Source organism: Alnus glutinosa, chromosome 6 (assembly GCF_958979055.1).
Source record: "Alnus glutinosa chromosome 6, dhAlnGlut1.1, whole genome shotgun sequence".
In the NCBI taxonomy this organism is placed as follows: domain Eukaryota; kingdom Viridiplantae; phylum Streptophyta; class Magnoliopsida; order Fagales; family Betulaceae; genus Alnus; species Alnus glutinosa.
The window spans coordinates 18412729-18484817 of record NC_084891.1 but is presented as its reverse complement, the minus strand read 5'-3'; the positions used below and the strand labels follow the sequence as shown (position 1 = coordinate 18484817).

General features: G+C 36.5%; 1 protein-coding gene across 1 annotated transcript; it reads left to right on the top strand.

Annotated features, from left to right (window-relative positions):
* Positions 1–14426: 14426 nt before the first annotated feature.
* Positions 14427–42925, top strand: LOC133871583 (uncharacterized). Its single transcript, XM_062309011.1, has 2 exons — positions 14427–14579; positions 42467–42925. Exons 1-2 carry the CDS (start codon positions 14427–14429, stop codon positions 42923–42925), a joined length of 612 nt encoding a protein of 203 aa, XP_062164995.1.
* Positions 42926–72089: the final 29164 nt, after the last annotated feature.

Here is a 72089-nt window from a genome sequence, read left to right as displayed (position 1 = left end):
TTTTTCTCTTCTTTTTTTTTTTTAAAAAAAAAAAATAGTTTTTATACATTTGAATTTTTAATATATTAATTTTTTTTTATTATGAATGACACTTGTCATCATATTATTAGTACTGACGTGGCACATTAATGAAATTCATCAAGCGTTTTGACAGGATTTGACTATATAGACTAAATTGTTATTCTGGCCCACCTCGATGACCTTTGAATTATTTTTTATTTTTTTATACTGTAGTATGGGATTTTTAATTTAGGCAAAATTCATAGACTAATTTAGCATTTATCTTTAGTTTAAATTTTTTTTAAAGGTTTTTTTTTTGTTTTTATTTATTTTTAATTAGTTTTTTTAAGTTTTTAATATTGATATTTTTTATTAAATTATGTTTTAAGGTATTTCATCTTTAAATAAAAGTCAACATCTAAAAAGATAATAGTCCATCCAATCTAACGAGATCCCCTAACGACGGGGGTTTTGGTAAGTAAATGGCAGTTCAATGTAGTCGTGTGGTGAGAGTGTCAGTTTGTAGGGGCATATTGATGGAGGTTGGTAGTTCATGGGGGAGAAAATGTAATTAACCCTTTTTTGTCTTATTAAAAAAAAGAAAAGAAAAAAAAAAGGTCATTTTTGTCTTTTTCTAGCCATGTGGAGGACATTGACAATTTTTTTGTAACTTTTGGTGGGGGGGTGAATATTATCAATTGGATAGTAGTTTGAGGAGGTATGTTGACTTTTCCCTAAAAGTATTTAGCATTGTTTTCTTTCTTGTCTTCAATTTCTTTGTACACCTTTTCTCAAGTGAAAATTCAAGGCTTTAAGTTTATGCTTGAGAACATAGCTTTGGTTGGACAATTGCTAAGTTTCTCAAAAAATTATAGTCAACCAATTTATAAGTGTGAAACACAATCTACAAGACAATTAATTCTCTTTAATTTTGAACTTTTTCATTGATGTGGAATGTAAAAATGATTTTCTACAAGATATACAACTTATCCTATAAGAGAATGTTGTTTCTATTTCTTTTTCAAGATAAGTATATCAATTACCAAAAAAAGTGATAAAATGTATGGTACAAGAAAAAAAAAATTGCCATTTCAATAGTTTCAATCTTCAGCTAGATCTTTAAGAGCAACTCCATAGAGACGAAATTTTGTAGAAGCAAAATTTCGGAGAAACATGGCTAACAAGTAAGGATATTAATTCAAAATTATTTCACTTGGGCCAATTTTTGGCCTAGGTGATCAATCACCAAGGTTCCAGAAACTCCAGTGGTCAATCACAACCCTTTTATGATCAATCATAGCCCAATAGTGCACGATTTTAAGTGTTTTTCAGCGCTCCAGAACGATGGTTTATGCCTACAAATTCATCCTCAAGCTAATCCTAGCCTCTATTTTGATTGCCTAGCCTCCCGGAGTGCTCTAGAGAGAGAATAACAGAAGGAAGGTGAGAAAGAGAGGATGGTAGTGTTGGTGAAGGATCTTTAGGAGTTCGAATCCCTGCATGGTGAGAATCTCTTCTCTCGCTTTCAATCTTCTATTTTGTCGTTGTTAGTTTTATTGGCTTCATTATGTTGACAAAATCACTATCATGTAATGATACTGTCTTAGCAGGGATACCGTTTTATTTCAGAGTCTTTAGATGTTGAGAGTTTATTTCTCTAATATGGAAAGAGCTTTATTATGACAAATTTCAGTGTTACAAGCTTCAAGAAGGCGATTTCAGAATTCCAAGAAGATTCTATGAAGTTTCTAACTCAGCAAAAGTCAGACCCCTTGTTCTGGTCCAGACGGTCCAGTGAAGCTTCTAGACGCCCTCCTGTGTCAAGAAGATTCTGACAGCTCAGCGTGCATCTGTCTGGATATTAGGGCAATGCGTTATGTAAAGACGGTTGCACAGTTCACCATCCGGACGCTCTATGCCTCCACTTAGAGAAATCTGAATCAGTGGCGATTTAGGTCTTTTAAGCCTATAAATAAAGGCCTCTAGGCATGTATTATTCATAGAATTCGGTATTGAATTCCCTAGAGCTTAGAGAGAGTGTTTAGGTAGAAATTGTGAAGATTTGCTAGCTCTCTAAGTGCTACCAGGTATGTGGTTCTTGTTCGTGTGAAGTCTAGATTAGGGAGGAGCTCTAAGCTAAAGGAATCTATTGAAGACCCCTTCAGGTAAAAGACTTAGTTGGGAAGCGTTCACGTTAGGTTACGTGTCAGAGCACAAAGTACAATCGCTGCATAGGGGTATGTAAATATTACTACTTTGTTACTAGCTTTGTCTTCTGAATAGTGGAATTCTTAGGTTTGGCTGTCCCGGAGTGATTTTTCTCTTAATTGAGTTTCCACTTTGTTAACAAAATAGTTGTGTCATTTAAATTCCGCACTTTGATACTTTGTTACACATTGTTCATGAAAATAAATATTGATTTCTAATTTATCCAAGTGTGTGTGTTTGTATGCAACAAAATATCTTAAATGCAAAATTTAAATAAGATAAGATATTTGTTACGAAGTGAAAACTCTGTAAAGAGAAAAACTACTCCGGGGCAGCCAAACCCAGGAACTCCACTATCCAAAAACAAAGCTAGTTACAAGACACTCATACTCACATACCCTTATGCAGTAGTCATACATTTAACTATGACACGAACCCTATCGTGAACGCTTCCCAACCAGATCTCCTACCTGAAGGGGTTTTTGATGGATTCCTTTACCTTAGGACCAACCCCTAAGATAGACTTCACACGAATTGTTGAGCACACATCGGCAACGGCTTAAGAGCTAGCAGATCTTCAATTCTCCTAGCTTTGTTACGAAGTGGAAACTCTGTAAAGAGAAACTACTCCGGAGCAGCCAAACCCAGGAACTCCACTATCCAAAAACAAAGCTAGTTACAAGTTACAAGATACTCATACTCACATACCCTTATGCAGTAGTCATACATTTAACTATGACACGAACCCTATCGTGAACGCTTCCCAACCAAATCTCCTACCTGAAGGGGTTTTTGATGGATTCCTTTACCTTAGGACCAACCCCTAAGATAGACTTCACACAAATTGTTGAGCACACACCGGCAACGGCTTGAGAGCTAGCAGATCTTCAATTCTCCCTAAACACCCTCTCAAAGCTAAGAGAATTCAATACCGAATTCTGTACAATTAACAAGCCTAGGGCCCTCTATTTATAGACTTACAAAAAACCTAAATCTGCTGAGATTGTCGAGCATCCGGACGATCTTCTGCGATTACCTTTCAGAAACAGCGCAATTCTATCCTTATCAAGTCCACATCTAGATGGCTTGGCTGAGCGTCCGGACGGTCTTCGCTATAACTCCTTTCTGTGTTCGAACGGAACACTAGAATATTCTGAAATGCTAGACAGCGTCCGAACGTGTTGGCACGTCGTCCGGACAACTTGTAGAGACTTCCCAAACAATGTCAACTTCTGAAATCCAACTCCATGTTGAATGATGATTGACCTAGCGTCCGGACGGTGTTGCTATGTCGTCCGGATGTCTTCAACTTAATCTGCTAGACACCGCGGGGCGTCAGGATGCCTTCAAAGGCTCGTCCTGACGGTTGCACAAGAACCGGTTGATTTGGCTTGGAATATGCAAGGACTCTTCATGGACATCTTCTAGAAGCTTGTGATCAATCACATGAGCACTGTCCGAATGAATGAAGACTCTGAATAAAAACCGATCATCCTATTAATTTGCAACCATTACATAAAGTATTTTTTGTTATCCAAAATGTAGCCAACATAAAATACTAACAAACTCCCCATTTGGCCATTCTGGAACAAAAACACTTGACCGGTTTGGAAATACATTCCCGGTCTAAAAACCAGAAAAATAAAAATACTCCCCATTTTTGTCACACAATGACAAAGGGTTAACAGAGTATTAATAAAAACATAAGTATTTAAGAAATACACAAAATGCCATCACAAATTAAAATTGTTTCTAAAAAAAATAATAAGTAATAGAAAAAAAAAAAATAGTCCTCATCATCAGGCTTAGGGTGATGATACTGCAAGCACTCCCTGATGTCAATCTGACACTGTTCAACACACTCTCCAATAAGATTAACTTCACACTGGAGAGCTCCCATGGATGACATAAGCTGAGTAAATGCAGCTTTTATATCAAATGAAGGAGGCACAGCCTGTGATGATGATGCAGCTGCTGGTGGGGGAACTGGTGGAGGTTGAGGAACACCGCCTTGAGCCTCATGCTGCAACTGGGCATTAGACTTCTTGAGGGTCTGAATGCCAAGAGGATCTAGAATCCGTGATCTGGGCTCAGAGTCTGAAATATTTGTCACGACCTGAAGATAGATTTGAGTGATCAAACACCCAAAAGACAGACTCGTGTCTTCTCATCGCGAACCTCAAGCATAGTGTGCAAGATGTGCTTGCACAAGTAAAAAGGAGTCTACATCACAATGGCATAGAGAAGGGTGGCCTTCTTGAGAGTAACCTCACTCCGACGAGCTAGAGGCCAAAGGTTGGTTACAACAACCTTTGCTAAGAACCTATGCATTGGAGCAAAAGCACCGATATTGATATGTGAATGGGACTTGTCCTCTCTCTGTGGTCTTGTGCCAAAGAAATCATGCAGGAAGTTAATGCTGGGAGTCTCATCACCAGAAGGGAAAGGAACTCTTGACACTGGTAGAACAGGGACCCCGATCACAGAACTGATAAGCTGGGGATCAATCAAAATTGTTTGTCCTCTGACCATAGTCTGCATGATCAATCCTCTGTCATCATCCTGGATGATGAACATGTTGCCATAGAATTTTCGTACCAGTCTGGGAAAGGCCAAGCAGGCACAGTTGTACAGGTACTCCAATTGGTTCTCCAGAAGCATCTGAGTAATGGGGAGTAGAACTGGATCCCTCAGATCTGCGAGGAGAAGATTCCGCTCCGATATGACCTGCCGCGATTGCATGTGGTGCAGCCTGTAAGCAACTGACTCTTCAGTTCTTTGCCTAACTCGAGGAGGAGAGTCATCTGAAGACATATTTCCTGGGCTAAAATAAAATCATAGAGAAATCCATGAAAACATTAATTCTTGTTAGTCCAAAAAAAATTTGGGCATTATAACGACTGTAAAATGGACTATCTTAAAAATTACAACTACATAAAACTCAACCCAAACAATATCAAGATACCACAAATTAGAAAATATGCAAAATCTCATCCTAGTCAATAAAAAATATGAGCAATGAATCATATTAAACTCAAAATATGATAAACCCAAAACAAACTATTTTAAGCATAGAAACTTAAAATAATACAATAAAAGGGTAGAGAAACATACTTGAATTGGAGATAAATTGCAAAGAGGACAAGCGCACATAAGAAGGACACATAAAAAACAAGGAAAAAAACACACAAGACAACAAAAGAAGCCAAAAAAATGAAATGAGGAGGCTGCGGCGCGGGGCGAATGCGATATAACCCTACAGGGTTCACCATCTGGACGTAACTTAAGTGATGTCCGGACGTAATGCCACGTAAGAAATCGCACAAACACGCTCTTCCGGACAAGGAGAATGGACGTCCAGACGAATCAACCTTACTGTCCGGACAACCAAAACCACCGTCCGGACGCTTCACTAAAAAATCTGAAAAATAGCAGAAAAATATTTCCCAAATAATTTCCAGAACACGCATGTATATAAAGCTGATATCCCAGTTCAATTAGCATTTCAAAAATATACCAAGATATAATTGAGAGTTAAGAGTCAATAAGTACAAAAATTTCCCTACAGAAAGACATTTTTCATTAGTAAACTTAACTCAAGCAATGCGTATGTGTGTGAAGGCTTTCTCAATAAAGTATGAATTTAACTGATATGACTTAAATCACCCAAATTTTCTAAAGAAGAGAAAAAATCAATGTTAGATCAGTTAAAAGTCAAACCTTATTTATTTTACTAGGGTCTAGCCACCCTTTTCTGATACACTCCCCCTAAGCTGCAACACTTTTTTTTTTCTTTTACATCGTCCTTTAGTGACCATCTATTTCCGCAATGATTTAGTCACTGACTGTTTCTATAGGGACAAGTTCAAGAGCAGATTTATAGTGCATAAGCAGTGGATCTTTTTATTTATCCATATTTATTTAGTTTTGAATGTTTTTTATTACTTGGTGCTGCAACCTATAAAGAATGTCATAATTTATAGGTTCTAGGCTCAACTAGCGAGTTGGTCATTTTGACCATCTTAGCGAAAAAAAAAATCTCTCTCAATAGAATTTTCAAAAGCTAAAGGTCAGAGAGGAAAAATGAACTTGCTGCTTGTATTTCTCCCTCAGTTTTAAGAACTCTACATATTGAAGTTGATAGGCTAACTGCATATCTTCTTCTTCACTATTCTCAGAGTAGTAAGATTGAGAATCCTCATTTTCTTCATGTGGGGCCACGAAGGCCAGAAAATTTTCTTCCTCAGGAGTTTCTTCTTCCTTCTCAGACTCATCGCTTAGAGTTGCATTAAAGGCTTTCCCTTTTAATTTCTTCATATTTGCACATTCAGTCCTGATGTGCCCGAAACCTGAACATTCGAAGCATTGGGGACCCCTCGGATCTTTCTTTTCTGCTTCTTCTGACTCAGCTGTGTGGGGAGCCTTTCTTAGTCTGTCAGAGAACTTCTTCTTGAATTTATTATTTTTCATGAACTGCTCGAAGTTCTTGGCTAACATTGCCACTGCGTCTTCATCAACGTCATAGTTTTTTCGTCAGATGAGACTTTGGATTTCTTCTTAGGTGCCTTAGATGCTTTGAGGGCAATAGTCTTTGACTTTCTGACTGGAGGTAAGAAGTATTCATATGCCTGAAGAGATCCTACCAACTCTTCAATCTTCATCTCCTCCATATCTTTGCTTTCTTCTATAGTTGTCACCTTAATCCTGAAACGCTCAAGCTAAGATCTTAGTATCTTTCGGATGAGTTTTACATCCAAGATTTGCTTCCCAAGACTCACCATCGAGTTTCTTAGGTCGCTAATCTCAGTGTAAAACTCTCTGAAGGTCTCTTCTTCTAGCATCTTAATCTCTTCAAATTTAGAAATCAACATTTGAAGCTTGGCAGATTTCACCAGTTTTGGACCTTCATATGTTGTTTCTAGAATTTGCCATGCATCTTTAGCAACTTCACAATTTGAAATTCTTGCAAATTCAGATGGTGAAAGTGCTTGATATAGTGCATTGAGGGATTTATCATTGGAGAGTCGTGCGCTTGTTTGAGTGATGGTAATTTCATCTATTTATTCTGGTTTAATCCAACAAGTTTCAACAATTTTTCAGATGTCAATTGATTTTAAAAAGAAGCACATGCGGGCTTTCCAATAGCTATAGTTCATCCCATCAAATGGCGGAACTGAATTAAGATTTTGAGACATAAAAATAAACAAAATAGAAGTCAAGAGATTACACTTAAGAAATAAATCTAAAACAGAGTGTACCAAGCTCTAATACCAATTGAAAATAAATATTGACTTCTAATTTATCCAAGTGTGTGTATTTGTGTGCAACAAAATATCTTAAATGCGAAATTTAAATAAGACAATATATTTGTTACGAAGTGGAAACTCTGTGAAGAGAAAAACCACTCCGGAGTAGCCAAACCTAGGAACTCCACTATCCAAAAACAAAGCTAGTGACAAGACACTTGTACTCACATACCCTTATGCAGTAGTCATACCTTTAACTCTGACATGAAACCTATCGTGAACACTTCCCAACCAGATCTCCTACCTGAAGGGGTTTTTGATGGATTCCTTTACCTTAGGGCCGACCCCTAAGATAGACTTCACACGAACTATTGAGCACACACTGGCAACGGCTTGAGAGCTAGCGGATCTTTGATTCTCCCTAAACACCTTCTCAAAGCTAAAAGAATTCAATACCGAATTCTGTACAATTGACAAGCCTAGAGCCCTCTATTTATAGGCTTATAGAAAACCTAAATCTGCTGAGATTCAGACTTTAGCTGTCGAGCGTCCAGACAGAAGTTAGCCACGTCCGAACGGTCTTCTACGATTATCTTTCAGAAACAGCGCAATTCTATCCTTATCAGGTCCACGTCTAGACGACTTGGCCGAGCGTCGGGACGGTCTTCGCTATAACTCCTTTTCTGCGTTCGAACGGAACACTAGAATATTTCTGAAATGCTGGACAGCGTCCGGACGTGTTGCCACGTCGTCCGGACGACTTACAGAGACTTTCCAAACAATGTCGACTTCTAAAATCCAACTCCGTGTTGAATGATGATTGACCTAGAGTCCAGACGATGTTGCTTTGTCATCCGAACATCTTCAACGTAATCTGCTAGACACTGCGAGGTGTCCAAATGCCTTCAAAGGCTCGTCTGGACGGTTGTACAGGAACCGGTTGATTTGGCTTGGAATATGCAAGGACTCTTTATGGACATTGTTATTATTTTGGCCTCATTCTGTGTTTGGACAAAATCACTTATATGTAAGGATGCTGCAAACAGGGATTCCACTGTTCAGAGTGAAGTCAGAAGAATTTAAAAGTTCCCTGTTAGCCGTCCGGACTATGTGTCATCCCGTCCGGACGCCCATCTGTCTACTGCTCCATCCGTCCAGACAATGTGTCATCCCGTTCGGATGCCAGACAGTCCAGCATCATCCGTCCGGACGATGTGCTTCTTCCGTCCGGACACTTCACTATATCGAGAAGTTTCTGTGCCAGCTTGCTCCGTCCGGACGTTTCAGCAGTACGTCCGAACGCCTATCAGTTCTCGAACGGTTCACTGATTCTTTCCAAGTTCCAAGAAAGGGAAGATCAATCAACCGTCCGGACGATGTGGTATACCGTCCGGACGCGTATCTCCGTAAGGCAAGAATCGCAGTTCAAAATGAACCGTCCGGACATCTGACAGCTGTGGTCCGGACGCTGGTGCATCGTATATGGTAACTGACGATTCGACTTCAACTGTCCGGACGTCTCCCCCTTATGGTCTGGACGCACATGCATCAGATATGGAAATTGCATGTTGAAGTTTAGCCGTCCGGACGCTCCTGCCCCTTGGTCCGGACGCGCGAAGCCTGTTATGGAAATTACTTGCAGCAGACGTGCATCCGTCCAGATGATCAAGCCATCCCGTCCGAACGATGTTCTTATATAGGAAAGATTTCTTCGCGAAAATTTCGAAAAATCCTGTGTCACAGTTGTCCGTCCGGACGGTCATGGTCCACCGTCCGGACGGCTCACAGGCTTATTTTGCCTGACGCCCATTTTGACCCCCAGACTATAAATAGGGGTCCTTGGGCACTTAGAGCTGCAAGAATTCGGTGTGAATTCCATTAAAGCTTAGAGACGTGTTAATCCCTCTGAAGCCATTTTACAAGTGTGCTGTGCTATAAATCGAAGTCTATCTTAGAGGTCGGCTCTAAGGTAAGGAGTTCCATTGAAGACCCCTTCAGGTAGGTGAACCTGGTTGGGAAGCGTTCGTGTTGGGTTACACGTCAGAGATCAAGGTACGACCACTGCATCGGTACATGTGAGTGTTACTGTCTTGTATCTAGCTATGTCTTCTGAATAGTAGAATTCCTGGGTTTGACTGCCCCGGAGTGGTTTTTCTCTTAACTGAGTTTCCACTTCGTCAACAAAAATCTCTGTGTCATTTACTTTTCGCTGTGCTTTAATTTTTGTTGACACTTATGCACACACTTTACTTTTAGAAGTCAATTTCAATTTTTTAGACATCTTCTAGAAGCTTGTGATCAGTCACATGAGCACTGTCCGAGTAAATGAAGACTTTGAATAAAAATCGATCATCCTGTTAATTTGCAACAATTACATAAAGTGTTTTTTTGTTATGCAGAATGTAGCCAACATAAAATACTAACAATTCACACACACACGATAAATTAGAAGTCTTTATTATTTTTCAGTCGTTATTCTTTCCTCGAGGTCAGAACATGTGGGAGTGCAGGTTGTTCGTTTTAGATTGTTAAGACACTGTGTTATGGTTAGGTTTTTGTTCCTTTTGTAAGAACCCTAGCTTTTGGTTTGATTAATGGTTTAATCGATTTAATAGGGTTGTAATCTTAGTTTTGTATTCTGGATTGTTGAGAACAGATTGTTATTAGGCTTTGATGGTTTCTTTGTGATTGTTTGTTGAGTTGTGAACCCTTATGTATTTGAAATACAATGAGTTTGATTTTAGGGTTTGAGGTCTTAGATGATGGTTAGGATGATCTTTTTGGAGTTCTAGGGTCTCTAGAAGCTCTCCCTGGAGTTAAAGTAGGTTTTTCTAGGATTTTGGAGTGTTCGAGATAAGCGGGGATTAGCCCTAGGTAGTGCTGATCAATCACTTCCCAAGCAGTGATCGATCAACAGCTCAATGATCAATCACCCCTTGGTCCAACACCTTGTTTTGTTTGTTTTTGGGTTCTAGGGTAGGTGTTTGGTCTGATAGAACCTTCTAACATTAGGGTTTTCCAAAGAGAACGTTGTTAAGGAGATTTAGGTCGATTACCAAGGAAATCCTTATGATCAAAGTGAATAAAATTCACATGGATACTATTATCACTTTCTTTTGGCATACTTACTTTATGTATAAAAGAATGCATGCTTATTACTTACACAAAAACATGGGATATTGGAAAAAGGTATCATGTATCTTGTATATTTTTATAATTCCATGCATATAAAAGACAATGATTAATTGCATTGTATGACATGACTTCCATGTATGGATATCAGTCATGGGCTTACCATTAGATGGCCATTGTTGTGCAAATTATAATACTCGCAAGTGCACGAATCATTTGCAATATAGCGTTTTGCAAGTGCGAGGTCAATCCTACAGGGAATTGTGTTGCGAAAATTAATCTCTATTCAAACTAATCATATTTTAACCTAGTTCCAAATTTAGGGGTTGTTGATAAAAGAGAACATAAACAAAACAAATGAAAATAAAGGGTTCTAAGGTTTTGGAATCCACACCCACCAAATCATAGCAACCTAATCTCATGCTCATCTACACCATTTGAAGTTCTCATCATACAAATCTTATGTTTGTTCTACTTTGCTTCAAAAATCATTTAAATCATTCCATGAATCCATTCTTGCACAAATCACAAAAGATATCTAGTTTTTATTAAATCATCAAATGTATCCATAGAATGAAACACACCGAATATCCAACATTTTGATAAATAAAAATCCAAGCCATCAATTTAATGAAATTATCTCAAATCATCACTTGTATCTAGAAATCACAAGAGATACCCAAAAATAATCTCAAAAATCGAAGTAGAACAATGAGAAATCAAAACTCATAAACTCAAATAGCATGAATAAGCAAGAAAATATAGTATCTCTTCAATGATGAGGTTTCATCCTCAACCCTAGATGAAATTTTAGCTACACATGATAAAAAAATTAAAACCTAAAACCTTGAATTAAAAACATAAAAATTAAAAGACTTACAAATTAAATGTGAAAAATGCAAGAAAAATCATGTACAGGGCTGTGTGCACAGGGCTGGGCCCCACTCATTTCCTCCCTTTTTCAAGAGAAAACGTCCATCTTATAAAGAGGTGTTAGGGTTACAAAAAGAAAACAAAATGACGCATCTGCCCTTGTAATCTCTAGTTCACGTGCACAGGTGGCTGCTAGAAAAAATTGAACTATTCAATTTTTCTTTGGCGCACGGCCCACCACACTGAAACCCTTTCACAGTTTCACCTTTTAAAGTCTAAATGAAAAATTGGTCAACGTTGGTCCATCCTTTTCACCTTTTGTCTTTTCTACATATATGTTCACGTGCACAGCTTTGGTTTCACCAACTATGGCCCCTTTTGTCTTTTCAATATATATATATGTGTGTGGTTGGTCCCTTTTGTCTTTTCAATATATATATATGTGTGTGTGGTTGGTCCCTTTTGTCTTTTCAATATATATATGTGTGTGTGTGTGTGTGTGTGTGTGTGTGTGTGTGTGTGTGTGTGTGTGTGTGTGTGTGTGTGTGTGTGTGTGTGCATTTTCTCTCCAAATTTGAAAGTGGGCCAAACTGAGACGATTTTTCCACTTCTTTGCAATTTTACTTAAAAATCACTATTTTTTTTCTCAATGACCTGCAAAACACTAATATACAAAAACTAACAAAAAATATCAGAAAATAACAAAGCTAAAGGTTTAACTAATGTTAATTAAGAGGTACAAATATACACTTTTTGGCACTCATCAGCCATGACCCTATGATCAAGAATTTATATTTATATTTTTGCCACTTGGATCCAATGGACCAGATAAGTTAGATGTGAGGCCATGTATGGATGGTAGTCATGACTTGCATCATCGCGAGTAGTGTGAGCCACCCTAGGCGGACCGGATTGAGCTACTAGAGGTGGCTTGCTATATACTTCACCTGGGCATCAGGGTTGTAGCAGAGGTTATATGGGACACGCAAACCTCGTCGTAAGAGGGTCAATGGTATGGATAGACCATTTGAAGTTGAGTTATGAGTTTAATTTCAAGTTATATCATGTATTATATTTACAATGAATTTCATCGTCCATGTTGTTATTGTAACAACCTACCCCCCAACAACAAAATATTATATACTTTTGATTCATCTAAACCAGATTTCCAAGGAGTCACCCATCATGGTACTACTCTCACATAAGCACGTTTAACTGCAGATTTTTGAGAGGTTCGAGGCCATCATGACTTTAAAACGTGTTGTGTCAAAAATGATACGAATATACATATAAGTACATTCTCATTCCCATACCCAGGCGATATGGGACGTCACAATCACCTCTTCTTGGGACCCAGCACCTCGCTGGTGACCGTCATTGGATCACCCCATTCTTGATGTCCCAGAAAGTGCCCTCTACCGACCCTTATGGACTTGTGTACACTCCTCCCATCTGAAGCTGGGCAATGACTCTGATACTATTTGTAACAACACGCCCCAAACGACACAATATTGTCCGCTTTTGACTCCTCTGAACCAAACTTCCTAGGAGGTCACCCATTCTGGTACTACTTTCGCATAAGCACGCTTAACTATGGAATTTTGACAAGTTCATGACCATCACGGCCTTATAAAACCCGTTGTGTCAAGAATAATGCAAATACACATACAAGCACATTCCTATTCTCATACCAGGCGATGCGGGATGTCACAGTTATTCTTACAAGAATTTATTACACGATGTTGTTTTTTGCTTATAATCTTTTATTAAAATATTGAGTTCACTGCATTGATAATTTTTCTTCCATGTGTACTATGTTCACTAAGTCGTAGACTTATACTTTGATTTGTTTTCACTTGTAAAACATTTTTTGTTTACAGTTGGTCAAGCTTTAGATGATGGAATCTTTGAGATTGAACGCTTGAGAGGATTCGGCCAGGATGATCTTTGAGAAGTTAAACCCTTAATTGAATAAGATATTGTGGTTTGATGATGATCATTCTGTACATGATTCAATATTAGGTTATTTATGGGGTATTTGTCAAGTATATTGGGATCATGTTTTTGCTGCAGCTCAAGGATATGATCCTCTTTGATGAATTATGGTTTTGATATGGTTTATGGCTTATGTTTTTGGAGACGCTTTTGATGTAATGTTTTTAGAGATTGTTTTGGAGACCGGTCTTTGACTGAGATGCCTGATTTATTATTATTACTACCATATATGTTGGATTGTTAGGTTTTGTGTTGATTCATTCGATGTACAAAACTTGGTTTTTATTTATTTGGGGATTTGATATTTGTGTACTTAAAGCATCTCCAACAGTAGTGATTATTTTATCTACTCAAAAAATAAATTTTTCTATTTTAGCTACTAGTTTCTAATACAAATTCTAACAGATTATCTATCCATCTCTACTTTCTTTAATTTTTATTTTTCAATGTATTTTTTATTGTGAAAATTGAAAGAGATGGAGAGAGAGAGGGGAAAGATGAGAGAGAAAAGAATTAAAAAAAAAATACTAAAATGTGCTACAATGAACTTTCATATATAAAAGTTTTATTGTAGCAAAATGGATAAATATGCTCTATTTTGAAGCATTGGCCAGAGGGATAAAGTTATAGGTAGGGCTGATCAAATATACCGCATCCCCCGCCCCTAAAATCTCGGGTTTTAGGTATTTTTTGCGGGTGCGGGTCAAAAATTGATATACCCGTGCGGGGCGGGTTGCGGGTTGCAGGTTGGGGTTTTAAAAAACCCCGGGGACCCGCCCCGCTCCGCACAGTACCCACCCCGCACAGTTAAAAAAAAAAAAAAAAAACCCTACTAACCCTAGCAGTGCCGCGCCCCCCCCCCCCCCCTTTTCCCATTTTTTCCTTTCTTTTCTTCCTAATCCCTAGCGCCGCACCCCTTCCCCTCTTCTTTTTCTTCTTCTTCACGATTTTCGTCGTGCTACGTCTGCTCCAATGGAATTATGGAAGTCGATAGGCCTCACGAGTCACCGGTTCTGTGGGAATGTCATGAATGGTGGGAACGTCAGGGTTGGCAAGGAGATCGGGAACGGTGGGAAGATCGTCAACGCTCGCTTCAAGAGGCCTCGCCAAGTCGCCGATCTTGAGGTCAGTGGCCTCTCATCCCTTTTTTGTGATTTGTTTGAGTCTGGTTGTTGTGATTTGTTTGTGATTTTCTTGTTTGAATCTAATTTTGTTTGAATCTGATTTTCTTGTTTGGTTCCTGAGAAAATCTAGCTTTGGTTTGGTTTTTCATTTTTCTAGATCTAGGTATTAAACCCGCATATCCCCGCACCCCCCGCCTCGCATCACCCCCACCCCGCATCACCCCGCACCACACGGGTTCTCCCCATTTTGTGCGGTTTGCGGGTGCGATTTTCGCAACCCGCAAGGGTGCGGGGCGGTGCCAAAAAAGAGGCATTCCTGCCCCCCGCCCCATGCTCAACCCTAGTTATAGGAAAGTTCAAACATCACGCAGCAAAATAGATAGATTTTTCACACTTTTAATTCAACAGTAGCCGACCATTGAAAATCCTCCAGATGCGTGTCAAACGCGCATAGCAAAGCGCGTGGCAACTGCTTTCTACGTTTCCCCTACGACGTATAAAGAGTCTTCCCTGTACCGTTCGCTCATTGACTCTTCATATGCGCCCATCGACAGGTCCATCCACAGACAGGTCAAAGTGGTAATAAAATCTGGTGTGGAATGACGTGGCAATTTTCATAATTACCAAAATGCCCACATTTCCAGGAGTGTGGGAGTTCAAGGTTTAGACAGCAAATGACACATAGACCCTCCTCAGCATATTTATATTCTGGACCATCTTATAAACACTACAAAAATAACTGTAATTCGCCGCGTGTCTACAGTAGCAGTTACTATAGCTACGCGGCCAAATAGCCACGTATCTTTATGACAATGTGGCTATTTGTACATGAAAAACAAATGGCCGTGTGAGTTTAATACACGTGACCATATGGACACGTGTATTAAATACAAGTGGCCACTTGGACGCATGTATTTAATACACGTGTCCAAGTGGACACATGTATTAAATACACGTGGCCAATTATTTTTATCAAATATATATTAATAAAAACAAATTTAATTAAGGTTTTGTATATGGCCGCGTGTATTAATACACGTGTCCATATGGACGCGTGTATTTTATACACGCTTCCATTTGGCCACGTGTATATATTACACGTGGCCAACTGTTTTTAATCAAATATATATTAATAAAATATATAAAAAAATATATATGTATATGTATAAGAGAATTGGCCACGTGGCTTTAGGCCACGTGGCCAAAATTTGTGTAGGTTGGCACGCGGGAATTGTCTCGTGCGCCACCTGACTATTACTTTCAAATATAATAAAATTATATTTAAATATTCGACCGTGTATTATGTCACAGTGTTCTCTCTCTCTCTCTCTCCGTCTCTCTCTCTCTCCGTCAGTACTGCACCACCGGCCAGCTCCCTGACCACAGCGTGGCCGGCCTTCCCTCCGATGACACGCCCTTTCTCTTGCTTTCTCTCTAATATCTCGCTAGCTCTCTCTCTCTCTCTCTCTCTCTCTCTCTCTCTCTCTCTCTCTCTCTCTCTCTCTCTCTCTCTCTCTCTCTCTATATATATATATATATATATATATATATATATATATATATATATATATATATATATATATCTTTCTCCCTCTATCTCTCCAAACTCCGACCGGCCAGTACATCACCGGCCGGTAAGACAACAGTACCCTCTCACTCTCTCTCTCTAATACCTCGCTCTCTCTCTAATATCTCGCTCGCTCTCTCTCTATCTCTCCAAACTTCGGCCGACCAGTACATCACCGGCCAGTAAGACAACAGTACCCTCTCACTCTCTCTCTCTAATACCTCGCTTTCTCTCTAATATCTCGCTCGCTCGCTCGCTCTCTCTCTCTCTCTCTCTCTCTCTCTCTCTCTCTCTCTCTCTCTCTATATATATATATATATATATATATATATATATATATATATATATATATCTCTTTCTCTCTCTATCTCTCCAAACTCCGACCGACCAATACATCACCGGCCAGTAAGACAACAGTACCCTCTCACTCTCTCTCTCTAATACCTCGCTTTCTCTCTAATATCTCGCTCGCTCTCTCTTTCTCTCTCTCTCTCTCTCTATATATATCTCTCTTTCTCTCTCTATCTCTTCAAATTCCGGCCGACCAGTACATCACCGACCGGTAAGACAACAGTACTCTCACTCTCACTCTCTCTCTCTCTCTGTGTCTCTCTATCTCTCCAAACTCCGGCTGGCCAGTACATCACCGATAAGGTTCAGTACTCTCTCATGAACTTGCTCGTTCAGTAAAACCACACGTGTAGTTTTCCTTTTATTTTTTTTCTTTTTTAGTTATTATTATTTTTTTCCTCTAAAAAAAAATTAATTAACTCAAAAATTAATTAGATTAAAAAAGTAATTAACCCAAAAATTAATTTTAAAAAAAAATTAAAAACAAAATTTAAAAAGAATTAAATTAAATAAAAACACAATTAAAAATTTAAAAAAGAATTAAATTAAAAATACAATCAATAATTTAAAAAAGAATTAAATTAAATTTAAATTAAATTAAATAAAATAAAAAATTATATATATATATATTTTTTAAAAAAACAAATTGCCACGTGTATTTAATACACGCGGCTAACAGTCTGCCACGTGTATTACAGTACACGCGGCAAAATGTGTATTTAGTTACAGCCGGATCTAACACGCGTCGCACACGTGTCCAATTACACGTGGCAAACTGTTCGTCATGTGTACTGTGTTCGTACACGTGGCGAAGTGCATGTGGCAAATTGCAATATTTTTTGTAGTGAAATAGCATTTTTATTATTTTTTCGGGGAAGGGATTTTTTTCATTTACATTCTTGAAAGATCATGCAAGACAACTCAATAAATTTTAGTAAATAATTTTGTTAAAATTTATAAGATAATGAGATTAAACCCTTTTCTCCTTACTATAGTGTCATTTTATTCAAATAATTCTATGAAACGTTTTGCTCTAATATAAAATCAATTTGATAATCTTGGATAGCTAAAGCCATTAGAATAATGCTACATGTCATTTTTGTATTTTTTTTAATTTTTAAAATTATTATTAAATATGTGATAAATTAAAAAAAAAGATATAAAAATAATATTTAGAATTACTCATGGGTGGCCCCTGTAAATTCGTAAGAGAAAGGTCAAAAAAGGAATATGGAGATTATATAAGGCTCGACGTGGTACGCCGCTAATAACGCCGTTGGCATAGACTCCAAAGAAAACAGAGCTGTTAAATTATTTTTGGTCTCAGCAAAAAAAAAAAAAAAAAAAAGCATTTCTTAATGAAAAGTCAATAGTCTATGATTTGTAACACTTATGAATATGGATAATTCTGGTTGGGGACCCACAGAAGCCACATTGGTTCACGTGAAAGGTGAGCTGTCGCCATTCCTTTTTTTTTTTTTGTTGCTCGAGGTAAGCTGTACGTTGGCTTGAACCAACATCCATCCGAAGACGAATTCCTTTGTTATTGACTTATTTGAGCACTAACAGCAGCTTCTCAACTATTTTTCTTATATTTAGGAAACAAAACTACATTTTGTTTCTCTAAAAAAAATACCCCACAATAGATTCTCTTAATTTTCTCTATACCAATTAAATATTATTTTTTACTCTTATTTTATTATTTTTTCTCTTTCCTACTTTATTTTTCTATTCATTTATTTTCCTCTCTATCTTTCTCTCGTCTTCTACCTCCCACCCATCAAAAATACTTTAGGATCAGCAGACATTTCCTCGTCAAGTGCAGAGTTTAGAGCGATCTCTCACCGTCATCTCTTTCGCTGCTGATGAGTAACTCCTCAACGCCGACGCAGCAAAACGAGTCCTCTGTAAAAACTGTCCCAAAATCAGAAGAGAAGACCTCCGGCACCGACCTTTTGCCTCAAAATCCCCAGCATCTTTCTCCCTTCCACTCAGTCTCTTTTGGATTCTGCGAAAATGAATCGTCTGTTCTAATCTCTCGATCACACCCAATTACCCAAAATATCGGTCTCACAGTCTGTAATAGCTATTTATAGATCACTACTCAGATATCAGTTTTTTATGGTCTTGATCGTGGCAGTGTTTAGCTCAAAACCAAAGATTTTGAGAAAACAAATTCAAAGTTCGTTAAGGTTTTGGCTTTCCCTTTTCGACTCTAGGCTGATTGATTTCTTTGAAACTATATATATTCTCCGATCGTTTATTTTGTGTTTTTGAAAGATACCCAGAAAACCCAATCGAACTTGGCGATGCCGTCAAGCACTGCAAAAACAGGGCGTGGAAGGACAAGGAAGGAAAACACAGAGAGAGAAGCGCGAGGAGAGAGGACATGCGTTGCAGTCTTGCAGAGTTTGTGTGAATATAATAATGGATTGGGTAGCACTGTAGCTACCCAACCAAATTATCTAAATTTAGGGTGGCTATTGTGGAACGTTTTTCATGAGTTTTTGTGAAATTTTCCCTATATTTAGGGAAGGGAACCATTATAGGGAGACTGCTGCTAGTGCTCTTAGGGAGTAATGCTAGGAGGATGATTAGAGGTTTTTTTTTTTTTTTTTTTTTTTTTTATATTTTTAAATTTAAATGTTATGTAATTTTTAAAATTATTATTAATAAATTTTGAGTAAATGATAATTTTAAAAAACATATGACATTTGAGAGGACTAAAATCTTCTTATACAGTTGTACATGAGAGCGGCTCTTCTGTTCGAGGATAAGGGATCGCACTGTGTACCATTGAAGGTGGTGGTTTAATGGCATTTGGGCTAATTTATAACAGTTTGGTAGGTAAAAGGTCAAAAGGATGCATTTGAGATTATTTTCATATTATCGGCTTGGGTGTTGCTAGTGTCCTCGGTGGAGCTAAGTTAAACTATGGCTCAACCGATTTGAAGGAGTGCCTGATTTTCAATTGTCTAGGCCCCTCCTTTCTGTTACTATGATTATACCCAGGTAGAGAACTACTTTGGTTGTCTCATCTTACCGTTTTTTAATAAAAAAATAAAATAAAAAAGATCACGAAGTATAACAATGAGTTACCTAAATTGCTAGCAATTTGGATAGCATATATTAAAGAGTTTACATGAGACTTATCTGTTCAAATACAAAGTCGAGCAACCTAACATATCCCATATGGATTTTCTTAAAATATTTTGTCCGAATAGGTGGCCGAGCAGCCTAACATTTATTTGGGTATGTAGGTCCCATATGAATTTTACTTAAAATATTTTGTCCAATTTGCTAATAATTTAGCAACTAATTATATATTAGAGATCCCATCCCAATATGGTTCCTTGCTTCGGCTGAGGAAACCTGTCACAATTCCATGTTATTCCTCCTATTTTTTTTTTAACAAAAAAAATAATTGGAGGTCCAGATCCATCCATCCCTCCATTTCATGTGCATATGTACATATTTCTTTTTTATTTAAGGTTCGAAGACAGCCCTTAATGGGTGGCAACCAGATCTATTAGGAAGGGTTAAGATATCCATCATAGGGACAAACCATGATTAATATTTATTTTGAATATTAATCTTAATTACGGTTTACACATTTTTCATCTGTATTGATAAAAAATTGTAATAATTTAAGATATTTAATAGAATGATTTTCATATTACAAATAATTACACGAAAAATAGAAATTTATATATTTTTTCTTTTAAAAAATAGATTCTCAAATATTATCACTAGTTCGAATTAAATTTAGAAAGTGTTTATTATAAATATTATTTATAAATTTATTCCAATGATTTTAATCAAGAAATCATCTCATTAATTAATGTACAGGAAAATGGATAAGATCTCATCTCCAAACAGGCATGGTAATGGTTGTAATTATAATATTTTCATGTGTACATGCACACAAATTCCTAATAAAATAACAGGAGCAACTAGATTTGTATAAAAAATTGCAATAACCAGCATGTCAAACATATAAATAAAACAAACCACAATAATTCATTTATTTAAATCATTCACTTAAATATTTACATTACCAAACACATCTCCAAAACCTCTCAAGCTCCCACCTAAAATCCTTTTAGTCCTCCAAAGTTTTCTTATTCAGAGGGTCATCAATTATCTAAAGAAAATGTCAACACAATTTTAATGAGTTTAACTCAGTAAGTACAAATAATTATGGAAAAAATATAAACATCCCCCTTAAACTACTACTTAATTGTTAATGTTCCTCCCAACTACCAATTGTGTCAATGACCCCCCTCAAACTACTAAAAAATGTCAATGTCCCTCCCTAAGACCAACAAAAAGATAAAAATGACTATAAATTTTTTTAATAAGACAAAAATGTCCTTATAAATTCGAAAAAAAACTAAAACTAAAACTAAAAAAAAGAAAAAAAAAAAAAAACTTTGAAAAAAAGAGGATAAATTATATAAAAAAAAAACGATAAAATAAATGAAAATTATAATTTTTTTTTTTTTTTAAAAAAAAAAAAAAGAGAGAAGAAGAAAAACCAGTTTTTTATTTTTTGTTTTAATAACTTTTTGTTATTTTAGATTTTTTTTAATAATTTTTTTGTTTTTTTTTTTTTTAAATTTTAATAATTTTATGAAGGGTATTTTTGTCATTAGGAAGACATTGATATATTTTTGTAGTTTAGGGGGGAGGGGGGGACATTAACACAATTGGTAGTTTGAGAGGAACATTAACATGCAATGAGTTAGTAGTTCGAGAGGGTTATGTGTACATTTCCTAATAATTAATCAATAATTGAGGTCCAACCAATTACCAAGTAAAATATTTCATTTTTACCATTCAATTACATTTATGAGAGCCCCAACTATACGGATGGGCTACAAAATATCATTTTTACAGCCTCCACTAGAAATTTGATACATCAGGAAAAACACTATTACAAAATAATAGGATGAAAACACCCTATCTTTTAGCCAAACGAAAACTTTCGTCTCCAAAAACTCAACAACTCCCCTGAATCTTGCCGGCAACGTCCAAATCTCACCTAAAAACGACCACTACATGCTGGAGACGTTCATTCAACGCCGTAAACCACCATGAAAGGCCGCTAGGAACTCAAATCTAGCTGGCGACACCAACTACTACTACGACGTCAACTTTTCAATGAGACTTGGCTTTAATTAGATCACAAATATCCTTATCCTGGATGAGGAATAGTAAATACCAGCAACCAAACGGTAGTCTTTTTCTCCGGAGCTCCCTAGAAATGATCCAGTGACACTTAGACAATGCCAACAACCACCATGATGATGGAGGAAGAACCAAACAATGTTGAAATCCACTCAAAACACAATACCAGTCACCAGAGAACACAAAAAGGCACCATTTTCACTCTCTATCTCTACAATCTGTTTGGTTGCTGAGAAAATCCTTGGGAGCATGGCTTCTTAGAAAAATCTTGATCAAGAAGCTTTAGGAGGAGGCGGGCCGGTGTCCTTTGGCTGATTTCAATGGTAGTGTTTGGGGGAGGAGGCGGATCTTGGTGGATCCAGTGGTTTTTGTAATGGACAGCAACCACTGGTGGGTGATGTAGTGAAATGTTGATGAGGGAAACATGTATCCTCTGCATCAGTGGGCTAATCCTGTATTTTTGGTGTATATCTTCTTTTGTGTTTGAAGCTGATGTGTCTAATTGCTATTGGATGCTGCAAATAAGTGGGTTTACACTACATCCGGATTAAAGTTATTCTCTACATTTATAACACATTTGTAACATTTTACTATGAGTAATAAAAACAACTCAATTATTTAAACATTTTTGTTAGTATTTTATATTGGCTACATTCTGGATAACAAAAAACACGTTATGTAATGGTTGCGAATTAACATGATGGTCGTTCTCAATTCAGAATCTTCATGTATTCAGACAGTGTTCAAATCAAAGCATGTGACTGATCACAAGCTTCTAGAAGATGTCCATGAAGAGTCCTTGCAAATTCTAAGCCAAATCAATCGATTCCTATGCAACTGTTCGGAAGAGCCTTTGAAAGAGTCCGGATGCCCCTCAGTGTCTAGCAGATTAAGTTGAAGACGTCCGGACGACAGAGTAACACCGTCCAGACGCTAGGTCAATTAGTACTCAACACGGAGTTGGATTCAGAAGTCGACACTGTTTGGGAAGTCTCCGCAAGTTGTCCGGACGACGTGGCAACACGTCCGGATGCTGTCAACATTTCAGAATATTCCAGTGTTCCATTTGAACGCAGAAAAGAGTTATAGCGAAGACCGTCTGGATGCTCAGCCAAGCTGTCCGGACGTGGACCTGATAAGGATAGAATTGCACTGTTTCTGAAAGGATATCACAGAAGACCACCCTAGGACGTGGCTAACTTCCGTCCGGATGCTCGACAGCCAGAGTCCGAATCTCAGCAGTTTTAGGTTTTATGTAAGCCTATAAATAGAGGGCCTTAGGCTTGTCAATTGTACAGAATTCGGTATTGAATTCTCTTAGCTTTGAGAGGGTGTTTAGGGAGAATCGAAGATCCGCTAGCTCTTAAGCCATTGCCGATGTGTGCTCAACAGTTCGTGTGAAGTCTATCTTAGGGGTTGGCCCTAAGGTAAACGAATCCATCAAAAACCCCTTTAGGTAGGAGATCTGGTTGGGAAGCGTTCACGATAGGCTTCGTGTCAAAGTTAAAGGTATGACTACTGCATAAGGGTATGTGAGTATGAGTATCTTGTAACTAGCTTTGTTTTTGGATAGTGGAATTCCTGGGTTTGGTTGCCCCAGAGTGGTTTTTCTCTTCATAGAGTTTCCACTTTGTAACAAATATCTTATCTTATACACACACTTGGTTAAATTAGAAGTCAATATTTATTTTCAATTGGTATCAAAGGACCAGGTTCGTTAAGTTTATAACCTCAAAGATGCAAATAATTACAAAAAACCTAGAGAAAGACTTAAAATAAGATATAAATACTTATTTAATGTGTTGGTTTGTAATTGGCTGCATTCTGTTGGACAAAATCACTTTCATGTAATGATACTTTTTATTAGGGGTTCAGTATTTTCAGAGTCTTCATATTCAGAGAAATGTTTCTAGAAGATTCTGCACATATTCCAAGTCAGAGAAAACGAATCCCTTGCATCTGTTCTGACGACGTGATATTCCGTCTTGATGCTCGACTGTCCAAGCATCATCCGTCCAGACGATGAGAACTTTATGTCCGGACCTTCCTCTGTGTCGATAACCTATGAATTGTTCCAGCTTGCATTCGTCCGGACGTCTCAGCAACACGGCTGGATGCCTTTTAGTGTTCGACAAGGAAAAGGACTTCGTTCCAAAACATAGATATGGGAAGACAGCTGCAACCGTCCAGACGATGTGTGTTCCTGTTCGGACGCTATCTGTTAGTTTGTGATTGGCTACATTCTATTGGACAAAATCACTTCTATGTAATGATGCTTATTCTACAGGGATGTTGTTTTATTCAGAGTCTACACTTTAGTTTTGAGCTTCAAAGAATACTCTGCGCAGAATTCAAAGTAGTTAGTTCAATTCCCTTGCAACTATTCGGACGACATGTTATACTATCAGGACGCTCAACTGTCCAAGCATCATCCGTCTGGATGACGAGAACTTTCCGTCTGGACCTTCCTCTGTGTCGAAAAGCTTCGAATTGTTCCAAGTTGCATCCATCCGAATGTTTCAGCAACACGTCCGGATGTCGTTCAGTGTTCGACCAGCTATGAGATTTCTTTCAAAAACACAGATATGGAAGATAGCTGCAATCGTCCGGACACGCTCATTCATAAGGCAAGTTGTGCATTCAAAGTTCAATCGTCCGGACGACAGTCTTCATGGTCTGGACGCTTAAGCTTCATATATGGAAATTGCATGCATCAGATCAACCGTCCGGATGATAGCTGTTATGGTCCGGACGCGCCAAGCCTTGATATGGAAATTGCGTGCAGCTAAAGTGCAACCGTCCAGACGCTAGGGCAACACCGTCCGGATGCAGCAGGAAAGAATTTCAGTGAATTTGTAAAGCCGATCACACAATTGTCCATCCGAACGCCTTATGTCTACCGTTCGGACGGCGCCTAGGTATTTTGAGTCAGATGTGTATTTGAACTCCTGTAGCCTATAAATAGAGGCTTTTAGGCTTGAGAATTGTAAGAATTTGGTATTGAATTCCGTATAAGTTTAAAGAGTTCATTGTAAGAGTTATTGTGCCAAAGCGTCCTCTCTGAAGCCGTTGCCAAGTGCTGTTGTTGTGCTGAACTGAAGTCTATCTTAGGGGTTGGCCCTAAGGTAAAAGATTCCATTGAAGACCCCTTCAAGTAGGTGACTTGGTTGTGAAGCATTCGTGTTGGGTTACACGTCAGAGTGCTAGATACGATCGTTGCATCGGGTATTTGAGTGTTACTATCTATGTACTAGCTTTGTCTTCTGAATAGTGATTATCCTGGATTTGACTGCTCCATAGTGGTTTTTCTCTTAATTGAGTTTTCACTTCATCAACAAAATATCTATCTCTTTATTTTCCGCATTGTGATATTTTGTTGCACACTATTGCACACACTTGTTAAATTAGAAGTCCTTTAATTTTCACTATCCTTCATAAGGCAAGTCGTGCATACAAAGTTCAACCGTCCGAACGTCATTCTTCATGGTCCAGATGCTCAAGCTTCATATATGGAAATTACGTGCATCAATTCAACAGTCCGGATGACAGCCTTCATGGTCTGGACGTTCCAAGCCTAGATATGGAAATTGCGTGCAGCTAAAGTGTAACCGTCCGGACGATAGGGCAACACCGTCTGGACGTGGCTCTATTCAGGAAATAATATCGTGAGAATTTGGAAAGCCGGTTGTACAGTTGTCTGTCCGGACGCCTTATGTCTATCGTCTGGACGGCGCCTAAGAAAACCTAATCAGAAGCGATTTAGGTCTTCTGTAGCCTATAAATAGAGGCCCCTAGGCATGTTGATTGTAAGAATTTGGTATTGAATTCTGTAGAGCTTAAAGAGTTTTATTGTAAGAGCTATTGTGATGAAGTGTCATCTCTCAAGCCGTTGCCAAGTGTTGTTGCCGCGTTGAACTAAAGTCTATCTTAGGGGTTGGCCCCAAGGTAAAAGATTCCATTGAAGACCCCTTCAAGTAGGTGACTTGGTTGGGAAGTGTTCGTGTTGGGTTATACGTCATAGTTTAAGGTACAACCACTGCATAAGGGTATGTGAGTGCTACTACTTTGTAGCTAGCTTTGTCTTCTGAATAGTGGATATCCTGGGTTTGGCTGCCCAGGAGTGGTTTTTCTCTTAATTGAGTTTCCACTTCGTCAACAAAATATCTATCTCTTTAATTTCCGCATTGTGATATTTTGTTGCATACTATTGCACACACTTGGTACATTAGAAGTCGTTAATTTTCAATTGGTATCAGAGCTTGGTACACTCTGTTCAAAGGATTTAATTCTTAAGTGTGATCCCTATCTATCTGTGACTTCTATTTTTTGATTACACATCTTATCATGGATTTCTCTCAGTTATCTGAAGAAAATTATGATATTGAGCTCTCTAAAGTTTTTGCTAAATTGGATAACATGGTTTCTACAAAAGAGCTCAAAAAGGTGAAGTAAGAAAAAGAGTCATTGAGGTACATTTTAGGGATGACAGAGAAAGCATGTCATTGCTTTACTATCTTGATATAGTCAAATCTCTCTCTCTGAGGTTAGGTTTGCTCTTATCTTACATGCTTGGACTAAACTGTCTTCTTCTCTATGTAAGCATGTTTTTGTTGTTTTTCTATTTTATTGTTTTCAACAAAAAAAAAATATATATATATATATATATAATTGGGGGAAAATATGCAGAATTTTTATTTTTTTAGAGTTGCTTTTCAGATATTGTATGTGTTTTTCCCTGATATCTTAGTTCAATGTGCATTAATTGAGTATGCTTATATATGATTGAGAGTTTATGTCTGAAATCTGCTAAGTTTTCTTGTGCACCTTAATACTAGATAGTTGCTTTTCTCATGCGATGAAAAATTGTGCACTATCCAAAGCTACCCTAAGGTACATTTTTTTTTTCTCTCTGACTTTTAGCTTTTGGAAATTCTAATGAGAGAGATTTTTTTTTTTTTTTTGCTAAGATGGTCAAATTGACCAACTCGCTAGTTGAACTTAGAACCCATAAATTCTAACATTCTTTCTAGGTTGCAACACCAAGTGATAAAAAGCATTCAAAACTGAATAAATATGGATAAATAAAAAGATTCACTGCTTTTGTGCTATAAATCTGTTATTGAATTTATCCTTATAGAAATAGTCAGTGACCAAATCATTGCGGAAATAGACGATCATTAAAGGACGAAGTAAAAGAAAAGTGCTGCAGCTTAGGGGAAATGTATCAAATGAGGGTGGCTAGGCCCTAGTAAAATAAGGTTTGACTTTTGACTGATCTAACATTGATTTTTTTCTTTTATTTAGAAAACCCGGTTACTTTAAGTTATATCAGTGGCGTTCATACCTTATTGAGAAAGCTTTCACACACACATACACACACGCATTACATGAGTTAAGTTTACTATTGAAAAATTTCTATCTACAGGGAAATTTTTGTGCTTATTGACTCTTAACTCTCAATTATATCTTGGTATATTTTTGAAATGCTATTTGACTATTTTATCAGTTATTTATACATGTGTGTTCAAAAGCTAACGTTAGGAAATTTTTTTTGCATATTTCCCTCTGTTTTTCAGCTTCTAGTGTGAAGCATCCGAACGGATATGTTCTTGCATCCAGATGTGCTCGGCTCTGTCGATCTCTTATCTGACAGCATGCCATCTGAACGAGTATGTACCACGTCTGGACGCGAGCTTTTTGCTTTCTTTGCCAAACACACACACTACTTTTTGTCTGTTCTATCATGTTGTGTTGTGTGTGTTTTCTCTTGGACTGATCCTGAGATTTTGGCATTCTTTGCACATCTTTTCTCATCCCCAGGTATTTCCTTTGACTTTCCTTATTCCCTTAAGCTTTGGTTCTTTTTAGAATATTGGAATCTTTAATTGATTATGATTTGAGAGATTGTGCATGAATATCTTTTTCTGTCTTTATGCTGGATGGATATTACTAATCTGTGTCTTTTGGATTGCTATATCTACTTTTGTATTTCTTTATGCATCCAATTGATAGCCATCATAATACTACATTATTTTTGAAACTAACAGGATCTAATACTTCATTGTGGTGTTATTTTTGGATAGATTTCTGTTTAAATATTTTCAGGAAGGGTAATACTGAGGAGAAGGAAAAATTCCGGATTTCATCCGGAATTTTGGCTGTGCAGTGGCATTTTTGTAATTATTAATAATTACAAAAATGCCACTGCACAGCCAAAATTCCGGATGAAATCCGGAATTTTTCCTTCTCCGTAGCACTGCTCTTTCAGGAATATGTTGTCCAGCGGCTTCCACCATAGTGTCAGGCAGAGGGCTCTTTGGAAAACAGACTAGTGTTGAAATCATATGTTCCAGAGATCTCAAATTTTAGATGAGCCCATTCCCCCTGCTCATACAGAGTCTTCAATAACCTTTTCCTCCAAGATCTGCACCAACTAGAGATTCAGTGGTGAATCTTCTTTATAATCTTGCAGACCACTTGTCTCAAGGATTTCTTTCTACGGATGATCAGTTTTGGGCTAGAAGCCTCAAGTGACTGAAAAATTTCTGTCTATGGTTTCCTGGCTTCAGGGGCAAGAAGCCGAAGTGGCTCAAATTCAGAAAATGTGATATCTTAAGGTTTTTTGGTTTCCTCTTATGATAATTTGAGCTTTTGATGAGACACTTTACTATTATTCTTGTTGTTTTGAATTTTAGTAATTGTGGTTTTCTCTTATACTCTGTTTACCCTTTGTCCTTTTGAGACAAAAAGGAGGAGTATTTTTGTTTTGGATTGGGAATGTATTTCCAAACCGGTCAATTGTTTTTTGTCCCTGAATGGCCAAAGGGGGAGTTTGTTAGTATTTTATATTGGCAACATTTTGGTTGACAAAAACACTTTATGTAACGGTTGCTTTTAATAGGATTATCGGTTCTATTCAGAGTCTTCAAGTAATATGGACAGTGTCTCATTTCATGCCATGTCTATGGTCACAAGTTTCTAAGAAGAGGTCCATGAAGATTCCATGCAATTTCCAAATTAGAACAACCGGTTCCTGTGCAACCGTCTAGACGCCCTGCAGTGTCCAGGAGATAATGATGAAGCCGTCCAGACGTCAGAGCAACATTGTCCGGACGCTAGGTCAATCAGTATTCAACAAGGAGTTTGATTTCAGAAGTCGACACTGTTTGGGAAGTCTCTGCAAGCCGTCTGGATGACGTGGCAACACGTTCGAACGATGTCCAGTAGTTCAGAATATTCCAGAGTTCTGTTCGAACGTGGAAAGGATTTTAGCGAAGACCTTCTGAAAGGATATTGCAGAAAACCGTCCGGACGAGGCTATTTTTTTGGTCCGGACGCTCGCCAGCCAGAGTCTGAATCTTAGCAGTTTTTGAGGTCTCTTGAAGCCTATAAATAGGGGGCTCTAGGCTAGTGTTTTGTACAGAATTTGGTATTGAATTCTCTTAGCTTTGAGAGGGTGTTTAGGGAGAATCAAAGATCCACTAGCTCTCAAGCCGTTGCCGGTGTGTGCTCATTGTTTGTATGAAGTCTATCTAAGGGGTCGGCCCTAAGGTAGAGGAATCCATAAAAAACCTCTTCAGGTGGAAGATCTGGTTGGGAAGCATTCACGATGGGCTTCGTCTAAGAGTTAAAGGTATGACTACTGCATAGAGTTATGTGAGTACGAGTGTCTTGTAACTAGCTTTGTTTTTGGATAGTGGATTTCTTGGGTTTGGTTGCCCCGTAGTGGTTTTTCTCTTCACAGAGTTTCAATTTCGTAACAAATATCTTGTCTTATTTAAATTCCACATTTAAGATATTTTGTTATACACAAACACACACACACACACACACACACGTAGTTTAAATTAGAAGTCAATAAATATTATCAGATTGTATATACACTGTTTACCCTTTCCTGTTGTGACATCAAGAGGGAGTATTTTTTGGTTGTGGTTTTCATACTTTGTTTTACCCTTTGTCCTTTTGTGACAAAAAGGGGGAGCAATTTTTTATTTGGATCGGGATAGTATTTTTAATCAGTCAAGTGTATTTGTCTCAGAATGGTCATAGGGGGAGTTTGTTGGTTTGTAATTGGCTGCATTCTGTTGGACAAAATCACTTTCATGATGATGCTTTTTTATCAGGGGTTCAGTATTTTCAAAGTCTTCATATTTAGAGAAATGTTTCTAGAAGATTCTGTACAGATTCCAAGTTAAAGAAATCGGATCCCTTGCATCCGTTTGGACGACATGATATTCCGTCCGGACGCTCGACTGTCCAAGCATCATCCGTCTCGACGACGAGAACTTTCCGTTTGGACCTTTCTTTGTGTCGAGAACCTTCGAACTATTCCAGCTTGCATCCGTTCGGCCGTCTTAGCAACAGGCCGGACGCCTCTCAGTGTTTAACAAGGAAAAGGACTTCGTTCCAAAACACATATATGGGAAGACAGCTGCAACCGTCTGGACAATGTGTGTTCCAGTCCAGACGCAATCCTTCATAAGGCAAGTCATGCATACAAAGTTCAACTGTCCGGACGTCATTCTTCATGGTCCGGATGCTCAAGCTTCATATATGGAAATTGTGTGCATCAATTCAACCGTCCGGACGATAGCCTTCATGGTCTGGACACTCCAAGCCTAGATATGGAAATTGCATGCAGCTAAAATGCAACCGTCCAGGCAATAGGGCAACACCATCCGGATGTGGCTCTATTCAGGAAAGAATATCGTGCAAATTTTGAAAGCTGGTTGTACAGTTGTCCGTCCGGACGCCTTATGTTTACCTTCAGGACGGCACCTAGAAAAACCTAATCAGACGTGATTTTGGTCTTCTGTAGCTTATAAATAGAGGCCCCCAGGCATGTTGATTGTAAGAATTCGGTATTGAATTCCGTAGAGCTTAGAGAGTTTTATTGTAAGAGCTATTGTGCTGAAGTGTCATCTGTCAAGCCGTTGCCAAGTGTTGTTGCCACGTTGAACTAAAGTCTATCTTAGGGGTTGGCCCCAAGGTAAAGGATTCCATTGAAGACCCCTTCAAGTAGGTGACTTGTTTGGGAAGCGTTCGTGTTGGGTTATACGTCAGAGTTTAAGGTACGACCACTGCATAAGGGTATGTGAGTGCTACTGCTTTGTAGCTAGCTTTGTCTTCTGAATAGTGGATATCCTGGGTTTGGCTGCCCAGGAGTGATTTTTCTCTTAATTGAGTTTCCACTTCGTCAACAAAATATCTATATCTTTAATTTCCGCATTGTGATATTTTGGTGCACACTATTGCACACACTTGGTAAATTAGAAGTCATTAATTTTCATAATGAAAATGGAAGCAAAAGGTCCTAATTAAAACTCCTAAAGTAAACATCAAAAAGCACCTCAACTCAGCTAAGGCCCTTCCCCAAGCTCAAGACATTTTGGTCTCTTAGCACGTCTTAACAAAATGTAAGGAAAGGAAAAACAAAATGAGGTAAGTGAAAAACTTAGTAGGAAATATACCCAACCATTTTTGTAACAATCGGTTCAATACATTTTTTTTAACCAAATCATCACAATAACTTATACATACCTAATAGCATCTCTTAACATGAGCACATCATATCAGAGAAATAACATCACAATAAAAACATCTAAACAAGATCCTTATCATATGAGCATATCATATCAGAGAAATAACACACAGAGCTGGCATAAACGTCTATACTTTTAAAAGCTTGAACATTATAACTATTACATACAAAAGAATGACTATACAATAGTGTCGTAGATACACAATGCCATATACATCATAAGTGTTCATGTACATAACACAATGATGTACAACTACAAAAGATAGGCTAAAGCTATAGCCTATCCAAAACACTCGATATCCAAGGCTTCAGTCGTAGAAGCCCAAGTATGAGGCAATTGGATCGTCATTGATGTTCTTAGTGCCTGCATCAACAACATGATCTATGCGATTGCAGGGTCACCACATTCGCACATGCAAATATATGAATCCATGATCTCAGTAAGTATAGAAGTCACAAAATTTTCTCGATAAGCCGAATTTTCACTTTCAATGTGAATTTACAATAACAACTACCTTATTTTAGTATTTCCTTTGAAAATATCTTGTAGCTAATGAAGTAAATATTGTAGTTATGAATTATTTTTTAAAATATATCATTTAGCTGTGAACGTATGTGCACGTCCAAACTCACGCTCGGAAACCTATACATACAAACCCATCTAAAAGTATCACATTTATACATTATATAACTTAGTTACACCATATACATATGGTCCGTAACCTCAGGTGAAACACAAGCATACAAACATATCTAAGCAAAAGCATAAAGCATCATATGTAATCTAGTTGTAACAGTATACATATGCTATGTTCTATTCAGGCACATATGCACACTGATACATCTAGTATGAAATCACATCATAATAAACATCCATAAACACCATGCTATTGTGCTTACATTCATTCCTTATATTTCCATGTATCATGCAATGGCCAAATACATATGGGTAGGACTTGCTCCTACTGAGGAATTTAACCCTGCTTGTCTTGACTCATAGGAATGCTTAAATACAAATGGTCTATTCTTGACTCAAACAAATGCTCAAATATAGGCTAATCGCCTTGTCCCTATGCTTCATTACCTTTAATCCATTGATTCATTAATATTCACATTGTGCAATCATGCATGTGTTTGTGATGCATGCTAATAAATCTTTCTTTCTTTACTTTCATGCTCATGCACCCGTTTTCATCATATCTCAAAAACAATTCAAATAGTATATCCATCACTGATTAGCACTGAATTTTACACATTCAAGCCTTTTAATTGCATATGTTAATCATTTAATCTTGTTACAATTTGATTTTTTGTAGTGTTTTACATGCTTTTAGGTTTCCCAAGAGAAGTGCAACAAAACCCATCATTTTTGGACCGTTAAAGATAAATTGAGTATTTTGCTAAGTCATGTTGTCACTAGCAAAGGGTGAAAATGAGCCTTACTAAATTCTCAGAATTGCCCGTACAGATCAATCATCTTTGTAGATTAAACTGTATTGACTTAGAAATAACCAGGATATAAGCCATATATACTTGGAAAGATTTAGATGTCTATTTTCTGGAGAATTTTATGGATCGTAAAAATAATTTTTCTAGAAAAAGTTATGGCAGTTTTAGTAGGCAAAGGTCAGGCTATGCGTGGTCAACATGGCAAACCCATTTTTGGAAAGATCCAACTCCAAATCAATTTTGGATTTGTTTGCTGCAGAATCGGTAGACCTATATTTTTGAAAGGATCCAACTCCAAATCAATTTTGGATTCATTTGCTGCAAAATCGGTATACCTATTCTTCTTGGAAAGATCCAACTCCAAATTAATTTTAGATTTATTTGCTGTAGGAAAGAGAAGTCAGCAAACCTGCTTTTTTTGGGAAAGATCCGAATCCAACTCTAACTCGATTTTGGACTTGTAGGCTACATGAAATCATCTAGGGTTGTTTCTAAATTCTATAAATACTCCCCTAAGTTCTCCAAAAAAAAAAAAACACAAGCTTTGGGAGAGGAATTGGTGGTTGGATCAAGAAGGGTTTTGATTTTTCTTTCTTCCTTTCTTTATTTTCTGTATGTATATACTTTTAGTCTGAATTAGTTGTAGTTAATTACTCTTGTTAGGGCTCGATTCAAGCACAAGGTTTTGATCTGCCTTGCTACAACTATTTGTGATTCTTAATTGATTATTTTCGATTTTCTTGAATTGCTCGCATGTTTATGCTTGGTCATCAAATGCATGTGGTATAGATTGTTATTTATGTCAATTTGGATGGCCGAGACCTAAGCATAATAGAGTAATGAAATAACCCTATCACAGGTTCTCGGATTAATCAACATGAAGACAACTGGAATAGATGCCATGTTCCAGCCTGAGTGTGTTTGTTCATTTCCATTGTTTTATTCTTTCTTGAAGAACAACTTATATAGTAAACGCCGTGCTAAATTCTTCAAGAAAGAAAAGAGTTAGAGTAGATGCCATGCCTAACTTGTTGCTTAGGAAGATCAATAACTTTAGGAGTTGATGTCATGCCCTTATGGCTGACCAACATTAAGCATGGCAATATAGTTTGTAGCATTGTGCATTTCATTTCCTAAAAAGAGTATGATTAATGGTGAATATGGGAGCCTTACCCTTTTATTTACTGTTGTAAATTATACTGTTTACTTTATTCCATTGCAATCATATTTTACTTCATTCAAAATATCTATCTTAAGAAATTCTTTTTAAACACAATTTACCAATTCTCGTGGGAATAATATTGTACTTGCTTTCTATACTATCGTTTTGATCTTGTGCACTTACAAGTAAAACGTACATTTATTCGCCTATTATTTAGGTGGATATTTGCACAACAATCACTTGTCTTTAAGCAAATATTCTTAAAACATTTGTCAAAGTATATCTCAATACAATTCAAACAATTGAAAGTACTCATAAATTATATATCGTCATAACATATCATTGGCTTGAATTTAAACAATCAATGATGCTTGGAAGGTCATTTAAAAACAAATCATTTATTTTGATTAGTAAGTAAAATTGTTTACTAAACTTTAAAACATTAAAACACCTAAAGTATTAAAACATAGTATCTTTACTAAGTAAGTAACATACTTACTAATACCCACTTGACTTCTAAGAATGACTCCCACTCAAGCTTTGCAATGTCCAACTCCATTAGTTACATTGCAAATACACCATTAACCTCACATTTATAGCACAACTCTAACCTTAGACAACTCAATGATACTTAAATATCCCAAGTATCAACTACTCGTGTTAGTTTCTAACTGGCTGCATTTTGTTGACAAAATCACTATTATGTAAGTCTGCTGCCTTAACAGGGATACCGTATTTATTGGAGTCTTCATAATATTTACGAGTTAATTTCCTTAACATGGAAAGCCTTAATATGATAAGTATTAGTGTTATCAACTTAAGAAAGGAAATTTCCAGGTGTCAGGAAGATTTTTCGCAGTTTACAACTCAGCAAAGTCGATTCCCTACTTTCCGTCCGGATGGCCCAGAAGAAGCGTCCAGACCCCTATCAGTGTTCGAAGAAGTGTCCGAACACCTCGGTAAACACCAACCATAGGGAACTCATGTTCGCATAGATGTCCAGATAGCCCAGTAGACAGCAACTCCCGAGAGCACCTGTTTGCACAAGTGTCTGAACAACTAATTGAAGGCTACGAATAGTGAACATTGCAAGCGACTGTTTAGACGCTAGGGTTATACTGTCCGGACTAGTTGACTGAAGATTAATGAAGAAATGCGCGAGATGGCATAATTTGAAGTAGGTTGCTGCTTGCTGTCTAGACGCCCAAGGTCTAGTCTAGACGTCGCCTAGAGAACTCTGAATCAGAATTGTATTAGGTTTTCTGAAGCCTATATATAGAGGTCTCTAGGCTTGTATTATTTAATAAGTCGGTACTGAATTCTTTGTGCTAAGAGAGGGTGTTTAGGTAGAAACAAAGATATTTGCTAGCTCTCTTAGGGTGGTTCTTGAGTGATTTGATCAACCTGTGTAGTCTAGCTTAGGGAAGAGCCCTAAGCTAAAGGATTTCATTGAAGACCCGTTCAGGTAGGAGACCTGATTGGGAGGCGTTCGTGTATAGGTACACATTAGAGTGCACGGTATGACCACTGCATAACGGGTATGTGAGTGTGAGTGCTTTGTTACTAGTCTTGTCTTTTGTACAGTGGAAATTCTGGGTTTGACTGCCCTGGAGTGGTTTTTCTCTTAACTAAGTTTCTACTTTGTTAACAAAATATCTGTATTCTTTAAATCCCGCATTTAGATATTTTGTAACACAATTGATCACACACACATGATAAATTAGAAGTCTATTATATTTTTCAATTGGTATCAGAGCTTGGTATACTATGTTTAGATTAATTTCTTGAGTGTGATCTTTGACTTCTAATTATTTTTATGATGTCTCAAAATCTTAATTATGTTTCTGTCTTTGATGGCACAAATTATGGCTATTGGAAAGCTCGTATGCACTTCTTTTTAAAATCTATAGACGTTTGACAAATTGTTGAGACTGGGTGGTCCCCACCAAGTACAAGAATTGCTGAATGGATTGTTATTCAAACCAGCGCATGACTTTCCAATGATAAAGCCCTCAATGTTTTATGTCAAGCTTTTTCACCGTCTGAATTCGCAAGAATTTCAAACTGTGAATCAGCTCAAGAAGTGTGGCAAATTTTCGAAACAACATATGAGGGCTCAAAAATTGTTAAATCCGTTAAGCTCCAAATGTTGATTTCAAAATTTGAAGAAATTAAGATGTTGGAAGATGAGACATTCAATGAGTTTTACACGAGGATCAGCGACCTGAGAAACTCGATGGTGAGTCTCGGGAAGAACGTCTCTGATGTAAAACTCATTAAAAAGATACTAAGATCTTTGCCTGAGCGTTTCAGAATAAAAGTAACTACCATTGAAGAAAGCAAGGATCTTGATGAGATGAAGATTGAAGAGTTGGTGGGATCTCTTCAAACTTATGAGTATTCCCTGCCCCCAGCCAGAAAGGCAAAGGCAATTGCCCTCAAGGCATCTAAGAAGAAGTTCTCTGAAAGACTGAAGGGTGACCCAAAGGGAGCCGAGCCAGAAGAAGAGAAGGAGGATCAAAGGGGTCCTCAATGTTTTGAGTGCTCCAGCTTTGGGCACGTGAGGGCTGATTGCGGGAATCTCAAGTAGGCAAAGGGTAAGGCCTACAACGCTACTCTTAGTGAATTTGAAGAAGAGGAGACCTCAGACAAGGATCAGAAGTTTCTGGCCTTTGTAGCACCACATGAAGAATTTGAGGGGTCATAGTCCTACTACTCAGAGAGTAGCAATGAAGACATGGAAGAACTTAAAGAGGCATACAAAATCCTCTATGTAAAGTTCTTGAAATTGAGGGAGACGCGCCAATAGCACGTGCAGGAGCTAAATAGTCTGAGGACAGAAAAAAGCACGATGTTGATGAAGATCATTGATCTAGAAGAAAAACTGTTGGAAGCACAGTTACAAATAGAGAGGCTGACTGATGAAAAGCTGGCCCATATGATACAATCCAAAAGTGTCCAACAGACAAGACAAGACTCGGGTATGTAGCCTCTACTTCCAAGACTATGTTTGTCAAGCCCACAATCCCTGAGCCTCCACCCACCTGTGTGGATAAGGGAAAGGCTGTCATTGGTAGAGATGTTCCGACTGTTGCAGAGCCCACTCAGAAGCCTCCTACCATTAGAGGGCCTCCTATATGCCACCATTGTGGTTTAAGTGGTCACGTCCGACCTAAGTGTTTACTTTTCAAAGCTTAGAGATCAAAGGTCAAGAAGGAGTTGCCAAGACAAGCTACATCCAGCACTAGACCTCCGACAGGATATCAGGTTCCACAGCATCAGCGGCAACAGCAGCAATTTGTTCTTGCCAATTAGAATGGCAAACCTAGGAAGAACAAATCAAGGCAATACAAGAATAAGTTGCAGAAGCCCAAAAGCGACCAATCTTATGAGGGGTTGCATATTTTGATGTGGAACTTGCTGAGATGGATGGACAATCAGTTGAAGGCCTTTCAACAACCACCACGGGTAAGGCAGGTATGGGTTAGAAAGGATGAGGTCATTCACCCCGTGAGGGGGAGTGGACTCACCTAGTTGGTGAAGTTACACATGCCTAGGATTTTGGTTCCTAATCCTAGAGCATATCAAGTTTGCTTGCGTTGCATTGGTTTCTCCTTGTCATATTTTTACATATGCTTTGCATTTTAGGAACCATATTTGTTTTATCCCTAAAATTTTCTTTTGTTGTCTTGAGAAAATTTTTGTAGGTATTTTATGGGGATGATAGAAAAAGCACGTCGGGCGGCTGCTTTTCTATCTTGGTAGTTCTGAACCTCTCTCCTTTATGACAGGTTTGATCTTACCTCACATGCTAGGACTAGCTATTGTTTATTTTCCTCATAGCATGTCTTTGTTGTTTTTCTGTCTTATTTTTTATTTTATTTTTTATTTTTTTTGTTGAGAGCTTTTCAGATATCACATGTATTTTTGCTTGATATCTCAGTTCATTATACATTGATTGAATATGCTTATATATGATTGAGAGTTTACGCCTAATATTTGCTAAGTTTCCTTGCAACATCTTAATGCTAGATAGTCTACTTTTTTCATGAAATGAAATTGTGTACTATCCAAAGTTCCCCTAAGGTACATTTTTTTCTCTGATTTTTAGCTTTTGAAAATTCTGATGAGAGAGATTTTTTTTTTTGCAAAGATGGTCAAATTGACCAACTCGCTAATTGAACTTAGAACCCATAAATTCTGGCATTTTTTCTAGGTTGTAGCACCGAGTGATAAAAAACATTTAATTTTCAGTAAATATGGATAAACAAAAAGATCCACTACTTATTGTACTGTTAAATCTAGTCTTGTACTTGTATCTTTAGAAAGAGTCAATGACCAAATCATTGCGGAAATAGATGGTCACTAACGGACTAAGTAAAAGAAAAGTCTTGTATCTTATGGGGAATGTATCAGATGAGGGTGGCTAGGCCCTAGTACGATAAGGTTTGACTTTTGACTGATCTAATATATTTTTTTTTTCTCTCCCTAAGAAAGTTCAATTGTTTTTAAACCTTATCAGTGAACATCTTGCCTTACTGAGAAAGCTTTTACACACACACACCCATAGCATGAGTTGAGTACACTGTTTAAAATTTCTGCCTGTAGGGAAATTTATGCTAATTAAATACTTGACTTTCAATTATATGTTTGCATATTTTTGATTTGCTATCTGACTGATTTCTCAGTTTTAGATACATGTGTGTGCTGCTTTTCGTGTGACAGACTAACCTTGTTTTCTTCCTCTGTCTTTTCAGTAAGTTGTTCTTTTGGGCCTTTTACAGTTTTCTATTTTCTTGTGTTTGGACTTTAGAACTATATAACTATGGTTTTTCTACACTCTGTTTTCCCTTTATCCTTTTCAGACAAAAATGGGGAGTATTTTTATTTTTGGACCATGATTATATTTTTAACTGGTCAAGTGAATTTTGTCCTAGAATGGCCAAAGGGAGGAGTTTGTTTGTTTTTAATTGGTTGCATTTTGTTGAAAAAATCACTATTATGTAAGTCTGCTGCCTTAACAGGGATACCGTATTTATCAGAGTCTTCAGAATATTCAGGAGTTAATTTCCTTAACATGGAAAGCCTTAATATGACAAGTATCAGTGTCATCAACTCAAGAAAGGATATTTCCAGGTGTCAGGAAGATTCTGCGCAGTTTACAATTCAGCAAAGTCGGTTCCCTACTTACCATCCAGACGGCCCAGAGGAAGCGTCTGCCCATCAATGCTTGAAGAAGTGTTCGAACACCTTAGTAGACACTAACCATAGGGAACTCATGTTTGCACTAATGTCTGGACAGCCCAGCAGATAGCAACTCCCAAGAGCACCTGTTTGCACAAGTGTTCGAATGGCAAACTGGAGGCTGCGAACAATGAACATTGCAAGCAACCGTCCGGACTCGATGACTGAAGATTAATGAAGAATCGCGTATTTTGGAGTCAGCTGCTACTTGCCGTCGGGACGCTCATTGTCTAAAGTTCGGACCCCGCCTAGAGAAGTCTGATTCAGACTTGTATTAGGTTTTCTATAGCCTATAAATAGAGGTCTCTAGGCGTGTATTATTAAAAAGATTTCGACACTGAATTCCTTGTACTTGGAGAGAGTGTTTAGGCAGAAACAGAGATATTTGCTAACTTTCTTATGAAATTTGTGTGTGATTTAATCAACCTTTGAAGTCTAGCATAGGAAGGAGCTGAAAGCTAAAGGATTCCATTGAAGACCCCTTCAGGTAGGAGACTTGGTTGGGAGGTGTTTGTATATAGTTACACGTCAGAGTGCACGGTATGACCACTGCATAACGGGTATGTGAGTGCGAGTGCTTTGTTACTAGTCTTGTCTTCTGAATAGTAGAAATGCTGGGTTTGACTGCCCTGGAGTGGTTTTTCTCTTAACTGAGTTTTCATTTCGTTAACAAAATATCTGTCTTCTTTAAATTTCGCATTTAGATATTTTGTTATACAATTGATCATACACACACATGATAAATTAGAAGTCTATTATATTTTTCACTATTTGAAAATTGTAGTAAGATTTTGTTAAACATGTTAATGTATTGATAAATGATTAATTTTACCATTTCCTCAAAGCTTAAGTTTTTAAGATAAGTTGTGATTTTACATAGTATCTGAGCAAAATGTCCTGAGTTCGAATCTTGTTTCTGTCAATTCACCCTATAGGGGTTAAAATCTAATTCAATACTTGTTATTGGGAAGAATTTTTTTCGTCAATTGACTCCTTAGGGGTAGTTTTGTAGTGCCCCAAATTATTGTGGAGGGTTAATTCAGCCTTAAATAGGGATTTTAGACTGTCGACTTTTTGAGTTGACCAAGAACGTTCGCGGTTCCCACCACGAATGATTGTTGACATGTTGTACTGTGTGTCGGAAGGTACATTCCATGCCTCCAGCATGTGTGTCAAACCGTATCCTGAACGATCGCTATCGTACGCCAAACAATTGCCTAACCCTAGATATTACACGAACGTTTGCGATTCGCATCTCAAACGTTTGCCAAAGGTTAGATCCGTTTTCTCTTATAAACACCCCCACCCTTGCCCTTTTCACCTCATTTCCACCCAATTCATCAGTGTCATCCTAGAGGGAGAGTGAGAGAGTGTTTTGGATTTAGAGAATGAGCTCTATTGGTTCTTAATCTTCAAGAGAGGTAAAATCCTTAACCTACCTTGTTTCTTAAGTTGTTCATATGTTGTTTAGTTAGTTTTCATGACCTAGCATATGGTTTTGGTATCTCTAGTTAGTTTTTGGTTTCAATAACTAGATTAGTGTTGAATTAGTTTTTTTTTTTTTTTTTCATTTTTATATGATGTTTAACGTACGAAGTTCTGCATGGAGGCCTTATTAAGGCTTAGGACTCTGTTAGAAACCATATCAAGACAGTAGGACTTGCTTAGAACCAGTTTTATTGCTTTTAGTTTCGGATTTGAGATTGTGCCCGAGCATTGAACGTTCGACCTTCAGTGGACGAACGCACGATGTCAAAGCTAAACGTTCGACCCTCCTGACTGGACGATTGACCAATGAGCAGAAAGCCAATTTTGAGTTGATTAGAACTTAAAACCTATTTTAGCTAGGGTTTTAAGGCTGATGATAGGGTTTTCCTAGATTTCAAGGTTGTGGAGCCTCAACAAGATTACTTGTGGGAGCCACGTAAAATTTCCTTTTGATTACTGTGAACTCTATTTTGTGAAAATGTGTGATTAACGGTAATGAAATGATGAGATTATGAAACCATGCATGTAAAATATGGTGAAGACTAAAATTGCATTGTATGATATGGTACACCATTTCGTGCAAAAAAGGCCATGGGAATACTATTATATGAGTTGTTCTTTATGGTCATTTATAATGTGTTATGATGGGTCTTAGATCCAATTGTTTTTTTGTCATCGGCACATCATGCTTGAATAGGTGTCACAGTTACGGCTTTGCTAGTAGTGTGGGCCACCCAAGGATAGATTCGGTCGGGCTGCTAGTATATGATGGTATGCGTATTTATCCGGGGCACGGTGTTGTACTACAGGTCCTCTGAGACAGTGCCAACCCTATCGGGAAGTGGTTAATATCCTGAGTATACCATCTAGAATTAAACGATGACATGAATATTGTTATAAGCATATATTTATATTACATACATCACCATCTTGTACAACGAAATAATATTCTAATGCATGTGATTACCACTAAAACTGAGTTCACCCTATGATAGCATATGCATCATGTGCATTATTACTCAATAAGAGCTGCATATGGTCTCGTTAGAAGGAGTGCTCAGGATCATTTTTGACGAGTTAGACCCCATATGGTTAGGGCGGATGTGGCGAGGACCTAGTGAATCCCGTCGGGATATGATAGATATCATCTTTATGCTTTATCTTCTTAAGTGTATAATTGACTCTTGATGTTTGTGACTCTTAGATCTTTTTGTTTCGGATATGTACTTATTTGGATAACTGTTCTTATGATCGTACTTCGAGAGCTTCAACTATTTATGTTATGATGTCTTAGTTTATTCTAGCTATTATGGTTGAGATTATGGATGTTAGAATGCTATTTTGAAAGTCTTCTGCTGCAAACTCTCTTCAAAGAGGATGAGATCCGTATGGTCTTTTTCTTTTAGAATAAGACTGAGAGACGAACCATGAAGTTAACTACCAGTTACTTAATTTCACTGGGGTGTTATAGTTGGTATCAGAGCATTTGGCTCTGAAAGACTATTGGACCTATAAAGATAGCCCTAAGGAGATAATCATGCCATAGCTTAGGATAGTTACCCCTTGGAATTTGCCCTAAGTGATACTTGATTGGAGTCAATTTTGACTCTGCTCCTTGTTGGACAATACTTCCCCAAAGGAACCCAGTGACCGGGCCCAACACCCTAGAATTGGGGGGACACTAGGGAAGACACCAACCTAGAGCTTGTGGACATACTGGTTCATGGGGCTGTCAACCTCGATTCGACGCAACTTATGACAGCAATTACCTAGCTAGTCACGACGATGGCGTAGAACCGTGATGCTAAGTATCCTGTCAAAGGATGAGGTTGTACCTTGAAGGACTTTTGTAATTACAAATCCGATAACTTATATTAGACTTGAGGTTAGAAGGTGAGATACCCTACCCGTAAACTAACTGGCGATGCGAAGAGATGGTGGCAATCTAGGAAGGACCTACTTATATTAGACTTGAGGTCAGAACATGCCGTCACTTGGGAAATCTTTAGGGATGAATTCCACAAGCAATTCTTTCATCGAGTGGTGCAGGAGGCAAAGGCCAAGGAATTTATGGACTTAGTTCAAGGGAGCATGGCGGTAATAGAATATGCGACTAAGTTCATCCAATTATCGAGATTTACTGTATACCTCATTCCAGACGAGGAAAAGAAGGCCAAGAATTTCAAGAGAGGCCTTAGCCCGAGTGTTAAGACCATGATGAGATGCTTCGACATCCATTACTTTACTCAATTAGTGGACGGTGCCTCGATGTACGAAGAGAGCTTGAAGGAAAATGCAGCGGCCCTTGCAGAGCACACGAAGAGGACTTTTGTTCTGGGAGTTTCTTCTTGAGTGGTATGACCAAGTAGGATAGTGGCCGTGGGAAGTCAGCCCTTCCAATGAAACCTTCAAGGATGCACTCTGGCTGTTTCGTCAAATCAGCCGTAGCACCAAAGGACTCAGGCACCTGAGCTATGTCGGAAGTGCAACAAATTTCACTGGAGAATTTGTAGAGTAGGAATGGGCACCTATTATTGATGTGGCCATTTTGGTCATTTCAGCAAAGGCTGTACGGCAAAGACATAAGCCCCATAGCAAGGAAACGCACCAAGACTATTGGCTGCAACGCGAGTCTATTCGCTTATTCCTATGATGATAATTACTATCCCCATCTTTGGATTTACGGCATCATTTTTATTTGATTTAGGAGCTACCCACTCTGTTCTTTCTAGCATGTTCGTAAAACGGTCTAGACTCTCTATTAGAACCCTAGAAGTTGGTTTGACTGTAGCAACTCCATTAGGGAAAATGGTAACATGCAGAATAGCACGTGGATGCCCTATACTCATCAATGTGAGGATTCTTCCAGCTAACCTAGTAGGATGCCCTAGTAGTAATCCTAGGGATGGATTGGTTAGCTAAAAATTTCGCTAATATTGACTGTGTGCAGAAACTTGTGACGCTTAAGCCATTTGGAGAGGCGGAAATTACATTCGTAGGATTGCAAGTTAAGTCTCTACCTTCAGTGGTATTCACCGTTTAGGCTAGGAAGCTCATCATCGATGGAGGCCAGACGTACTTAGCATTCATCACCTAAGTCACAGAGAAGGACTTACAAGAAATTCCTGTAGTACACGACTTTCTAGATGTCTTCTCAACGAACTATTCTGGATTATCGCTCGAAAAGGATGTTGAATTTAGAATGGAATGCGTTTTGGGAATGAGGCCTATATCGAAGGCACCGTATAGGATGGCTCCAATGGAGCTGAAGACCAAGCTGCTGGAATTATTAGACAAGGTTTTTATCCGCCTGAGTTCATCACTATGAGGAGCGCCCGTTTTGTTCATGAAGAAGAAAGATGGAATGATAAGGATGTGCATCAACTATTGAGAGCTAAACAAGGTCACAATTAAGAAAAAATATTTGTTTCCCAGAATTGACGATTTTTTTGGATCAATTACAAGACGCCAGTGTATTTTCAAAGATCGTTTTACGATCGTGTTATCGCCAAGTCAAAGTGAAGGAGGAGGAGATCCCTAAGACAACATTTTGACCTCGTTATGAACATTACGAGTTTTTGGTAATGTTGTTCGGGCGTACCAATGCCCCCGCGTTATTCATGGACACTATGAATATGGTTTTTCATGACCACCTAGACCCATTCATAGTAGTCTTTATTGACGATACCTTGATATACTCCAAGAATCAAGAGGATCAAGCGTTGCACTTAAGAAGAACGTTTGATAGGCTTTGACAAAAGCAACTCTATGCCAAGCTCGATAAGTGTGAGTTTTGGTTGGATAACGTGCCCTTCCTTGGGCACGTAATCTCTGTTGAAGGGGTATTTGTGGACCCCAAAAAGATGAAGGCAGTAGTAGATTGGAGGAGGCCAAATAGTGTTCACAAAATTTGGTGTTTTCTAGGACTTGCCAGCTACTACTGTCGCTTCATTGAAGGATTTGCCGAAACTGTCAGGGCCCCTGACTGCCCTCACAAAGAAGAACGCTAGCTACTTATGGACGGACACTTGAGAAAAAAGTTTCCAAGAGTTGAAGAAGCGATTAGTGTCAGCAACTATTCAAACACTACCTACAAAATTAGGGAATTTTGTAGTGTATAGTGATGTGTCAAAGAAAGGACTGGGAAATTTACTCATGTGGAATGATAAGGTGATCACTTATGCTTCACGCCAACTAAAAGATTACGAGCAAAACTACCCAACCCACGATCTGGAGCTCGCCACCGTTGTTTATGCTTTGAAGATTTGGAGACATTATTTGTATGGCGAAAAGTGTAAGATTTATATAGACCACAAGAATTTGAAGTATTTCTTCACCCAGAAGGAATTAAATATGAGGTAAAAGAGATGGTTAGAGTTAATCAAGGATTATGATTACGAGATCAATTATCACCCGGGTAGGAAGTCATCAACCAAACTCGTAACCATGAGTATTTATCAACCTCAGATAATAATGGAACTCGAGAGACTGAAACTGGAGGTTGTGACTAAAGGTTCGCCAGTACTTTTGTCGAGTATGGTAATTCAACCAGAATTGCTAGAAAGGATCAAGAATGCCCAGGAGAATGATCCTGAATCCCAGCGGATTAGGAAAAAGCTCGAAGAGGGAAAGGCAAAGGAAATTTCATCTGAAGGATGATGGGACGGTTACCCACTTCAATCAAATTTGCATAACGGAATGTGAGGAGCTAAGGAAAGAAAAAATGAGCGAGGCTCATCGATCAGTGTACACTGTACATCCTGGTAGCACCCATATGTACAAGGATTTAAAGATGACCTATTGGTGGAACGACATGAAAAGGGAGATTGCCAAGTATGTGGAGCAATGCCCCACGTGCCAACAGGTTAAGGCAAGACACCGAAGGCAAGCAAGAATGCTCAAGCCTCTACTAATACCTAAGTGGAAATGGGATGAGATTGCGATGGATTTCATCCTAGGTCTACCAAGGACATTGACCGGAGAAGATTCCATTTGGGTAGTTGTAATAACCCCGACTCCCTTTCAAGGGTAAAATAGTCTCTTATTACCTATGAGAATGGATAACTAGACGGAAATAATAAACGCCTGATTTTGTTACGTATGAAAATTTATTTTATTCCTTGTTGTTAAATAACCGTTTCTATATTTTATTAAAACACCTGCTGTTAAATTTAATAAATTTATATCAATTTAAGTTCCACTTTTATATTTTATATTTATATTAAAATATGAGGACCAGATTTTATATTAAAAATATTAGATATCTGATTTATTATTATTAAAATACCTGTTTTAGTATATAAAACCTTAGCAGTCAAAGATTGAAACCCTACTCCTATAAATAAATCTTTTAGCTGTCACTCTCTCCTCTCATCACAAAAAAAAAAAAAAAAAAAAAAAGTTTTCAAGCCTTCTATCCCTCGCGTTGTACGTACAAGAATTTTCAGTTTCCTTCGCTTCTATTTGCAGGTACTTTTTCATTTTTCTTTGTTTTTCTTATCTTCTCTTTTATTGATTAGTCGTAGCCTTTGTATGAATTTGGTTCTCTTCTTTTCTTTTCTTCTATACCAACGTCACAAACATACCCTGCTTATTGTGTTTTCTTTTCTTTTTCTTTCACTGCTGAATTTTCGTGGCACACGTGACTGATCCGCACTGTTCCTTTTCTTTCCGCAATACTTCTTTTCTTGTCCTTGAGCCATTCTTTACAGCAAGTTTGGCTGATTATATATATATATATATATATATATTTGTTTTCTTCTTTTCTCTCTTATAGCCGTAAAGATAGGAGGAATAGTCTTCATTGATTTTTTTCTCCTTGGTTCTATCGGACAGCATGGTCTTCCCATTCTTCACTTTTATTTATTTTATTTTTTTCAACAGCATACAGGTCTCCTACTTGTTTAATTTTCTTTCCTTGTCCAAGATTTTATGCTCCTTTCCTGTTCTTCTCTTTTGGACATATATATTTGATAATTTCTATTAATTAATTAATTTATTTTGTTCTCTTAAATCTTTTCCACAAAGAAGCAAAACTGTTTTAGTTCAATTGTTTCAAACCTTCTTGTAAATTTCTTAAAAAGAAATCATGGATCATTTTTATAAATCATTTTTATTAAGGGTATAGTTCGTAATATCGGAATTTATTAAACTTTATTATTATAAAAGAAAATATTTCTGGTGACAAATACCTTTATTAAGTCGTATTTCTAATACCAATAAAATAAAACGTGTTGTTACCTATTTAATGATTTAAATATTATTCGAGTAATTAATGTCTTTAAACATATCTAGGGAATCCATTCTCAATAGGCTAGCAAGACGAACCGTAGTAGTGTCTGAATATTTTCTAGCGACGAGTATGTAGTATTAATTTGTTGGAACCTGGATTCAGGTGATTAGCTAACTGTCAAGGAATTTGCTTTAGTTGCATCCGGAGAGGTAAGGGATCCTCTACCCCTTTTCAAATTGTTTTATGTCATATTACTTTATCCTTTTTTTTAAACATATTTACAATTAATTGTTCTTGTTTTATATTTCAAATTATATTGATGCATGAAGGACTGTTTTAAAAATAGTTTTGAGATGAAAATTTGTCGGTATAAATGTTAATCTTGAAATCACTGTTTTAAAAGAAGCTTTGGTTATAAAGGATTTTCTAGTTATTTGTAAATTGTGTAGTTGGTTCCCGAGACGGGAAGTTACAGCTTTTTGAAATTAATGAGAAAAGGAGAGTAAAAACCCTCCCACACGTTGCCTCAAGAGTTATCAAAGGAATAAGAATAATTTATGAGAATGAGATTTTTATAAATGAGGCACGTGTGTGGAGGAGACTATCATTTTGGCCCCAGAGATTTTCACAGAGATTTACAAAGTTTAAGCTCGGTACCGTTGCTTGGATGGAAGCGCAACTGCCCAAAGACTTAGAGAGAGCGGATCCATCCCTATGTCATGCTAAGTGCACTTCAATTAATTAGTTGACGGGGCAGGGCCTGTGGCAACAGTTTACCTGCCTGAGGTCGCAGTAAACCGCGCAACCCTAGTACACAGGGCGTAATAGTGTACATGGGCCCTATATATGAGAAGTCTTAATCGTTAACGGGTATTTTTATATGTTAAGTAAAATGCCGAATTTTGAATTGTGTTCTAGAAATTTAGATTTCAATTGTATTTTAATAATTGTTTTAAAGAAAATGAAGTTAACTCAACCGTTTTATGGTTGAGGGTTGTCTTACTGAGCATTTCTCGCTCACCCCTTATTTTTGTTTTGTTTTCAGGTTATAAACAGAGAGACCTAGGCGGCCGAGATGGGATCTAGGCTAGCAGTAGGATATTATTTTTCTGTTACCTTAATAAGTGCACTTGCACAATAAATTTAGTTTTTCTTTAGATTTTCAATTATTGAATCAAACATAATTGTTCATTTCGAAATAACTGTTTCCGCATTTATTAAAGCTCTGAGTTTTAAAATCTTTATTATTTTTGTTATTAAATTCAGCATATTAGCTAGGTTGTTGGCAGACCTTACGAATCTTTGCAGTTTGGTGTATGAAAATGGATGAACCTAACCCTTAGCGATTTGGGGGCGTTACAGTAGTAGTGGACCATTTGACAAAAAGCACGCACTTCAATCCTGTAAAAGTAAAGGACCCCATGGATAAGTTGGCAAATCTATATGTACAAAATATAATGCGATTACACGGAGTGCCATCAGCAATCGTTTCAGATAAAGATTCGTGATTTACTTCAAGCAACTGGCAAAGTTTACACATGTAAATGGGAACAGACTTGAAATTTAGTACAACATTTCACCCCAAATTGATGGCCAATCAGAACGAACCAATCAAATTTTGGTGGATATATTGCTTACTTGTGTTTTGGATTTCAAGGGAAGTTGGATTCAATCCTTACCATTGATTAAGTTTCCTTACAACAATAGTTACCAGGATATTATTGAAATGCCACCCTATGAAGCACTATACAGACAAAAATGTCAATCGCCCTTGTATAGGAGCAACATTGGGGAACCCTAATTGTTGGGTCCAGAGATCATTCAGGACACTCGGGATGTAAAGTCCCACTTTTCACAAAAAAGCGTAATTGAAAATTTGATTTCCACATGACATTACGACATCATCAGAGTTAAATATTGGCAACGGAATATATTTTTCTTTACAATGACACATCAGAGCTGACTGAATAACTTCAATATAAAATAATAACCTTTCGTTTTGATACAATAATTACATTAAAAAATGATAACATATGTGCCACAAGAGGCATTAATATTATACAACCATATATTATTCTAATACAAACGAAAGGTCTTTTCCTTAATCAACCTAGCAGCTACTCCCATCATTCCTGCAAAAACTCACATATGATTGTGGTTAACACCACAATCTCATGCTGTGGTTGAGCTCAGACACATATTGACACACTAATTTATCTAACAATATACAATGCATCCAAATGATGACAATTATATCCACATACAATTATGCTCGTTCTTTTACTTTAACTCTTTACTACTCAAAGCCATATCTTTACTTATCACATTATTAGTGCCACATGTTACCACTAATTATTGAGCAATACCTCCTTTTTTGGAGCCATACTTCCCATATTGGAGCCATACCTCCGTTGCTGGAGCCATATCTCCATTGTTGGAGCCATAACCCCATTACCGGAACCATACTTCCAACGCCAAAGCCATAACTCTACTTACTTACCTTATCTCACTATTACTCCTTCAACCTTTGGTTTATCCGTCGGTCTTATCAGCGTATTGATGCCTTGGTACCTAAACTTTCGTTTATCTGTTGGTCTCCTCATTTCACTGACGCCTTGGTACCTAAACCTCCAGTCTTTTTATTAACAGACTAATATCATATCACAATATATTCTTGCAAACATCATATACATAACTTCAACCAAAACATGTTAAACATATGAAATGCCAAACATCACGCATACAATTAGATAAAACAACAATCACTACATTGCTAAAGATTAAACCACACGTATTATCCTCAATGAGTAAGAAATACTCACAGTTATTTCCTGCTACAAAGATTGATCCACAGAAAGAAGACTGCATAGTTATACATATACGATTAGTATAAAATACTAAGTATCTATTTACTACTTTTTACTTATGACTTGTAAATTGTTTATCCTAATTTCTAATGTTGCTTAGAAATCACCACGGCATATAAAATATATTAATTATAATGCCACATATTTCATATGGGCATTATAACAACATTTATTATTAAATGACCAAAATACCATTTTTACATAAAAATAGTCCTTTACATATTATTAACATAATATCCTCTATAAAAATAGACATAACAATTAATATAACTAATTGCCATAATTTATAAAATAATTCTAATTTAATCCTTTATAAACATTTGGGCAAAATAATGGCATTAGCATATTAAATGCCTAATAATATTTTAAAAGCATTTGGGCAGCATAACGGCATAGTTGACTGAATAACCTCAATATATAAAATAATAACCTTTTGTTCTGATACAATAATTACATTCTAAAAATGATACCATACGTGCCACAGGTGGCACTAATATTACACAACCATAAATTATTCTAATACAAACTAAATGTGTCTTCCTTAATCAACCTATCGGCTGCTCCCTTCATTCCTGCAAAAACTCGCATGTGATTGTGGTTAACACCACAATCTCATGCTGTGGCCGAGTGAGTCAACAGTCCTTAACCACATAGTGACACACTGATTTATCTAACAATATACAATGCATTCAAATGATGATAGTTATATCCACATACATATATTCATATCCACATACAATCATGCTCATTCTTTTACTTTAACTCTTTACTAGTCAAAGCCATATCTTTACTTATCACATTATTAGTGCCACATGTTACCACTAATTACTGAGCCATACCTCCTTTATTGGAACCATACTTTCCATATCGACTGTGAGGCTTGTGCTCGCTAGTCTACTACGGGGCCTTGTGCTCCCACTATGGGCCTTGTGCCCGCCAACTTTGTTATTACTACTTACTTACCTTATCTCACTATTACTTCTTCAACCTTTGGTTTATCCCTCGGTCTTATCAGTGTATTGATGCCTTGGTATCTAAACTTTCGATTTATCTGTTGGTCTAGTCAATTGCTTGACGCCTTGGTACCTAAACCTCAGTTTATCCATTGGTCTCCTCAATTCACTGACGCCTTGGTACTTAAACCTCCATTCTTTTTGTTAACAGACTCATATTTTCCTATTGTTGAAATTCCATCTATTATATTTTTTAGAAAGAAACTTATCATAGATGAAAACTTCGACTATGATAAGCGGTTGTTCTTATCCTTTCAAAAAGGGTGTAAGAAAATAATATTTTATATAGTACCATAATTTTTATATAGCACAATTATCTATTACATGAGTCGATCTAACGACTTATGGCGAGTACTAACCTTCAGGTATCTATTTTCATATCCGCAAATCGTTCTCTATCCTCATCAGTAAGGATAAGAGCGTACGTTCATGCTTGTTGTAGGGGTTCGCCTTCACGTTGTCTTGATCCTCCAGCTAGATTCAAAAGGCATGTTCTTTGGTAATGACCGAACTTACCACACTTGAAACAGCTTGAACCCGCCATCCTACATTCTCCTGTATGCAGCTTCCCACATGTGTTATAGGTAGGTATCTGTCTTCCTGGTATAGGCGGGAAACTTTTGCCAACCACTAACTTAGAATCGTGCTCTAACGCTGGCCTTTTCTCTGAATGCAATGTCTGTTGCTTCTGTTGCCTTTTCCAATCATAGGCTACTACTGTTTCCCGAATTCCTCTCTCCGCAAGAGATGCTACTTCAACTAGCCTAGCATAGTGCTTGATCTTGAGGCATATCACCATTTCCTTGATGCAAGGGTTGAGGTCATTTTTTAAGCGCTTTGCTTTTGATTCTTTGTCGGGGATTAGGTTAGCGGCAAACCTAGCGAGTTCTACGAATCTGGAGGAGTATTGTTCCACTGTCATGTCGCCCTTGACTAGATTTTGGAATTCGATAGCTCTTTGTTGCCTTTGAGCTCTGGGAAAGCATTGCCTGTTGTATTCAACTTTAAACAGATCCTAAGTAATTACTGTTTCGTTTGGGGGTTCTATTAGCAATACCTACTTGGAGGTCCACCATCTTCCAACTTTGCCTGTCAGTTTTAGTCTGATTTATCAGATGCTCTATTCGTTGGTGCAGCCGAGGATATCGAACAGTACTTTGATGTCAGTGAGCCATGCTTCAACTGCGCTTGGTCCTTTCACACCTTCAAATGATCGGAAGTTGTGACTAGAAAAGTCACAGAGTGAACAACCTAGAGATTCAACTTGGTTGTTGGGTTGTCGCACACGTGCTATCGCTTCGGCGAATTACCTAGAGGTGTCAGCCATGAATTGGATCAAGGCTTCAAAAAATTGTGGAGGTGGAGATGGAATCCTGTCATTACCATCTTCAAGGTGATGTTCGTCTTGGTTCTTATGACGTCAATATGGTGGCATCTTTTCTGCGCCATGTCACTCGTTAACAAAATAAGGCAATATAATTTATTCAGACTTAATAAAGATCACATGGATATTTCCTATCCAAATTATTATTCCGGAGGGGATTTTCCAGTGCTATCTAATCTTATTAAAGAGTGTTTATTCCTAATAATCTTGTTATTTACCTAGTGACTCTAAAAGAATAAACATATACAATCATTCACAAAATCACAACACTAGGCACATAATCTAAAGTAGTGTTATGTGTTAAGTGAACATAGACATGTATAGCACACATACTCAAAAGTTTTTCATAAAGAATTTTCTTTGTATTAAAACCTTTTGAAAACATATAATAATACATGATTGAGTATTAATTCTCATCCCAGAACATGAGTTTAACTCCCCCATATTCAATGGATTGTTATACACGAATGAGTAGCCTCATCCTGGAACAAAAGTTTTACTCTTTGCATTCAAAGGAGGAACAAAAGTTTTACTCCTTGTGTTCAAAGCAGAAATAAAAGTTTCCTTCCTCTGATTTAATGGAGTGTCTCAGTTGCTATTAGAGGCAAGTATAAAACAAAAATATGTCTATAATATAGATATATCATTTTTATAAAAATTTTGTTTTAACAACATTTTTATTGCGTCCAAACATCTTTTCATCGCGTCAGAAAATCATTTCACAAACAAAGTAACAATGTTTAAAAGATATACTCAATATACTTAAAACATTTTCTTGGATCCAAAACCAAAATAGTTTCTTTTTCAAACCCTTTGTTTAGCATGCAATCATACAAATATACATATCTAACTTGCCAATCAAATCTATAAGCTACTAACTTGAAAATCATATCAACATGTTCTCTAACACATAAATGATATTAAAATACTTACTAACATGATTAGCAATAAACATATATAAAGATCATATGGTGCATATATGATCATGTTTAGCAAGGTAACACATAAACATCAAAGTCATATCATTCATACATCATTATAATTATCACAGAAACATATCATCATTAGAATTACACAATGTAGCATAGATGACCATATTTAAGAAATCCTAATTGTAGACAATAGTTATTAATCTCATTAACCATAACATTTCACACAAAAGCTTTCATAAAAAGTTGTTTATTTTACCTATAGCTCTTGTGTCATTTCTAAAATTTCTATGGTCAGTTCTAGTGGTCACCAGAGCAAACTACTCTGATATCAAACTGTAACGCCCCGCTTTTTACAAAAAAGCATAAGTGAAAATTTCAATTTTCACATGACATTACGACGTCATCAGAGTTAAATATTGACAGCGGAATATATTTTTTCTTTACAATGACACATTAGAGCTGACTGAATAACTTCAATATAAAATAATAACCTTTCGTTTTGATACAATAACTACATTCAAAAATGATAACATATGTGCCACAGGTGGCATTAATATTATATAACCATATATTATTCTAATACAAACTAAAGGTCTATTCTTTAATTAACCTAGCAGCTGCTCCCATCATTCAGGCAAAAACTTGCATGTGATTGTTGTTAACACCACAATCTCATGCTGTAGTTGAGTGAGCCAACGGTCCTCAACAACATAGTGACACACTGATTTATATAACAATATACAGTGCATCCAAATGATACAGTTATATCCATATACAATCATGCTTGTTCTTGTACTTTACCTTTATTAGAACCATACTTCCCATACTGGAGCCATACCTCTATTGCTAGAGCCATACCTCCATTGCTAGAGCCATAACCCCATTACGGGAACCATACTTCCAATGCCAAAGCCATAACTCTACTTACTTACCTTATCTCACTATTACTCCTTCAACCTTTGGCTTATCCGTCGGTCTTATCAGCGTATTGATGCCTTGGTACCTAAACTTTCGTTTATCCGCTGGTCTCCTCAATTCACTGACGCCTTGGTACCTAAACCTCCAGTCTTTTTATTAACAAACTCATATCATACCACAATATATTCATGAAAACATCATATAAATAACTTCAACCAAAGCATGTTAAACATATATATTAAATGCCAAACATCACGCATACAATTAGATAAAATAGCAATCACTACATTGCTAAAGACTAAACCACACGTATCATCCTCAATGAGTAAGAAATACTCACAGTTATTTCCAACTACAAAGATTGATCCACAGAAAGAAGACTGCATAGTTATACATATACGATTAGTATAAAATACTAAGCACCTATTAACTACTTTTTACTTATGACTTGTAAATTGTTTATCCTAATTTCTGATGCTGCTTAGAAATTACCACAGCATATAAAATATAGTAATTATAATGCCACATATTTCATATGAGCATTATAACAACATTTATTATTGAATGACTAAAATACCCTTTTTACATAAAATAGTCATTTACATATTATTAACATAATATCCTCTATAAAAATAGACATAACAATTAATATAACTAATTGCCATAGTTTATAAAATAATTCTAATTTAATCCTTTATAAACATTTGAGCAAAATAACGGCATTAGTATATTAAATGTCTAATAATATTTTATAAAACACTGTTACACTGCCCAAATATTTAAAGTATTTTTAGGCATTATTAATACTAATGCCGTTATTTTGCCCAATTTCATAAAAGAATTAATTATGTAGATATTCTAAATCCACATGTTTTTAAAGTATAAAACCCGTTAATTATATTAACGAAGTTATTAAGTTTATTTGATGTAAAATAAACCATATGTTGGCTAAAATCTATTTTCGTATCTCACTGTTTCAGTTAAAATAACTGAAACGGTACATGCTTTGATATTATTTAATTAAAGGTTCAAGTTATTTTGGGTTGCAAAACTCTATTGTAAAATCAATGAGTTTGAAGTATTATACTTATTTTTGTAAAAAGGTATTGTGAGATCTATTTGGATATATAGATATTTAAAGGCCTTAATAAATACTGTGTTAGAGTCTGCATAAAAAATTAGTAATAAAATGTAATTGGATTAATATGCCGAGATAGTGTTTAAGCAAAAGTAGAGATCATATTAAAGGTTTAAAGGTTAGAAATGGGAATAATGTTCAAATGCATTGTTAGTGAATTATATTAATTCACTATTGTTTGTATTAAATTATTGCAGTGAATATTTATCTATGAACACTTTCTGAAGCGAGAAATAACTGTGAGTATTTCTTACTCACTGAAGATGATACGTGTTGTTTAGTCTTTAGCAATGTAGTGATTGTTGTTTTATTTAATTGTATGCGTGATGTTTGGCATTTAATATGTTTAACATGTTTTGGTTGAAGTTATGTATATGATGTTTGCATGAATATATTGTAATATTGTTAGTTTTTGTGTTGGCTGCATTCTGTTGGACAAAATCACTTTTATGTAATGTTGCTGATTTCACAGGGATGCCTATCAGTTAAGAGTCTTCAAATATTCAGAGTTTATTTATCTGATATGGAAAGGGCCTTATTATAACAAGATCAGTGTCATAAGCATCAAGAAGGAATGCCTGGACTCCAAGAAGACTCTGCAAAGTCTACAACTTAGCAAAAGTTGGATCCCGAGTTTATCATCCGAACGGCCTAGTGAAATGCCTGGACACTCATTAGTCAGTAACATAAGATACTTTTAAACAGGGGTTCAATCAGTTTTCAGAAGTCTTCTTCAGATATATGTTTCTAGAAGATTCTGTGCGGATGTCAAGACAGTGTAGTAAGATCCCTTGCATTTATTCGAACGATGTGGTATTCCGTTTAGATGCTCATCAGTCAAGCATCATCCGTCCAGACGACGTGATATACCATTCGAACGCCCAACTGTCCAAAGCATCATCCGTTCAGACGACGAGAAATTTTCGTACAGACCTTCCTTTGTGTCGAGAAGCTTTAAACTGTTCCAGCTTGCATCTGTCCGGACGTTTCAGCAGCACGTCCGGACGACACTCAGTGTTCGACCAGCTATAGGATTTCATTCCAAAACACAGATAAAGGAAAATCGTTGCAATCGTCCAGACGATGTGGATTCCCGTCCGGACGCGCTCATCCATAAGGCAAGCTGCGCATTCAAAATTCAGACGTCTGGACGACAGCCTTCATTGTCCGAATGGGCGAGCTATTTATATGGAAATTGTGTGCATCTGATCAACCATCCGGACAACCATTCCCTTGGTCCGGACGCGCGAAGCCTTGATATGGAAATTGTGTACAGCTAAAGTGCGACCGTCCGGATGACAGGGCAACACCGTCCGGACGCGGCTCAAAAACAGGAAAGAATTTCAGCGAAATTTTGGAAAGCCGATCGTACAATTGTCCATCTGGACGTCTTATGTCTACCGTCCGAATGGCGCCTAGGTTTTTCAAGCCAGACGCTCATTTGAACCTAGAGCTTATAAATGGAGGTCCCTAGGCTTGAGAACTGCAAGAATTCGGTGGCGAATTCCATAGTGCTTAGAGAGTTATATTTTAGAGTTATTGTGCTGATCTGCTCACTCTCAAGTCGTTACTAAGTGCTGTTGCTGTTCTGAAACTGAAGTCTATCTTAGGGGTTGGCCCTAAGGTAAATGATTCCATTGAAGACCCTTTCAAGTAGGAGACTTGGTTGGGAGGCATTCATGTTGGGTTTCACGTTAGAGTTCAAGGTATGACCACTGCATAAGGGTATGTGAGTGCTACTGCTTTGTAACTAGCTTTGTCTTCTGAATAGTGGATATCTTGGGTTTGGCTGCCCCAGAGTGGTTTTTATCTTAACTTAGTTTTCACTCCGTCAAGAAAATATCTGTCTCCTTTAATATCGCATTTTGATATTTTGTTGCACACTATTGCACACACTTGATAAATTAGAAGTCCAATTATTTTTCAGATATGATATGAGTCTGTTAATAAAAAGACTGTAGGTTTAGGTACCAAGGCGTCAGTGAATTGTGGAGATCAATGGATAAACAAAAGTTTAGGTACCAAGGCATCAGTACACTGATAAGAGCGATGGATAAACCGAAGGTTGAAGGACTAATAGTGAGATAAGGTACGTAAGTGGAGTTATGGCTCTGGCATTGGAAGTATGGTTCCGGTAATGGGGTTATGGCTCCAGCAATGGAGGTATGGCTCCAGTATAGGAAGTATGGTTCCAATAATGGAGGTATGGCTCCAGTATAGGAGGTATGGCTCAGTAATTAGTGATAACATATGACACTAACAATGTGATAAGTAGAGATATGGCTTTGAGTAGTAAAGAGTTAAAGTAAAAGAACGAGCATGATTGGATGTGGATATAATTGTCATCATTTGGATGCATTGTATATTGTTAGACAGATCAGTGTGCCACTATGTGGTTGAGGACCGTTGACTCACTCGACCACAGCATGAGATTGTGGTGTTAACTACAATCACATGCGAGTTTTTGCAGGAACAAAGGGAGCAGCTGATAGGTTGATTAAGGAAGAGACCTTTAGTTTGTATTAGAATAATATATGGTTGTGTAATATTAGTGCCGTTGGTGGCACGTATGTTATTATTTTTGAATGTAATTATTGTATCAGAATGAAAGGGTATTATTTTATATATTGAAGTTATTCAGTAAGCTCTTATTTGTCATTGTAAAGAAAAAAAAAAGTATTTCGCTACCAATATTTAACTCTGATGATGTCGTAATGTCACGTGGAAATTGAAATTTGCACTTACGCTTTTTGTAAAAAGCGGGGCGTTACACGGGACAAGATAGTCATTATTAGACAAAGGATGGTAGCAGCGTAAAGTCGACGAAAAAGTAACGCTGATAACCGAAGACAGGTATTGGAGTTTGAAGTGGGAAACCAGGTGTTCCTGAATATATCTTAAATGAAAGTAGTGTTGCATTTTGGCAAGAAGAGAAAGTTAAGCCCTTGATTCATTGGACCATTTGAGATAACGCAAAGAGTTGTAAAGTTAGCTTACCCAGTTACCCTACTGCCAGATTTGGCAGGGAAGCGTGACGCCTTCCATGCCCGATGTTAAGGAAATACATCCCGAACGCCAATCTGGTAGTGGAGTACAAACCTTTGGGAATAGAGGGGGAGCTAACCTATGAAGAGAAGCCCGTACGAATCTTGGACCGTAATGAGCAAGTTTTGTGCACCAAGACGATTCCCATTGTAAAGGTGCTATGGCGTAATCATGGACTAGAAGAAGCATCTTAAGAAGCAGAGCAGGACATGAGGAGCCGCTACTCGCATTTGTTTGAATTTCATGTGCGTAGTCTTTAGATTCTTGGAGATTTTGTTTGGATTGGTAAGAATGACTAAGAGGAATGTTTCCTGTCCAGGGAGCATAAGGACTATGGCAAAGATACCTATAGACCTTGACTGTGTATGGAACTACTCTTTCTATGAGCTGATAGATTTGGGAGTCGACATAGATAAAGACTAGTATAGTTTAGGCCACATCGAATACGATGTTCTAGATGACCTAAGAGGTGATTACCCACACTTATTTGAAGACGAGGTAGCGGAAATATTAGAAAATGGATGGGACAAGATTACTTAAGAAATTACTGAGCATGGAGACGATGAGGCTTTGGATATGAGGTAACATTACTAAATTCTCATGAAGTCTGTCTTTGCAAAATTTCGAGGATGAATTTTTTGTAAGGAAGGGAGAATGTAGTGTCCCAGATTATTATCAAGGGTTAATTAGGCCTTAATTAGGAATTTGGGACTTTTGACCTTTTGAGTTGACCAAGAACGTTCGCGGTTCCAACCAGGAACATTCCCAATTTTCACCTGGAACGTTCGCAGTTCCCACCACGAACGATCATTGACGTGTTGTACTGTGTGTTAGAAGGTACATCCCACTTCTTCAACATGTGTGTCAGACCGTATCCCGAACGATTACTATCATATGCCAAACAATCGCCTAATCCTAGATATTTCACGAACTTTCACGATTCGCTTATCAAACATTTTCCAAAGGCCATATTAGTTGATTGTTCCCACTCAAAATTTTTCTCATATAAATACCAACACACCCTTTTCACCTCATTTTCGCCCATTTTGTCAGTATAAATAGGAGGGTCGAACGTTCGGCTTTGACATCGATTCGTTCGTCTAGTGAAGGTCGAAATTTCGACACTCGGGTAGAATCCCAAATCCTAACCTAAAAGCCACAAAACTAGTTCTAAGCAAGTCCTACTGTCTTGATATGGTTTCTAACAGAGTCCTAAGCCTTAATAAGGTCTCCATGTAGAACTTTGTACATTAAACATCATTAAAAAAAAAAAAAAAAAAAAAACTAATCCAACACTAATCTAGTTATTGAAACCAAAAAGTAAGTAGAGATACCAAAACCTTAAACTAGGTTATGAAAACTAACTAAACAACATAAGAACAACTTAAGAAGCAAGTTAGTAAAACTCACATGGATACTTGATATTATTTTTTCACATAGCATGATTATTTTGTATATCAAAACATGCATGTTTACAACTCACATGAAATATCATTTTGATTACTGTGAACTCTATTTTGTGAAAATCTGTGATTAATGGTAATGAAATGATGAGATTATGAAAGCATGCATGTAAAATACTGTGAAGGCTAAATTGCATCATATGACGTGGTACACCATTTTGTACAGAAATATGGCCATGGGCTTATTGTTATATGGGTTGTTCTTTATGGTCAAATGTTTATAATGTGTTATGATGGACCTTGGATCCAATGATATTTTTGTGACTAGCACACCATGTTTGAATGGAGGTCACAGTTACGACTTTGCTAGTAGCGTGGGCCACTCGAGGTTAGACTTTGTCGGACAGCTAGTATATGACGGTATGCATACTTATTCGGGGCACCGGTGTTCTATTACAAGTCCCTCGAGACGGCTCCAACCCTGCCGAAAATGGGTTAATATCATACGTAGACCATTTGGAATTAAACTATGACATGACTTTTATTATAAGCATATATTATTTCTATACCACTTACGTCACCATCTTGTACAACGAAATAATATTCTAATGCATGTGATTACCACTTAAACTGAGTTTACCTTATGATAACATGTGCATCATGCGTATTATTACTCATAAGTTGTGGACTTATACTTATATCTATATACCTGTGAAACATATAGGCCTCGTTTGGTTCGCAGAATGGGTATTCCATTAGGAAAATGAATAGTTATTATTATTATTATTTTTAATTTTTAATTTTTTGATTTTTTTTTTAATTTTTGATTTTTGATTTTTGATTTTGTTTTTTGATTTTTTTGTTTTTTTGATTTTTTTTAAATGTTGTCTATTCCCACAGGAATAGCTATTCCTCTTCGTAAGGGAATAGTTATTCCCATGGAATAGCTATTCCAAGGACTAGGTCTCTACCAAATAAAGGAATAGCTATTCCAATGGAATAGTCATTCCATTCCAATGACTTATTCCGCGAAACAAACGAGGCCACATTGTTTTATAGATAGTGTTTGTAATGCCGAGTTCGGAGCAGCATATGGTCCTGCTGAAGGGTGTGCTAAGTATCATTTTTGAGAAGTAAACCTCATATGTCATATGGCTGAAGCGAATGTGGAGAGGACCTAGTGAATCCTGTCAAGATATGATAGATTTCATCTTTATGCTTTATCTTCTTAATTTATGATTTGACTCTTGATGTTGGTAACTCTTAGATCTTTTGGTCTCGGATATGTACTTATTTTGATGAATGGTCTTATGATCATAATTCGAGAGTTTCAACTATATATGTTATGATGTTTTAGTTTACTCTGGCTATTCTTGTTAAAATTATGAATGTTAGAATTCTATCTTTATCTTTTAAGTTAAAGTATTGCACCGCAGACTCTATTCGGAGAGGATGAAATTCATGTTGTCTTGTTCTTTTAGAATAAGACTGGGAGACGAACAATGAAGTTAACTACAAGTTAGTTAATTTCACTGGGGTGTTACAAGTTTGGGCTATTAGTTGAGACTGAAATATATATATATATGAACACTTTTTTTAATTGTACTTAGAGGCCAATTTTGGCAAAAGATATCCAAGAACCGGGGGCATTTTGGGGAGATTTGGTTAAAAAATTTCACGTACGGCATACATTATGCGAGTTCCATCCTTGACAGGAAAAACTAATGAGGCTGTTAATAGTGACAATTGGATAGTTGGTGGGAGTCGAATGTCATTTTTTAAACTTTGCAGGTACAAGTGCCAAAGTGATGATACTAATTTGGGAGGGTTAAGTGTATTTTTTTCAAATTATATATTTTTTATGGTTTCAGATTTAGAAAATCTTATTCCATTCCTAACCCATTCACTCACCCTATTCCTATTCGTAAATTGTAGTAAGATTTTGTTAAACATTTTAAAGTATTGATTAAATGATTATTTAGTTAAATATTTAACGTGTTGGACATCACTTATTAAAGTGATCGAAGTTGGTGTCCACACGTGAGGCGTAATGTTAAAGTATTGATTAAATGATTATAAGTCTTAACCCTTCTCTATCAACTTAACCTTTTGAGACAAGTGATGATTTAATAAAATATATATTAGAGTTTATCATTTCTAATTAATGGTTTCCACGTGTATGTTCCAAACAAGAGTTAGTAATATCAATCTCTGATATTCGACCTACTTGTCCATATAAGAGAACCTAAAGATTTTCTTTTTTTTTTTTTTTTTTTTTTTTTTTTTTTTTTTTCTGATTTGTAAATTGCTTTGTAATCTTTTATTAGTTATCTATTCAATAGGATACGGCTTCAAGAATGAAAAAGGAAATAAAATAAGAAAAAGAAATCTATCGTACTGCAACTCAAAATTGTTGACCAAATGGATTTGGATTCTTGATAACTTTGTCTTTTACAGATTCCTTCATTGGTGTTGGAGAAAGAATGTGGCATTAAGTTCTTTTTATCTTCTTTACATGTTAAAAAAGGTTGACCTTGAACTCAATAGGAAGATTCTTTACTTTCTTACTTGGTGATTGGTGGGCGCCTGATATGTTTTTTTGGCAGTCAGCATAGCATGCGAATGCCTTCCTATGCAAGCTAGGTCCTACAGGAACATGAAGAGAAATCTATGCATAATTATCACAATAACACTTGCCCTAAATCGGTGATTATAATGGGCTATTTACAGCATAAATTAAGAAAAGTTCAAATCTCTTCATACATTTCTTTGGTCGGGTTTATACTTCAATTCATAAATTAAGAAAAGAAACAATTTGGCAAGGATGTATATATAAAGAATAACGAAAACTTCACTTAATTTTTTATGAACTTTTATCACTTTTACAATTTCTCTCAAAAGTACAAAAACTTTTAATTTAATGTATCAAACTTTAAAAAATTTGCAATCTCAATACTCCTCTTGTTAGGGTTTAGGGTTAAATTAGACGGTCAAAGAGTAAATTAATCATTATATCTTTGTAAACTTTATAAAATTATAAAATTACTAGACCATTACATTTTTTTAAAAAAGAAAAATTAAAATTGGGGGTATTTTTGTAATTTTCACATCCTATATTAGGATTTAACAAAAGATCTTAACGGAAGAGTGAAATTACAAAAAAAATTTAAAGTTGAGTGCGCTAAATTGAGGAATATATATATATATATATATATTTTTTTTTTAAACTTTAAAAAGAAAATTGCAAAAGTGATTAAAGTTCAAAAGATTAAGTAAAGTATCGCGGCCCAATAGTAAAAGTTAACTAACAATATTTTATCCAATAAATTTCAGAATAATTAAAAAGCCTCTGGTGCGCAAATTGAAAGGTTAATAATCATAGTAGAAAAGAAAATTGTAAAAGTGATGAAAGTTCAAAAGATTAAGTAAAGTATCGCGGCCCAATAGTAAAAGTTAACTAACAATATTTTATCCAATAAATTTCAGAATAATTAAAAAGCCTCTGGTGCGCAAATTGAAAGGTTCATAATCATAATAGAAAAGAAAATTGTAAAAGTGATGAAAGTTCAAAAGATTTAAGTAAAGTATCGTGGCCCAATAGTAAAAGTTAACTAACAATATTTTATCCAATAAATTTCAGAATAATTAAAAAGCCTCTGGTGCGCAAATTGAAAGGTTCATAATCATAGTAGAAAAGAAAATTGTAAAAGTGATGAAAGTTTAAAAGATTAAGTAAAGTATCGCGGCCCTATAGTAAAAGTTAACTAACAATATTTTATCCAATAAATTTCAGAATAATTAAAAAGCGCACCTCTGGTGCGCAAATTGAAAGGTTAATAATCATAGTAGAATCTGATGAATGATCTATTCATAGCTTAACGTCCATGAAAACTTTGAAAGGTCACAATATTCCATCTTTTATATTGTGAATATTGTGAACTTCCAATAGAGTTCACAATATATTCAAAACTTTGAAAGTTCATATATTCCTAGCTATGTTTTATTTTTTTGTCCCCCAAATACGTGTTTATTGATTTTTGGCATAGCCATAGAAATGCTAAATTAATTTGACAGCAAGAGGCCTCGACTTAATTTAAAATGAGCGACAAATGACAGAAATAGACTTCGAGCTCAGGATTTTGAAGTTCCGGTACAAAGTTAAATTTCTATTTATCTTACGATAATAAAAATAAAAAATAAAAAATAAAAAAATTATTTAATTTATATTCTAACATTTAACGTAATTATCCATCCGTAAAATAATGGGTGAAATCGTCTTTGTCGTTACTTCGTTGTTGGTAATTGTTCTTATGCTAAATTAATGCTTTTGCTTCGTCGATCGTCATGCTCCTGATGGAATTTAGATCCTCTCTCCTGATGTGCACGACACTTTTTGCTGGTGATACTGCGTTGTTTAAGTAGTAATTCTGCAAACATATTTGAGATATATGAAGTAATTAATCAAATCATTGGTACGTTGGGAATAATATAACAAAGCACACGAAAAATAAATGATCATCAGCCCCAAACAGAAACCTGCAACCATTTCAATTTTCTTTGTCAAAGTTTCAGACTTCCATTAAACTCATCAAACTGTAATACTTATGAAGTTACAATATTATGAATAAAAACTAGATATTCTTTCATTTACATTTGCTCAGAAGATTGTTGGATAGCTAGCCACTTTCGTCAAATAATGAGCTGTTATATTTACTTTTCTTTTAACTTGCTTCACATACCATGATTGGAGAGTATTGAACAGCGTCCTCGAATTGTCAATTATACTTTCATACCAACTTTAAGATTGTCCTTCAATTCATAACACACATGTATCATTTCGAGTGAATCACCCTCCAATATGATATTACTCTGTGTTTCTGAATTTCTGCAAAATTCCACAACCTTCCATGCAACCATTTCAATTAAGCAGCTATATATTTGGAACCCAAGATAAAACATTACGATGTTAAACAAGAGATAGTATTATCATGGATTATTAATTAATATATAATGAAAGACAAGATCTCTTTGTTTTTTTTTACTGAAACTGTTATCAAGCTCAACTCTCTTACTCTGACCTTCATCATGACAGCTGATTCTGATTCAACTAATGGCTTCTTTTTTCTTTTTCTTTTTCTTTTTTTTTAATATTTCTTATTATAACGTGAAACTTCTTTAAAGCAGGACCCTTAAGATCCACTTCTATAAAGCAAACCCCGAATACCTGCAATTGCCTTCCGGACTCAAACACAAAACCTCAGTATAACACGAAGGAGGCTTCCATTCGAGCTGCCCGTGCGGGACAACTGATGGCATGGCTTTCTCGTACATAGGTAATAGGTTGTCCATCTCGAGTCTGACATGTGGAAAAGAGAGCGAAGCTGAGCCAAGAATAACTGCCGGCGCAAGACCCAGGAGGGGATTACTGCTTTGAAGCAGATGCCGGCAAGTCATCCTTGACTCAAATCCACTCTCTATCTCCTTCATGCAAGACACATGAACGAATGAATCAATTGATGATGGAGCATTTTCTAACGTACGACTCATTAATTTAGATTTCTTATCTACAGCATTTCAAGCATATTTATAGGGATTGCCACTGAGTGGGACTTCACATCTCATTTATTCCGTGCATGTACAACTAGATAATTAAGTTCCAAAACCACTCCTTCATCTTTATCTTTCTTTTTTTCTTTTTTTCATGTGTTACAATATTTTATATTATTTTTTTTTCAGATTCCTTTTAGGTTTATAATTGATTCCCTTCTTTATTTAGCCTAAATTTTCTTTGATCACCGCTCTTAGATTACCTTTGGTACTCGGAATGGGCCATTTCATTAGAAAAATAAATAATTTTTATTAAAAATGAGAAATTTTACTTAACTCTCATCAGCTTCCATCACATTGCAATTACCTTCTTAAACTTTAAGAACTCTCAATTAATTTAGTGTATTCTGTAAACATAATATATAAATAAAATGCTATAAAATAATAAGCAGCGGAATTATAAATACCTCCAGCCATATTTTGTTCAAGCTTGATGAAGAACGAAGAACAAAGAACAAAGAAACGAATGAATTTTCTGCAATACAAAGTATTCTAACAAAAATTTAGAGAGTTCTTTTGGCCTATGCCTATGAGTGTGCCAATAGATGGATACACAAGGTTCTTTATATAGGTAGGCTAGGGACCCTCGTTATTAATTAGATGGCTGATTATTCTCCTCCCATCAAGAAGAATAAATCAGAAAATTAATATAAAAAACCGTTTTAAACCGTTATGATTTCATATAACTTAATGTGGAATAAATCATATTTAATCTTTATATTAAATAATTACCGTTATGATAATTATTTAAAATTCCAACCGTTACAAATCAAATAATTACCGTTATGATAATTATTTAAATTCCAACCCTTACAATGAATTAAACGTGTCTAAGGGACACATATGTAATTTCTTACATTCTCCCACTTGGCCCTTATGATACATATAATTCCCTAGATGTCCGGTTCTTCAATATGATTATCACTTTATTTATTCCAGCCATTCATGAAATCCTCCCACTCACATAAAGAATATTACACATGAATCATGGCGGTAAAACTTTATGTAATAAGTCGTCCCTTCCATGTATTACATATAAAATATTTCTTAAATGAGTACTATATGGGCAATCAAACTTTATGAATAAACTTCCTATAAGTTATTCGGGTCCAACTTTAATTTTATCCCCATGGATAATATAACAAATGTGCACAAACTTTATTAAAAAATAACTTGATGTCTATAGACAAATTAGAAAGAACTAGGTACAAAATGAATCAATGAGTCCCATATGCTCCACATGACTTTTAAACAGCTTTACCGGTAAACCTTTAGTCATAGGATCCGCAATCATCAATTCAGTACTGATATGCTCAACGAGCACTTCATTTCTTTTGATGTTCTCTCTCACACGAAGATACTTGATGTCGATATGCTTACTTCTGCTTCCACTTTTATTATTCTTAGAAAAGAATATGGCAGCACGATTATCGCAGAAGATCTTGATTGGTCTCGCTATAGAATCGACAATTTTGAGACCACCAACAAAATTTCTTAACCATAGCGCCTGTGTAGTGGCTTTATAGCACGCAATAAATTCTGCTTCCATTGTAGATGTAGCAACTATAGTTTGCTTGTTACTTCTCCAGGATATAGCCCCTCCAGTCAAGAGAAAGATATACCCTGAAGTAGATTTTCTACTATCTACACATCCAGCAAAATCTGAATCTGAATACCCAACCACCTCCAAATGGTCAGTGTGCCTGAATGTCAAACCGTAGTCCTTTGTTCCTTGCAAATACCACATGACTTTCTTTGCAGCTTTCCAATGTTCTATTCCTGGGTTACTTTGATATCGACCCAACATTCCAACTGCCATCGCAATGTCAGGTCTAGTGCAAACTTGTGCATACAATAGACTGCCAATTGCAGATGCATATGGAATGTTCTTCATCTGCTCCTGTTCCAATGCATTTCGGGGACATTGATCATTACTGAATTTGTCTCCTTTAATGAAAGGTGCTACAGAAGCCGAACAGTTCTTCATTCTGAATCTTTCCAAAACTTTTTCAATGTAGGACTTTTGAGACAGTTTTAATATTTTCTGTTTTCTGTCTTTGTGAATCTCTATGCCAATGACATAAGAGGCTTCACCCAAATCCTTCATTTCAAAATTTTGAGAAAGAAACTGTTTGGTTTCATGCAGTAAACCTAAATCATTACTTGCAAGTAAAATATCATCTACATATAGGACTAAAAATATGACTTTACTCCCACTGACCTTAAGGTATATACATTGATCAACAAAGTTCTCAATAAAACCAAATGAGGTAATAACTTTGTGAAATTTAATATACCATTGACGGGAGGCTTGTTTTAGTCCATAAATAGATTTATTTAGTTTGCAAGCTTTCTGAGTGTTATCATCAAAACCTTCAGGTTGTTTCATGTAAACCTCTTCTTCAAGATCCCCATTCAAAAAGGCTGTTTTCACATCCATTTGATGTAGCTCTAGATCAAAATGAGCTACTAATGCCATGATTATCCTAAATGAATCCTTCTTGGATATTGGAGAGAAGGTTTCATGTTAATCAATACCTTCCTTTTGTGTGAAACCCTTGGCCACAAGTCTAGCTTTATATCGTTCAACATTACCAGAAGCATCCCTTTTGGTTTTGTAAACCCATTTGCAGCCTATGGCTACAGCTTTCTCTGGTAAGTCAACAAGATCCCAGACTTGATTTTTAGCCATGGATTCCATTTCTTCCTTCATGGCATTTAACCATAATGTGGAGTATTCCCCACTCATGGCTTGTGAAAATGAATTTGGATCATCCTTAGGCCCAACATCGAAATCGGACTCTTGGAGGTATACAATATAATCACTAGAGATTGCTGGTCTAATTATTCTAGAAGCTCTTCATAATTCTACCTCCTCCTCATTTTGAGGGGGTTGAGTAGGTTCAATATGAACTTGTTCCTCATGAGCTGACTGTTCTGAAATTGATTGTGGTTCAAGGCAATCTGTTTGGATTTCCTTAAACATAATCAAACGTCCTTTAGATAAAGGAGCATCAGTCAACTCTTGTGCTTCCTCTAATTCAAACATTTGAGGATAAGCACTCCCACTATGTTCAAGATCCTCTAAGAATTTTGCATTCATAGATTCAACAATTCTAGTATTATTAGAAGGACAATAAAACCTAAATCCTTTGGAGTTGACTGCATAACCGATAAAATGACCGCTGGTTGTCCTTGGGTCTAACTTCTTTATATTTGGATTATAAATCCTCACTTCAGCAGGACAACCCCATATGTGTAAGTGATTTAAACTTGGTTTCCATCCATTCCATAATTCAAAAGGTGTCTTAGGGACAGCCTTGGATGGTACCCGGTTTAATACATACACAGCAGTTTTTAAGGCTTCACTCCATAGAAATAAAGGTAACTCAGAATTACTGAGCATGCTCCTTACCATGTCCATAAGTGTGCGATTTCTCCTTTCTGTAATACCATTTTGTTGTGGTGTGCCAGACATTGTGTATTGAGCAACAATGCCTTCTTCTTTAAGAAATTGCGCAAATGGACCTATCATTTGTCCCTTTTCTGTGTACCTTCCATAGTACTCTCCGCCTCTATCAGATCTTACGATCTTGATTTTCTTTTCCTTTTGTTTCTCTACTTCTACCTTATAGGTCTTAAAAGCATTGAGTGCTTCAGCCTTATCATTTAGAAAGTAGAGATACATATACCGTGTATGGTCATCAATAAAAGATATAAAATATCTTTGACCATTTAGGCAGGGAGTAGGAAAAGGTCCACAGATATCTGTATGTATGATTTCAAGAATCTCAGAACTCTTTCTGGCACCTTTAGTGATCTTGTTGGTTTGCTTTCCCTTTATGCAATCCACACAAGTACCAAAATTAGTAAAATCAAGAGTTTTTAAGACTCCATCATTTACTAATCTTTTGATTCTCTCTATGGAGATATGTCCCAATCTCCTGTGCCATAACAAAGCGGAGTTTTCATTCACAAGGCTCCTCTTTATGCCAACACTAGAATGCAATGATAAATAATTGTTTTCAAAGTCGGGATCTAGATCAATTTTGAATAAACCATCAATTTTGGTTCCACCACCAATAAAATTTTCACCTTTAAAAATATTAAAAGTAGAGTTTATAAACCAAAAACTAAAACCAATAACATCCAATTTAGAAACCGAAATTAAGTTTCTAGAGAAACATGGAATAAAAAATACATTTTCCAAATCTAAAATATAACCAGTTTTCAAAATCAATCTAAAGGTCCCAACCGCTTCCACATGTGAAAACAACTTATTTCTGGAATGAGTAATGATTCACTACCACCTAAATATACAACTTTTCACCATCTTACCTATGTGGCAAGGTGGTCCCTCACCTTAATTTATTTTTAAAAAGTAAAAAAATTCAAAAAGTAGTGAGGGACCACCTTGCCACATAGGCAAGGTGGTGAAAAGTTGTATCTTTAGGTGGCAGTGAATCATTATTCTTCCGGAATAGACCCGTTGCTCATTGCTTGCCGGTTTCCTCGTGTTGAGAAAACCCTGCATTGTATTAACAATATGGATTGTTGAACCAGAATCAATCCACCATGTATTACAAGGAGCCTCAACAAAAAAAGATTCATGACATCTAGAGATATGATATTACCTTTCTTTTCAAGCCATCTTTTGTACTTTTGGCAATCCTTCTTCATATGCCCCCCTTTCTTGCAGAAGAAACAAGTATCCTTATTGTCATTTTTCTTGATTGACAACTTGTTATCTTTCTTGAGATGCGGGGCACTTTTGTCTCTTTCCCTTATCATGAGTAGCCACAAAGTGAACACTCTGTGGTTTCTCCTGCTTTAGCCTTTCCTCCTCCTGAACACACATGGTCAGAAGTTCATTTACTGACCATTTATCCTTATGTGTGTTATAGGATATCTTAAAAGGAGAGTACTTAGTCGGGAGTGAGTTCAAGATGAAATGAACTAAGAAGGAATCAGAAATATCAACCTCTAGGGACTTCAGTTGAGCTGCCATGTCCCTCATTTCCATAATGTGCTCTCGCACACTTCTGGATCTGTCAAAGGTTTTGCTTGAGAGTTTCTTCATTAGGGTGCTTGCCAATGCCTTATCGGAACTTACAAATTGTTCCTCAACAGCGTGCATGAACTCTGTTGCCTTTTTGCATTCAGGGATAGAACCCCTAATGCCCTTAGTTACGTGAGACTTCATAAACATGAGACTTAGGCGATTAGATCGCTCCCACCTCTCATGCTTCGTAACTTCTAATGGCGTACTAGTATCCGTGAGGACAGGTGGTTCGTCCTCACGGAGCGCCAAATCAAGTTCTAAGCACCCCAAATAGAAAAGTAAATTTTCTTTCCATTCAGAAAAATTGTTCCCATTAAGCATTGGAACAGTACTTTCTAGAATAGCAGTAGTAGAAATAGCTGCAATAATCAAGGAAAAAATTTTAATGCTATGAAACTTTATTTTAAATTAACCAATGCTAATTTAATAGTAAATAATAAATTTCAACCTACCTGTGGACAAAGGTTGCATCACGCATGAAATTTACCCTTTATTAATAAGACTAATAAATTTAAATATTAATAAATAAAATTCTCCGTATCTGTGGGCCTAAGAGAAATTTTATTTTTAACATTAAATTTATTATCTTATTCTAATTAAGTCATAAAAATAAACACTTTCCTGTGGGGATCAGCAATTAAATTTATGAATTAATTACATAATCGATGTTAATTTTTTCTATATGAAGTTCATGTGTATAACCTTAATGTAATTATTATTCTAAAATTGGGATGCTGTGGCTCTCCCAAAAATATTATAATAATTACTACTTCATTAACATCTATTAACTGTATAGATGCTCACAAAAGTCCCAAGAATATAACAAACCAATACCTAAATGGGGTAAACAGTAATTTTCCAAGGTGCAACCAGGTGAGTTCCCAGGAAAGTGAGGGGGATCACAACGGACACACTTAAATCCCAAGACTTTTCTTAGCCAGAACTTTTCTAGACATTGCATTCTTAGATATTACTGTAAACACTTCAGCATGTATGGTTTTATTCTTAGGTTTAGGCATCAAACCAATTATATTTAAACAATATAATTAAAAATTAATTCTATTCCTAAGTTCAAGTATTAAAGAAACAATAATTTTAATATTGAACATATAAAACATAACAAAAATAAATTTATGACATGAAAGCATAATAAATATTATGGCCTAATGGTTTAGTAAGTGGCCTTAGGCCCTTTACACTTGAAAACCCAAGTTCTAAACCCCACAATAACCCAAATTTATTTTATTTTATTTTATTTTTTAAAATTCTAGATGAGCTACTATAAATGGATCAGCCCACTTTATAACCCAAAAACTGCATGGGTTTTAAACCCTACCCAAATACCCACATGTTAGTGTAGCAAGTTTCTCAATGTCAAAATTGTAAATAAAAATATCCATATCTATGCTTTCATGCTTTACAGTGTTCATGTTTTACGATGTGCAATTATTGAGAGATTTTCACACATATGTAAAACTCCAAAAACAATATGTGAAATTATCAATAAACAGATACACGGAAATTTGCACAATTCAACCAATAAAGAATTACCAAAACTAAAAGCTGAACAAATTGGCATAGAGGCTGGCTCTGATACCACATGTAAACATAATATATAAATAAAATGCTATAAAATAATAAGCAGCGGAATTATAAATACCTCCAGCCATATTTTGTTCAAGCTTGATGAAGAACGAAGAACAAAGAACAAAGAAACGAATGAATTTTCTGCAATACAAAGTATTCTAACAAAAATTTAGAGAGTTCTTCTAGCCTATACCTATGAGTGTGCCAATAGATGGATACACAAGGCTCTTTATATAGCTAGGTAGGCTAGGGACCCTCGTTATTAATTAGATGGCTGATTATTTTCCTCCCTTCAAGAAGAATAAATCAGAAAATTAATATAAAAAAC

Coding starts and splice junctions, on each gene's coding strand:
- LOC133871583 (XM_062309011.1), top strand. CDS start 14,427: ATGGAATTATGGAAGTCGATAGGCCTCACGAGTCACCGGTTCTGTGGG. Junction 14,580..42,466: donor GCCAAGTCGCCGATCTTGAG/GTCAGTGGCCTC, acceptor TGAGGTTAGAAG/GTGAGATACCCTACCCGTAA.